The sequence below is a fragment of the Amphiura filiformis genome, chromosome 8 (assembly GCF_039555335.1).
Source record: "Amphiura filiformis chromosome 8, Afil_fr2py, whole genome shotgun sequence".
NCBI classification, from domain to species: Eukaryota; Metazoa; Echinodermata; class Ophiuroidea; order Amphilepidida; family Amphiuridae; genus Amphiura; species Amphiura filiformis.
In genome coordinates, this window is record NC_092635.1 from 22,625,916 (window position 1) to 22,698,004 (window position 72,089).

Genomic DNA, 72,089 nt, shown 5'->3' on the forward strand with positions numbered 1-72,089 from the left:
TTCTTAGTTTATACAATTTTTTGAAGATATTTCGATTTATACCGGAAGTGACCCCTTAATGACCTTTGACCCAAAATCTGTGTACACCACATTGACACTGATTAATAACAATGCATGTGTGCAAGTGGTGTCATTGTCCTACGTAATTTGTGGGAGAAGATGCATTTTAAAGGTATTTTGTTTTAAACCGGAAGTGACCCTTAATGACCTTTTGACCCCAAATAAAAAAAATACCACATGTACATTGGGTAACTGCAATTCAAATGTGAACATACCGTTACTGTCCTATGTTTTCCTGAGCTAATAAAAAAATTTGAAGGTATTCCGTTTTATACCGGAAGTGACCCCTTAATGACCTTTGACCCCAAATCTGTGTACACCACATAGACACTGGGTAAATACAATGCATGTGTGACAGTGGTGTCACTGTCCTACGTAATTTGTAGGAGAAGATGCATTTTGAGTTGAAATCACGTTTTTGACCCCTGTGACCCCTGCGTGACCTTTGACCCCACGAGTTTCATGTGACATGTAGGGGCACGGTCAGTGATCATTGTGACCAAGTTAGGTCAAAATCGATGTAAGCATGTGAGTGCTAGAGCAAATGTAATGGTTGACAGAAGAAAGAAGAAAGAAGAAGAAAGAAGAACTAGACTTAGCTGTGGTCTAAGACCACGAACACAGCCGTGTTGTTACCCTTAATGACCTTTGACCCCAAAATATATGAAAACCCCATAGACATTGGCTAATGTCAATGTATGTGTGCACGTGGCATCACTTTGCCATGTTATTTGCGGGAGAAGGGGCATTTTGAAGGTTTTTCGTCTCAGACCGGAAGTGACCCCTTAATGACATTTGACCCCAAATAAAAAAATGCCACATATGAATTGGGTAACCGCAATTCATGTGTGAACATACCGTTACTGTCCTATGTTTTTCTTAGCAAATAAAAATTTTTGAAGGTTTTTCGTTTTATACCGGAAGTGACCCCTTAATGACCTTTGACCCCAAATCTGTGTACACCCCATAGACAATGGGTAATGACAATGCAGGTGTGCAAGTGGCGTCACTGTCCTACAGAATCTGTGGAAGAAGATGCATTTTAAAGGTATTTCGTTTTATACCGGAAGTAACCTCTTAATGAGATTTGACCCCAAATAAAAAAATACCATATATACATTGGGTGACTGCAGATCATGTGTGAACATACCGTTACTGTCCCATGTTTTACTTAGCTAATACAAATTTTTGAAGGTATTTCGTTTTATACCGGAAGTGACCCTTAATGACCTTTGACCCCAAATCTGTGTACACCACATAGACACTGGGTAATAACAATGCATGTGTGCAAGTGGCGTCTCTGTCCCACATAATTTGTGGAAGAAGATGCATTTTAAAGGTATTTATTTTTATACCGGAAGTGACCCCTTAATGAGCTTTGACCCCAAATAAAAAAAATACCACATATACATTGGGTGACTGCAGATCATATGTGAACATACCGTTACTGTGCTATATTTTACTTAGCTAATAAAATTTTTGAAGGTTTTTCGTTTTATACCGGAAGTAACCCTTAATGACCATTGACCCCAAATCTGTGTACACCACATAGACACTGGGTAATAACAATGCATGTGTGCAAGTGGGGTCACTGTCCAACGTAAGTTGTGGGAGAAGATGCATTTTAGTTGAAATCACGTTTTGACCCCTGTGACCCCTGCATGACCTTTGACCCCACAAGTTTCATGTGACATGTAGGGGCACGGTCAATGATCATTGTGACCAAGTTAGGTCAAAATCGATGTAAGCATGTGAGTGCTAGAGCAAATGTAATGGTTGACAGAAGAAGAAGAAGAAAGAACTAGACTTAGCTGTGGTCTAAGACCACGAACACAGCCGTGTTGTGACCCCTTAATTACCTTTGACCCCAAAATATATGAAAACCCCATAGACATTGGCTAATGTCAATGCACGTGTCACACGCGGCATCATTTTGCTATGCTTTTTGTGGCAGAAGGGGCATTTTGAAGGTATATCGTTTTATACCGGAAGTGACCCCTCACTGACCTTTGACCCCAAATCTGTGTACACCCAATAGACACTGGGTAATAACAATGCATGTGTGCAAGTGGCGTCACTGTCCTACTGAATCTGTGGAAGAAGATGCATTTTAAAGGTATTTCATTTTATACCGGAAGTGACCCCTTAATGAGATTTGACCCAAATAAAAAAATACCACATATACATTGGGTGACTGCAGATCATGTGTGAACATATCGTTACTGTCCCATGTTTTACTTGGCTAATTAAAATTTTGAAGGTTTTTCGTTTTATACCGGAAGTGACCCCTTAATGACCTTTGACCCCGAATCTGTGTACACCACATAGACACTGGGTAATAACAATGCATGTGTGCAAGTGGCGTCACTGTCCTACAGAATCTGTGGAAGAAGATGCATTTTAAAGGTATTTCATTTTATACCGGAAGTGACCCTTAATGAGATTTGACCCAAATAAAAAAAATACCACATATACATTAGGTGGCTGCAGGTCATGTGTGAACATATCAGTACTGTCCCATGTTTTACTTGGCTAATAAAAAATTTTGAAGGTTTTTCGTTTTATACCGGAAGTGACCCCTTAATGACCTTTGACTCCAAATCTGTGTACACCACATAGACACTGGGTAATAACAATGCATGTGTGCAAGTTGGGTCGCTGTCCTACGTAAGTTGTAGGAGAAGATGCATTTTAGTTGAAATCACGTTTTGACCCCTGTGACCCCTGCGTGACCTTTGACCCTGCGAGTTTCATGTGACATGTAGGGGCATGGTCAATGATCATGGTGACCAAGTTAGGTCAAAATCGATGTAAGCATGTGAGTGCTAGAGCAAATGTAATGGTTGACAGAAAGAAGGAAGAAAGAAGAAGAAGAACCTGTAAGAAAAAGACACAGCCGTGACTAACGTCACGGCTGTGTAAAGAAAGAACCTGTAAGAAAAAAGACACAGCCGTGACTAACGTCACGGCTGTGTAAGAACCTGTAAGAAAAAAGACACAGCCGTGACTAACGTCACGGCTGTGTAACTAGACTTAGCTGTGGTCTAAGACCACGAACACAGCCGTGTTGTGACCCCTTACTGACCTTTGACCCCAAAATATATGAAAACCCCATAGGCATTGGCTAATGTCAATGTATGCGTGCACGTGGCATTACTTTGCCATGTTATTTGTGGCAGAAGGGACATTTTGAATGTTTTTCGTCTCAGACCCGAAGAAACCCTTTAATGAACTTTGACCCCAAATCTGTGTACACCCCATAGACACTGGGTAATAACAATGCATGTGTGTAAGTAGCATCACTGTCCCGCGTAATTTGTGGGAGAAGATGCATTTTAAAGGTATTTCGTTTTATACCGGAAATGACCCATTAATGACCTTTGACCCCAAATAAAAAATACCATATATACATTGGTTAAACACAATTCATGTGTGAACATACCATCACTGTCCTATGTTTTTCTTAGCTAATAAAATTTGTTGAAGATATATCGATTTATACCGGAAGTGGCCCCTTAATGACCTTTGAACCCAAATCTGTGTACACCACATTGACACTGGGTAATAACAATGCATGTGTGCAAGTGGTGTCACTGTCCTACGTAATTTGTGGGAGAAGATGCATTTTTAAGGTATTTCGTTTTATTCCGGAAGTGACCCCTTAATGACCTTTGACCCAAACAAAAAATACAACATATACATTGGGTAACTGCAACTCATATGTGAACATACCGTTACTGTCCTATGTTTTTCTTAGCTAATAAAATAATTTGAACGTATTTCGTTTTATACCGGAAGTAACCCTTTAATGACCTTTGACCCCAAATCTGTGTACACCATATAGACACTGGATAATAACAATGGATGTGTGCAAGTGGCGTCACTGTCCTACGTAATTTGTAGGAGAAGATGCATTTTGAGTTGAAATCATGTTTTTGACCCTATGACCCCTGCGTGACCTTTGACCCCACAAGTTTCATGTGACATGTAGGGGCACGGTCAATGATCATTGTGACCAAGTTAGGTTAAAATCGATGTAAGCATGTGAGTGCTAGAGCAAATGTAATGGTTGACAGAAAGAAGAAAGAAAGAAGAAGAACTAGACTTAGCTGTGGTCTAAGACCACGAACACAGCCGTGTTGTGACCCTTTAATGACCTTTGACCCCAAAATATATGAAAACCCCATAGACATTGGCTAATGTCAATGTATGTGTGCACGTGGCATCACTTTGCCATGTTATTTGTAGCAGAAGGGGCATTTTGAAGGTTTATCGTCTCAGACCGGAAGTGACCCCTTAATGACATTTGACCCCAAATAAAAAAATACCACATATGAATTGGGTAACCACAATTCATGTGTGAACATACCGTTACTGTCCTATGTTTTTCTTAGCAAATACAAATTTTTGAAGGTTTTTCGTTTTATACCGGAAGTGACCCCTTAATGACCTTTGACCCCAAATCTGTGTACACCCCATAGACACTGGGTAATAACAATGCATGTGTGCAAGTGGCGTCACTGTCCTACAGAATCTGTGGAAGAAGATGCATTTTAAAGGTATTTCGTTTTATACCGGAAGTGACCCCTTAATGAGATTTGACCCCAAATAAAAAAATACCACATATACACTGGGTGACTGCAGATCACGTGTGAACATACCGTTACTGTCCCATGTTTTACTTAGCTTATAAAATTTTTTAAAGATATTTCGTTTTTTCCTGAAGTTACCCCTTAATGACCTTTGTCCCCAAATCTGTGTACACCCCATAGACACTGGGTAATAACAATACATGTGTGCAAGTGGCGTCTCTGTCCCACATAATTTGTGGAAGAAGATGCATTTTAAAGGTATTTCTTTTTATACCGGAAGTGACCCCTTAATGAGCTTTGACCCCAAGTAAAAAAAATACCACATATACATTGGGTGACTGCAGATCATATGTGAACATGCCGTCACTGTGCTATGTTTTACTTAGCTAATAAAAATGTTTGAAGGTTTTTCGTTTTATACCGGAAGTGACCCTTAATGACCTTTGACCCCAAATCTGTGTACACCACATAGACACTGGGTAATAACAATGCATGTGTGCAAGTGGGGTCGCTGTCCTACGTAAGTTGTAGGAGAAGATGCATTTTAGTTGAAATCACGTTTTTGACCCCTGTGACCCCTGCGTGACCTTTGTCCCAACCGAGTTTCATGTGACATGTAGGAGCATGGTCAATGATCATTGTGACCAAGTTAGGTCAAAATCGATATAAGCATGTGAGTGCTAGAGCAAATGTAATGGTTGACAGAAAGAAAGAAGAACTAGACTTAGCTGTGGTCTAAGACCACGAACACAGCCGTGTTGTGACCTCTTAATGACCTTTGACCCCAAAATGTATGAAAACCCCATAGGCTTTGGCTAATGTCAATGTATGCGTGCACGTGGCATTATTTTGCCATGTTATTTGTGGCAGAAGGGCATTTTGAACGTTTTTCGTCTCAGACCGGAAGTGGCCCCTTAATGACCTTTGACCCCAAATCTGTGTACACCCCATAAACACTGGGTAATAGCAATGCATGTGTGTAAGTGGCATCACTGTCCTGAGTAATTTGTGGGAGAAGATGCATTTTAAAGGTATTTCGTTTTATACCGGAAATGACCACTTAATGACCTTTGACCCCAAATAAAAAAATATCATATATACATTGGTTAAACACAATTCATGTGTGAACATACCATTACTCTCCTATGTTCTTCTTAGCTAATACATTTTTTTTGAAGATATTTCAATTTATACCGGAAGTGGCCCCTTAATGACCTTTGGCCCCAAATCTGTGTACACCACATTGACACTGGGTAATAGCAATGCATGTGTGCAAGTGGTGTCACTGTCCTACGTAATTTGTGGGAGAAGATGCATTTTTAAAGGTATTTCGTTTTATTCCGGAAGTGACCCCTTAATGACCTTTGACCCCAAATAAAAAAATACCACATATACATTGGGTAACTGCAACTCATATGTGAATATACCGTTACTGTCCTATGTTTTCCTTAGCTAATAAAAAAATTTGAAAGTATTTCGTTTTATACCGGAAGTGACCCCTTAATGACCTTTGACCCCAAATCTGTGTACACCATATAGACACTGGTTAATAACAACGCATGTGTGCAAGTGGCGTCACTGTCGTACGTAATCTGTAGGAGAACATGCATTTTTAGTTGAAATCACGTTTTTGACCCCTATGACCCCTGCGTGACCTTTGACCCCACAAGTTTCATGTGACATGTAGGGGCACGGTCAATGATCATTATGACTAAGTTAAGTCAAAATCGATATAAGCATGTGAGTGCTAGAGCAAATGTAATGGTTGACAGAAAGAAAGAAGAAAGAAGAAGAAGATCCTGTAAGAAAAAAGACACAGCCGTGACTAACGTCACGGCTGTGTAAAGAATCTGTAAGAAAAAAGACACAGCCGTGACTAACGTCACGGCTGTGTAAGAACCTGTAAGAAAAAAGACACAGCCGTGACTAACGTCACGGCTGTGTAAGAACCTGTAAGAAAAAGACACAGCCGTGACTAACGTCACGGCTGTGTAAAGACTAAAAAAAAAATCTAGAGCATAAAAATTGTCAATACAAGAAGTTACGTGGAAACTCTGGTGGGATACTCTTGTATAGGAAGGTATTTTGTACGAGAGTATAAAGCACATAGACTGGATGTAATTAATGATGTTGAGTACAAAAGTCCCTGGATATGTAAGAAAGAAGACGCATCATTATTGGCTAGTTGTATATCAAAATTATGCTTTTAGCTAATCACATCCAGCAATAGAAACATTCCCGGTGCAAAGGTCAAAATGTAAACAACCTATCGCAAATCGTGGAAGTGGGTTTGCCCGATGAATGTTTGTGTGTTTTTGCCTAATCGTAAACCATCTTTCATACAAAAATAAGATTAAATGACGCTAGAAATTGTACATCATCGGTAACTGAGATATATGATGGAGATCGAACAGCAATCTGACGGTGAAGGGAAGGTTGGCAAATTCTACCTTGTCGAACCTGTTCAAAGTCGCCATGCAGGTATTTTTTTTCATGGTTTATTACATGATTATACACATTACATTTACAACAATGAATATTAAGCATGATTGTTTACATTTTACATTACAATGAATAAGCATGGTTGATAAGCAATGATAATATTTAACTTAATAAGCTTACACACTCAGAACGCTGGCTGGTCACTCGCTGGGGTCACTCGCGGGGGTCACTCGCTGGCTACTCACATGCTCAGTGCAGTCATATTATAATTTTATTGGGTACATGTACTGCACTGATCAAATTCAGTGTTAAATGAAATGACTGAGCGACGTCGTGGGGGGGGGGGGCACATCAAAAAATTTTGGTGGGTATGTTCCCCCGGAGGTGGTGGGTCTTTGACTTTGGGAGCTGACAGCGTGCATCGGTAAAAGGGTTTTTTTTTTGAGCTGCGAACAAGTAAAATGGGGTTGGAGCTGCGAACAGTCAAAATCAAGGGTCTTTCTTCCTTAGCTTTTTGGTTGAAAATTGCCTGAAAAAACCCCAGAAATATGAGGAATGAGAAATTTTTGGGTCTTTTAGAGCTGAAATGATCAAATCAAGGGTCTTTCGGAGCTCTATTATGGTCAAATATAGGGTGTCTTTCGGAGCTGCAAAATCCAAAAAGGGGGGTCTTTCCGGGGGTAATGGTCATTTGTGTTAAATTTGAGTGCCCTCCCCCCGGGAGTGACGTCACGGTGAGCTACATTTTCTCAGTCATTCATATTCATTCATTCATATTTTTATTTCCATAAAAATCAAAGACATAACATGAAAAAATATATAAACACGGTATGGAGGAAAAGGCTGGAAGACCAAAAAGGTCTGAAAGTTTATAGCCTTTTCCTGAAATCAAATGAAATTAACAAAATAAATAAAAAGTCAAATAAATAGCAATAATTTTCATTCTTTCACAAGTTTTAGTCAATATCAGACATGTCATTGTCAGAAGCCCTCCCCCCCCCCTTGGCCTGCCAAAAATTGCTTGACCCCCCCTCAGCCCGCAAAAAAATCTTTATCCCCCTCAGTTGTAGTAACTACAAATTTCGAACGTTTGAGGACTTGTTCTCAAGTTGTAGCAGGTGCCATAGGCATGATAGGGTGTCTTCATTGTAATGTCGCAAAATATTAATATTGACAATAATTAACAACCTGTTTGACCTCTCCATATATTCATGTCATTGCTCACCTGTGTTTTCATATCATATTTTGTGGTGAAAAATGATTTTAAATGTGTAATTTGCAATCATTTTTGGAGCAACGATTTCTTCGTACCGACGGCTAAGTATGTATGTGAATGCACATTAAACACATATATTAAGCATATACACACTGTTGGAACTCCCGGTCGGGGCCAGGAGTTTCAATTATATTGGAACTGCCCCCCCCCCCCCACTTTGCACGTGGACATTTTTTGGATCCCAATTTGCAAACCATATGGTCTACAGTAAAATTAAGTATTTCTTGGCCAAACTGGAATATGCGTGTTGCGTCCATGTAGCGTACTAAGCGTAAACGCAATGTAAGACGCGTGTATGCTTTCTTCTGTACCATGCTATGTTCGTGTGTGTTTATCGCAGAGCATCTAACATTGATAGTGTTTCTCCAGTTTGGCCAAGAAATACTTAATTTTACTGTAGATTATAGGTATTTTGCGAGCGTTGCATATATTCAAACGTTTCCGTACTGTTTTGGCCGTTTTCATTGTTTTTAGAGCGTTTTATTAAAAGGCACCCCATGAATGTGTACCAAAAATCTCTTGCCCCCTCTTCTTGGCTGGCCAAAAATGGCTTGCCCCCCCATTCGCCGGCTCGTCAAAAATTTCATGCCAGGAATGCCCCCCCCCAATTTTACCACCAGGACTCATAATTATTGCACAGCCCCTCACTGTATAGTCTTTCAACATAATCTTGGTGATTGTGTAATTGTTTGACTTTGTAATTTTGTTCATACTACCAGGTTACAAGGTTCCTTATCCTAGAAGCGGTCACTGTTGTGTCACTGATGATAGAAATCTGTATGTATTTGGAGGTTACCATCCTGAATATCAGAGACCACTAGAACATCCAAACCCAGAGATTGAAGGCAATATGATCATATTTAATGAGGTCTTTCAAGAGGTAAGTTCTAGTTTTTGGAAATTCATACTGAAATATAAACCACTACGACAGGGATGTGTCAGGAATATTAACCAGCACTCCTTTGTGGTTGAAGGATTATTTTGTATGGGAAAAACCATGGTTGAGTATCAGTATTGACTGCACACATAAGAGCATTTGCCCTTTACACATGAGAGCAATTTTAATACTTGAGATCTTCAATGGCCTCATTTGACAATTAGATCACCTTTGACCTCAAATATCTCCATTCACTTGATGTTCACACCCAAAGATTATTATTACCAGATTTGGTTGGCATATAAGTATTTTTGGAAGCAGAATTATAGCCATAAACATTTTCGGTTAACATTTTTGAACACATGTGACACGATCTGGTCCATTGAGGCCAAAGGTGGCAAATTTGAAATTGAGGTAAAGGCAAAAATAATGAGTAAAAAAACAATAAAATACATAAGAAAACTTCAGAACTTTAGAACCAAGTATGCTAGTCCTTTGGTGTTTTCAGTATATGATAGCTTGATATTACTATATTATAGTAACTCAATTTTCAAAAATGCCTCCTTTGGCCTCTACCAGATCGTGTTACATTATAATTGACACTCACATGATTGTGTAATGGAGGCAGGATTGCAGCTCTGGCCAACAGTGCTCCCAATATTTCACTGAATGACATTTTGTGCTATATAAAATTACTATTGTCCTGTGGTGACATCACAGGGTGATATTTTATAGGATAATGGTATGCAGTGATACTGGGAATATTGTATGACATGAGCTATAGTTTCCACCAATTAGTGGACTGGTAGGATTCCTGGTTACAGCTCTACTTGTACCTCTGTCAGGAATTACATTGTACAATAAGAGCCAGTCAGTTTTGCATTTTGAAAGTGAACAGTGAAAGTTACCAAAAGAACCTTAAATTATTACATTTATCTAAATCGTTCAATAATACATAGTGTATGTTGTTGGCATGTGAGCCTAACAAATAAATATTTGTACGATACCCCATTCTTGCCTGGCTGACCACTGACCATCATGGATTCATGGTAGATTCTTCAAATCAGCTTGGCTGCTAATGCTTTATAAGCTACTAGCATGCTTGATCCCAGATTTGGTCTTGTGTGGTCTTGTCTGAGGAATTGAATAGTACAGTACAGAAAGGTAATGAAATACATTTGTTGGCTATTTATTTATCCATGTAAACCAGAGATATCAAATATTACATCATAATATCACAAATCTTTTTTTTTTTGTTGCATTTCCTTTTAGCTGTGGTGCTTTAATTTTGACACAAGGACTTGGTGTGAGGTGGAAACAACAGGAGAACCCCCACGACAAACAGCTTCAATGTCAAGTAAGTGGCACAAATATGTGAATCTGTGTGTCTTTCATGTGCGAGCGTTTAAATGTGAGCGCATCTGTTTTCACCCACATTCTCACAAGCATGGACTTCAGCATGAATTTAAGCTTGTAAAGCGTGGACACAAACACTATGAACGTCCATGGTTACAAGACATATTCTAAAGGGCATTACACACCTTTAAAAAGAATTAAGCCTATTATATAAAGAAATAGGTTCCATATTGGAGGTATATAATATCAGGTCCACGGTGTGGCGATTAATAGTCAGACTTGTGTATAAAAGCCCCCAGTTAAGTTTAATTGTGAAATGTTACAATTTTCATGTCCTAAAATCCAAATGAATGGTGTGTTTGTATCTGCATTCAAACTGCAGGCGTACCAACTGTTACCAACTCAAAAACCTCCAAAGTAAGTCGATTATGTACAAATTCATATTTCAAAACTACACAGTAAGAATATGGGTGTATAAATCTCCACAGTTGAAAAGTCATACAGACCTCTTGGCAGGTCATATAAGAGGGTGTGTTAGCTCATATTTTCATTACAATAAAAAGCTGCAGTCACAATCTCATCAGGAATTGTTGATTAAACAGATATAGGTATTGAAGCATTATCTTGAGACATAGGTAGAGATTCCTACAATCATGTAACCAAACCAACCTTGATATAAGGGTGTTATGCAAGATGTAATATGATAGCTCTGAAAATAGGATACCAAATGAACAAATAATTCATTGTAGTTACTTCAATAAAAATCTGACCATTTCCTGGCCTGGATTCCACACTGTGTACCAGTAACATCAAGATTCTGTCTTTTCCCTTCAGTGACTCTAGCTGGTAATGTGCTTCTGTTCTTCGGCGGTACCTGCTTTCCCTGGGGCTCCATTAGTAACAACAAAATTTACATGTTAGATCTAAGAGAAAAAAGATGGTCTGTTCTTCAGGTCACAGGAGAGAAACCACCAAAAAAGTACGGTCAGGTAAGTGAGAAAGTTACTATCATTTGGTGACAATTAGCAGGGTTGTAGCTATGGTGGGTGGCAGTTGGAGGTGGAGCCCAACACTCACTTTTGGAGTCCACCACTTAGGCTTTTGATCATAGAGCATACCACTCAAACTCAAAAAAATATGTATATTTTATCAAATTTATTCTTAAAGTGGCCACTTTGGTTAAAATCTAAATCGAGCAAATTCTGTAAATTGCCACTCAAATTCTGCTATCTGCAACCCTGACAATTAGTATAATGAAATGAAACTAACTACAGTGTATGTTATCATTATATATATGTATCAAACAGGGATCAAAAACCATACTTAAATATTCCTCTAAATAGCACATATTGATGGCCAAGTCATACAAAATAGTCTTTTTTTATTATTAATTTGTATTTTTTATCGATCACTTCATATCAGAACTAAGCCAGAACATATCAGAACTAAGCCAGTCATTTCAGTTTTAAAAAAAGTGATGAAGGTTTACAAATGGGTCATAGGTTGATACATTTCAATATCCAATTTACTTCTTATTCTTTATTTCCACAGGCCATTATTTTACTTCAAGATAAACTCTTTGTTTACGGTGGATGCCGACAGATCTCTGAATTTGAGTTTCTGTTTGATTCCGATCTACACATGCTCAACCTGCAGACCCAAATCTGGTCATCTTTGTCAGATTCCAAATCACAAACCCGCGAGATGATTGAAGCGAGAGGAATGTATCGTCATGGCTTGGCACATTATAATAATAGAATATTTATCATTGGAAGCAGTTGGACTGAATTATATGCCCATAAACTTCAAACAAAGGTCAGTTACAGTTAATCAATGTCGGCGACTACGTATAGCCCATATGGCTTACAGCTTGATTTTAGCAAAATGTCAAATTAAACCATCCCATAGGGTTTACTGTGGCGTGATCTAAGAGGCTGTGTTCATTATTTGCGTGTTTTAGGGAAGTTTATGGAAATATTTGAAACTCTACCCTTTGTCAATTAAATAGATACAAGTTAACTTGCATTATGACAATATGGTATGAAAATGTGGCTAGTGTCCGAAATAAGGAAAATATGTAGGTTGTCCCGAGGATAACTAAAGCATAAATTCTGCTTGTCCTCAAAACATTTTGGTTGTCCCAAAAATGTGTCATATTTTTTAGTGCAAAAAAAAAAATCAAATTTGATGTATTTTTTTCTGCAAAATCCATAGCCACAAATTGCTAAACCTGTGCAACAGCCCTCGAATTAACCCACGGCACCGACGGCATATTGCTGTGGGTGCCCACCCCCATTGCCGTTGAAGTTGCCGTGGGTGCCCTAGCCGGCCAGCCCTGCCCCTAAGTACTGGTTAAAACCCCGAAAAATTGTGGAAAATTAAAATCGAAAATCTTGAACACGATCGCTATTTTCAGCATCGTAACCCAGCTATCAATTATAGTTTGTTGTGAATTAATATTCATTACCCCTACGTAAGCTTCCATATTCAGCCAATCGCATCCGCTTTTATACATTATCTGGTTGCTAGAAATCTGACTTCATTTTCCCGATTGGTCAGAAAAATACCTTCAGCTTACTATCGACCAATCAGAAACGCTGTTAGTAACTAAGCTTCCTTGTGTCGTGAACAAAATCCGAGCGCTGGGCAAATCAATTGATCTCTCGATTAGCAAACATTGACTTCCCATTGCAAACCGATGGCGATACCCTTCCGGTATCATCTTATCTTGTACATGTGAGCCCATCTCTAGATATGTTTTGCACGAAATAGTTTTTATCCCGGCGAATTTGATCAATATTATTACCAAAGTTACAGCTGTTTCACCGCTGTTTCGAGTCAGTTTTGCAGCTCAGAACTAATCGCAGAATTTAAGTAAATTAAACTGTTGATTTTTGACTGCTTTGTATTATTTAAGCAGGTTTTTTGAGCAATCAGGTTAGTTTTAGTGTAAAGTTGAGAGTCGAATTTTACTTTGGTGTCAAATTCAGCTGACAGCAATGCATCTATTCGCTTTTGAGAAATTGCCTTGGTGCCCTTTTCAAATTTTCAACAGTTGCCATGATGCCCTTATGAAATATTACAAATTGCGGTGCTGCCTTGCCTTTTCAGTGAAAATCCAAGGCAATTATCAACTTGCCCTAAAAAAGTTGCCGTGCCCCTTCAGATCCTTAATTCGAGGGCTGCTGTGCAAGCTTCAAAATTCGCCATTCTGATCATGTGGATCTCAAGTACTGCAACCATTGGGTTCCTCAGAAATGGTTAATTAAAAATATTCTGAACTGGACATGCTGAACAAGTGGACATTACATCATATTATAATACTTAGTGCTAGCAGTGTGGTCTGTAGATCTCGCTTAGGGAGGACAGTTTTTATGGTCTACTTAGCTCGGCAATAATGCTTTGCTGTCTTCGATAATGGTTCATGTACGCTAGAGCGTTCGATAGGAACAAGCGAACAGTATACGAGTTTGCTGATATCTATCGGAGCGTTCAGCAGAGCAGCAGGATTATAAACACGGTTGATGTAAAACCAAAATCAATTTCCTTTTGTTCAGTAAGTACATAACGACCCACTCATCAACTACTCAAGTGGTCATTAAATAAGCATGTCTCAGGTCGTGTCTGCGGTCAATAGAAAGTAAATAATGTGTGTAAGTTTACGTTTACATAAAGTGGTGTAATTAGGTTTCAAGGGGTTGTTAATTCAAGCATGGTCGTAAAATTGATTCGATCGATATTTTGGTCAATGTGTTATATCGGAGCAGAGTTGTCAATTGAGCGGAGCCTGGCAGAGTTTGCTACAGGCTTTAATGGGTTTGGGCTTTGATAAAAGCCAGGTACCTCTCCGATACAATGCGCTATCGAAGACAGCAAAGCATTGCTGAGCTCAGTAGACCATAAAAACTGTCCTCCCTTAAGGATACAAATTACAATCAAACATGAAGTCAAAAGTCAAAATTTAATATCAAGTTTAAATCATGATTTTGAAGGTAAAATATAGTGGTTGTCCAGGGATAAGTAGATAGCTCAATATGGTTGTCCCCAGTGATTTTTGGACAAGAGGATAAGTGATTATTTCGAACACTGAATGTGGCGAACAAATTGATTTAACCTTAACTCATTAATAATCTTATTTAATGGGAATTGCTTCAGCAAATTGCCTCATATTTAATATTTTTTGCGTATTTTGGCATTTTGGAAAAAATCTAAAAAAACTTTTCAATTTTTTTTTTTAAGATTTTTCCAAAATGTCAAAAAATTCATATAAATAACGCAATGGCGTATTCTTAGCAGCCCTATATATTAGTCTCCTGTATACTCTTCTAGCTTGGTCCAGACCGTCCAGTTAAGATTGGTCTTAAACCCTGGAATTGCAGAAACTTTTGGACCTCATAACTGCATTATATTTTGGTCAATGTGTTATATCGGAGCAGAGTTGTCAATTGAGCGGAGCCTGGCAGAGTTTGCTACAGGCTTTAATGGGTTTGGGCTTTGATAAAAGCCAGGTACCTCTCGATACAATGCGCTTATCGAAGACAGCAAAGCATTGCTGAGCTCAGTAGACCATAAAAACTGTCCTCCCTTAAGGATACAAATTACAATCAAACATGAAGTCAAAAGTCAAAATTTAATATCAAGTTTAAATCATGATTTTGAAGGTAAAATATAGTGGTTGTCCAGGGGATAAGTAGATAGCTCAATATGGTTGTCCCCAGTGATTTTTGGACAAGAGGATAAGTGATTATTTCGAACACTGAATGTGGCGAACAAATTGATTTAACCTTAACTCATTAATAATCTTATTTAATGGGAATTGCTTCAGCAAATTGCCTCATATTTAATATTTTTGTGTGTAGTTTAGTGTGACCTACCCCACTGGCCGGTGCCAAGAAAAGATGAGGGCAATATCGGGGAGGGGGGATTTGAATTGTTGTTCTTTTGAATGTAGTGACAGTGATTTATAAGATATAAGATTGCTTTCATGTGTAGGGTTTAAGGCATAATTCAATGAATACAAAATCGAGCGATAAATATTAATGTTTTTAAAACTTATTTTGTGTTACAGCTACATGCATTTAATACAGACACACTGGAGTGGGAACTAGTTAATATTGCCCCTTCAAGAGATGATGATTACCCAGAGAGAAGAGTATATCACAGTAGTGTACAATGTGGCAATGGTAAGTACAGTGTTGGAAATAAGCAGGACCTCAGGCCAAATACTGTAAAGTGTGATATTTTCATGGTATTATTTGTTCACAATTTGAACTGTTTGGAGCAATTTTGCTTATTTTATATTTGTGATTAGAAACATTTACACATTAAACCTATTATGGGTAAAAGTAAAATACATATACGTATATAAAAGTATACATTTTTACATGTATCATAAATTGTTCATTTTTGGAGAAAATCCTAAAAAATGTTTCCCATTTTGATGTCACAGATGGATTAGTCAAATGCTTGCCATTCTAAATATGTATAATTTTATATACTTTAGACCAAAACTTATGCAGTTATGAGGTCCAAAAGTTTCTGCAATTCCAGGGTTTAAGACCAATCTTAACTGGACGGTCTGGACCAAGCTAGAAGAGTATACAGGAGACTAATATATAGGGCTGCTAAGAATACGCAATTGCGTTATTTGCGGCGCAATTTTTTGACATTTTGGAAAAAATCTTAAAAATAAAAAAAAAAATTGAAAAGTTTTTTTAGATTTTTTCCAAAATGCCAAAATACGCAAATTGCGCTGCAAATAACCCAATTGCATATTCTTAGCAGCCCTTCTAATATATATGCTGATTAAATGGAATATGGTATCAATGAATTTGATAAAAATTTTTATTAATTGTAATACATTTTGAAATTTGAATATAAGTTATAACATTGCATATAGGAACTTTATATAACATTGCATATAGGAACTTTCTTGAATATGAACACATTATCTTTATATCGTGTTCAATCTTTATATCATGTTCAATTTCTTTACACAAGTATTTTTGTCCTCTTTTTAGATGTTTATATATGTGGTGGACACAATAATGTGAAAATATATGATGATGTATGGAAATTAAGTCTATCTGAGTTAAGATGGACTAGGTTAACAGCTGTGATGCCACAACCAGCCTTCTTCCATTCAGCAGCTGTCACATCGGTGAGTACAAAATGCTGTATTAAGAGAACTTTCTCTTGACAATATTTGAGGGAAAAGATGTAAAATTAAATTTGGCTGAGAATTTTGTCTTTTGGTTTATCAATGGGTCCAAATTTCTTGACAAATTGGTATATTGGTGAGCCCCCTTTTAAATTCTCAATGACACGCCCCTACCCAAACCAAACTTTTGAGTAATTCCTGTGCTTGGCACACACCTTTTGGATTTATGGATGCATGCACTCAAATTATAAGGTGAAAAGAACCAGATCCGGCCAGGGGGGGGGGGGCACATTAATGAACTTCATTGCTTGCTCAGCTAATGAGGTGCTTGTATTTCATGATGTGATTCAATAAGCCAATCAGCACTCCACTTTCACCATTTAGAGGTGTAGGATGGGTCTGTATTATGTGGGAAAGTCTTAACAGTCCACAGCAAGGTGAATCAGACTCAAACTTGTGTGTCAGCAATTGTGCTATTGCTGTATGTCCTTGGTTGATGATGTTTAGGTAAATATATGGGTGTGCATAGGGGTGTTTATACATATGTGACCCCTCAGCACAACTGAGCCCTGAAGTCGCCAATCATCATTTTTGAGATATTCAACCAAAATATTCTGCTTGAAATTAGCTTTAAAATGATGTATATCATGTCTATAGTACTTGACATTTAAGTAGTGAAAAATCAATAAAACAGTCAATAAATCCTTTGTTTCCTATTGTTTATTGTTAAGTTCGATGGAGCATATCTCAATAGTGGCACTGGCGACATCCGGGCTCAGTTGTGGAGGATGGTCACATATGTGTATAAGCCTTTGTGTGACAAAGTTTTGGTGAGAGTGATTGACAAGTATTATGAAGTAAATAACTCTTCTTATAAAGCTGTCCACAAGTAAGGGCTTATTGCTTCATTTTAACATAAGTTCCTTTCAAATCCTTTGAGCCTCAGTAGCATTGGGCTACATGAACAGTAAATTTTTATGAATATTTCTCTTCACCTACTAATCTCTTTTACAGACAAAATGCATGTACATATACGGTGGAGTGACTTGTCTAGAGGACCGTGTCAGAACATCAGACGTGTACAAGATCTGGTTGGAGCCACATATACCGTCTTTACTTGAACTCAGCTGGAAGACTATATTATCGCACATTCCTGATATTTATGGAGTGCCTAGAGAACACTTGCTCATGCTTGGTGTACCCAGACATTTGATTGACAGGTTAAAACCGGTATGGCCGGTTTAAACAACTATACTAGTTGAAGACTTCCAGGATTGTCTGTATTGTTTCATCATTGGCACTCGGTATCATCATGGCTTTTGAACAGAAGCAAACTTCATAAACAAGTTGCATCTTCTGTAGGTCACAATTGCTAACTTATGAGATAACTTGTTCAAATTTCCTGTAAGTGTAGCAAATCAAAGCAAGTTGCAATTTTTTGTATATTTTCAGAAATAATGTTCTTTAAGCTGTTCTTAACCCCAATTATGAATATTTCCGCTGCTTTTTCACCAAAGTGGTTTTGTGTGTGATGGGGTGGTGCTAACAGGATTTTTCTTTGCATGCAGTAAAATGTGATGTATATTGTATCATGTCTTCATTTTAAATGGGCATTATATGTGACATAAAAAACAAGCAAACTGAGGACAATGTTTCATCAGCTGTTTTCCTGTCAATTTGATATTATGTGACACGATCTGATCCACTCAGACCAAAGTCAGAATATCATCAGTGCCTAATCTTACTGGTGTTAAAATCCCTAATAAGTCCATGGCATAGTTTTTACAGGGTTCCCACTGTCCTTGAAAGTCCTGAATTTGAAAACACCTTTTCAAGGCCTTGAAAGTCGTAGAAATTTGCACATGGTCCTTGAAAGTCCTTGAAAATTGGAATTTTACCTGAAGTATAATTTTGACCAAATTTTGGGAGTGTAAAGGAGCTGTCACTTTAGATTAATCGTGCGCATGGAGAGCCGCATCATGATTTTTGTATTGTGGTAAGTCCTTGAAAATCATGCTTTTGGACCTTGAAAGTCCTTGAATTTTAAAGGCTTCAAGGTGCGGGAATCCTGTTCTTATAATATGTCCATTTTCTTATTTTTTACAGTTATTTTGCTAGTTATTTTGCTTCTGTCTCAATTTCATTGTTGCTGACTTTAGGCTGATCAGATCATGTCACATATAACACTCAAACCTTAACTTTATTCTACTATAATGATGTGAGTTCCCAGTTAATATGGAAGTAGGATTTGGATCAAACTGCAGTGCAGGAAATTCCATGCCCTAGAGCCAAAATGTTAGAATTGTAATGTAACCAGTTTGTCCTCATTTTGACTTGACTTGGGATGGATTTCACAAAGAGTTGTGATGCATTGTGACATTGTACTCAATTTGCTTGCTCAGGTTACATTTATTGAGAATCAATGCTAGCAGACAGTATAGATATATGTGAACCATTACATCAAAATACAGCAGTTGTTGGAAAGGTTACTTATAGATAGAGCAAAGAAAATAGGTACAGAAAAACAATAGGCAATTTCCACTAGATTTTGAATATTAAATGCCTTTCTTTGACTTGGACAACTGTTGTGTCTTGATGTACTGATGGGTCACATATTCATGATTCTGTATGCTGGTATACATGTACAAATATTAAACTATGTGAGTGTGATGTATAATAACAAGATGGATTGTTTCTATAAGAGAGATTCTAAAGACTAAAGAGTGTGGACTCAAAATTGCCCCATGTTTCACGCTATGGTAAATCCTTCATATTGTCACACTTGAGCACTAAAAATGTGTATCTCCTGCATTTATCAGCACAAGCCTGAAATCAACTTGATGTATTTAACCTAGAGCATACAGAGGTTTGCACATGTAGTCATATCGGTCGATACACATTCAATTTTATTGGGCAATTTCAAAGACCCTAGATACAAAATTACCATTTTGCTCTATGAATGTGTATATAGTGCACAATGGTAGATTGTGTATGGTCTTAGAAATTGCCCAATAAAATTGAACACGTATCGGCTGCATTATTGGCACGATGCAAAACATAAACAGACATGCACTAGCAATATAAAGGTTGCCAGGTGCATGTCAAAATAATCCAGAGGCTGAGTGACACACAAGCATGGCTGAGTCCAGACTCTTTCATTCTAACCTCATTGCTTGTTCCATGTCACAAGCTGTTAAATGGATCAATATATCTTGAAGATGTTTAATTTGTAGTGACTAATTACAGGACTTACCTTTCCCTGGGTGTGTTTTCTAAGCTTTTACTTGTTCTTGACCACCATTTATTATCCTAGACCATAGCTCCATGGTACACCTCATAGACCAGCTATTTATTATTCTTATGGAAATATTATACTACCAATTTGTAAATTGATACTTCAAGTTGATGCAGTCTGTGCCTGTGCTAACTTGATAAGCACCCCCGTCCCCCACCCTGTACCAACTGTTCCAATTTACTAACGGCTCTAGTTTGTTCAAAAGCTATATACTGATATTAATAATGAATAGGGCCGCTATACAGCGATGCAATTTCTTATGGTCAGGACAGTAAGTGGTCAAGAAATAATGAAAGCCTTTTCTATTTAGTTTAACATTTTGTAGTATGTTAAGGATTTATATAATCTTTAAATGAAATTTGAGTCAACTGTTAGTGTAGTAAAAAGGTATCAACAAAAGTGTACACACCCATTGTTGTTGTACATGTAGTATCTACCCATGCATGTAGACACCACACAAACAAATATGTGACATGATCAAGGGAAGTGAGTCGGATGTCGCTAATATTGATTTTGAGATATTGGAAAAGAAAGTGTTAAAATTCTTTTGTTTTATATTGTTTTCCGCCATTGATAAATTGACGTAACTTTGCAAAGAAAAGTTGTATCAACATGGGGTTTTCAGTTTCTGAAAGCTGTAAATGTCCTCTTTAGAAACGTATGTAAAACTCATTTTCGACCAGGGTCGACATGTGACTCATTCCCCTTGATCATGTCACATTTGATCAGACAGTTTCAAATGTTAAGGTATAGAAAGTAGTTTTTATCATTGGGCTATTCCAGTTGAAATCCATACACCCCCATGGAAGACATGTCCTTAATCCCGCACATAGGGAGTGTGAATTTCAAATGGGTTTACCTGAATGGGTAACTCCATTTAAAATCTACACCCTTACATGTTTTCCATGGGTGTATGGATTTCAACTGGAATAGTCCATTGTACCAGTTAATATTCCTCTACCGCTGAATTTAGACCAAGACGGCTTTTGTCATGTGTCCAAGTTTTTTTTTATAGTTTATACTTGTTTATGTGCAATCAGACTTACAGTTGTTGCACTTTTCAATGCACTTTTACAATGACAGGTCTGTACAGAATAATTAATAATAATTAAATGTAGATGGTCAGATTTTTTCACATTGTGTTTTGTACCTCACATTGAGGCCTGTTCCAAAATAATCTGATTTCCAGATACAAGTACCTGTGCGTAAAGCTGTATAATCTCTACATAAAATCTGCACAGTATGCTAATTTCATGTCCCCTTCCGAGGTTCCCTTATATAAAGCACAAGCTCAAATTTGTATTTGTGACCAATTCTCACTCTCAAGAATTTTGGCATGCCAAATGAGGTATTTCCTCCTCAAAAATGACCCAATTTTACCCCAAAACTATGTTTGTCATTGAGAATGGCAATTCTTTTGCATTAAATAAATCTCAATTTCTCCAGCACCAATTTCCATGATCACAATATAGGACATTGGGGTGAACACTGATTGCGACAAAACAGGATCAAATTTGTGCAAGTTAAGGCTGTATCATACTAAACAATTGCAATGAGGCATAACTTTTGTTGCTTTTCGGAAAAGCGATTGCTGATATCTGATCGATAAGTCGCTAGCATACACAAGTGTCAGATCAACCAGTTGACTTGAAGGCAACTTTGTTGCTACCTTGCTAGATAGATAGGACACTGGTAGTGATTGTGTAGCGTTTGATTACTAGGGGTCTTTAAATTGCATGCTGGGACTGTTAGTATGATATGGGCATTACAGTCTAGACTGGGAGGCAGTGCTTGGTCTATACAGAATGTGATGATGATTAGTGTAAAAGATATGAAATTAAAATGCGATGTTGCTTTTCCTATTAAAGCTATTGCTGATCAACTTACTACTTTATCTTTCTCATTGCTCCTGAAAATGTACAAAAGCAATCTTAGTGTAAATTCAGCTTTAGTCTGTGAAAAAGTTCCTTTTGTTAAAGTAGGCTTAAGTAGGCTTACTAACAAATATGCTGCAATATAATACATACATTGTATAAAGTTGTAAATAAAAATAATGTTTAATCAAGAGTTATATATATATATATATCTGTTATACTATATCAAATATTGGTTAGTTTTTCTTCTAAGTTAACACAAATTCTTTTTACCTCATATTCAATAGAACATTGAATAAAAATTTGTATTACCTCTGAATTTATTGTAAATTTGTCTTCATTGATATGTAAATTTGAATGTACACCTCATAGAGGTTGAAGTACAAGCATATATTAAAGGGCATCAGAACCATATTACTACAGGTCAAAGGACAATCCTTTCACACTTCTTGTGCGAGTATACAAATAAGGAAATGGGACGCATTAATTAGCTGCTAGAATCCGGGCTTGAAAAATCACCATTTGATTGGCTGAACTGTGTGAAGTTGCACTGTGTGATCTAGGCAGTATACAGACAGTAAGAGAATTGAGGTACCAGTTATGTTCACCCCTGTATATCCTAAACAAAGACTAAAACCAGCAGCTAATACCTGTTCCCTAAGCTCTGATTTAAGACCTCATTTGTTGAAATCGGTTGAGAATTAAAGAAACAGTGCTTGATAACCCAAGGAAGGAACCAAATCAAAAGTTACATTTAAATGTTCTTATCATTGGAAAGCACAGCACTAGTTTGTGTTTGAGAACACTGTGTACAAATCATTAGGGCATCCAATGGGATCAATCTGCAACGTTTGAATTTGCATCTTTTTTGGGATTTTGGATCACTGTTCTGTATTTCTTGACCGATTTGAACGAACGAGGTCTTTAAGCCGGGGCTAAAAGATGCAGCTATTGGCTGCTAGTTCAAATTATCACGATCTAGGCACTGGAATGAAATTTAGTCAGTAGTTCAGCTCAAAATTATAAGGGTGTATTTCATAGTAGTGGAAATCTTACAATACCATAAAGATTGGCCTAATGGCGCTTATGGGTACCCTTAACATAACTGGAATTTTAGGCACAAACTCCTGTAAAAAATTAACCAGCAAATAATGGCACAGACCCTTGATTCTTGTTAAGATTTTCAGAGGAGGGAGCTCTCTATTTGTACATGAATTTACCCTAAGGCAAAGGAACCCATGTGCGCCATTAGGAGAATCTTTACGGTATTATGTTTACTATGTACGGTATTACTTTGATGGTAATAACTCAAAATGTCCTACTTTTGTTTGAGCGGATCAAATCACAACACATTTCATTTTCATCAATAGATTTAATAACAGTTAAATAGCATTGTATAAGGAGAACAAACCCAAATGGATTATCCCTTTACCAAGGTTTTTTTGATGAGTCAAGTCCTTAATGAATATACCCTAACAATACCAAGTATCAATTTTTGGAGCAAATAATTTTAAGCGCAAAATGCTTACAGCAAATCTGCACACTTCTCTTCTAAGCTTGTCATTTCCTCATATGTTTTATGAAAAACATAAACGGGGTGTATCGTAACTATTAATATAATTCAGTTATACATGTACAAATGTATTCAATACATTCATACTGTCTTTCAAATGAAATATTTTGTTTACCGTTGAAACAAAGGCTGATATGTGAATGTAGGCCAACTACTTCCAACAGGGAAGTGTCACTTTCCTGCTTCCACATTATTAAAGGTGGATTGTCAGGTTTTTTCAAATTTTTTATCTTACATAGTGCCTGCCATTAAAACAATCCGTTTTCAAAATTTTGAGTAGTATTACTCCAGCGGTTTTGATATAGAAGCAAAAACTTGTATAACAATGCCCCATATAGGATAGTACATGTGGTGGTTACCACTTTTACCACATTTTAGTTCACACCATGGAAACAACAGATATTTTGGGTGTTAAATTTCACTGGGGTACAGATGGGCCGTAATGTCGGTAGAGCTATTTTTGAGATATGGACCATTGAACCACTCAAGCAGCAATAGAAAACAAATGATATCTCAACTTTTTTTACTGGTTTTTAATGTCTTGTAAATGAGCAACAGGGACATGTAATATATCATTGTAAAGCTTATTTTGAGGAAAAGTTGCCTGTCCAATATCTCAAAAAGTGAAAATACCAACATTACATCCCATTTAAGTGGTGGACGGTCACATTTTATTTTTATATTTTTCTTGTACACAGTAGTAATGTTGTTTGTTAAATAACCCATTTTACTTAGGCCTATATAACACATATTCTTTTCTTTACAATTGCCATATTTGGAAGATTAACCCTCAATAAGCAAAGTAACAATACTTATAAAGACTTCTGCATTTGAATAAACCATTGAGCAATGTACCAAGAAATAATATAATATGAAATACCTATCAGAAGTTGCATCATTCTATAGTATATAGATGTGGTGTGTTATTACATAATTGCCAACAATGAATGTCTTAGGGAAGAAATCAAAACTCGACTGGCGGTTGGCTGCTGGTCCCGTTCAGTTTCTATTGTTCTAAGCAATGGAAACCGGATGGAACCGGTGGGCAACCGCCGGTGGAGTTTTGATTTCATCCATTATGTAAATTGAAAATCTGGTCTCTGTGTGGAGGGTCTCCTATTTAGTCCTCCTATCTCACATATGGGTTGAAGCATACAAAATTATACAGATGATCACTAAAGTTATAAAGTGGTTTACCCAAAGAGATTACACCTATAGAATACTGACTAGCTCTGCCATGTTTGTGTGTCACTTGATGGAGGGTAAAATAGTGTATTTCCGGTTCCGGATATTTCGCCATGAGCCAGATAAAACTTTGATATAAATGGCTTGTTTGTGTTGTGCATGAGCGTAAACGCAAAAGTGCTATGTGTGAAAACCATTGTAACACTCAAGGTTGAAAATTGCAATTGCAAAATTGCAAATTAAATTGAATACCTGAGTGGAAGAAGGGCCCAACTCCAATTTTTTAGAAAAATGAGTTAGACCCAGCATTATATTGCCAGCAGACTGTTCTACCTTGTGTGTGAAAGTTGAGCCAAAATCCACTCTCTCAATAGTCTTCCACGTACACTTAATCATGGTTTTCATGGGATAAAGGCCCAACTCCATGGAGTTGGGCCCATGGAGTTGGGCCCTTCTTCCACAAATATTTGGTTAAAGAGGAATTTTGTTCATCCATGAAATCTGCTTTTCACTACAATAAACTTTCTTGCTAACATATTACATGCTTCTACTTACACAAATAATGGATAATTACCAAATTTCTGTACCTATTTATAACACATCTGCTTACGGAACTGGCACTTGCAGTATATTAGTGGAAGAAGGGCCCAACTCCAGCTCGTATTAAGACCTGTACCGTTGCTATGGAAACATCATATATAATTTCGAATGCATGTAATACTTTATGTTCAGGTATTAAAGGTCCCCTGAAAAACAGTTTTAATGGAGTCGGGACCTTCTTCCACTCAGATATTCAATTTGATATTGGGTTTTCGCTGATAAATGCCAGTACAATATTTTGGTCTCCATGCATGACAAACCAATATAGGGGATTTGCCATATCACTATAAACAGTGCAATTCTATTTGGTGCGGGCCTAATCTTCTTGGGTTAACCATAGTTCTTGAAAAGCACAAGAGGTATAATAAATAGGAGTGTTAACATTTTATAGTTTATAGTTGTAGTTGTAGTTTATAGTTGTAGTTATAGTTGTAGTTGTAGTTATAGTTGGAATTATAGTTGAGTTTATAGTTGTAGTTGGAATTATAGTTGAGTTTATAGTTGAGTTTATAGTTGTAGTTGGAATTAATAGTTGAGTTTATAGTTATAGTTGGAATTATAGTTGAGTTTATAGTTGGCTAGATCGATTATATAACTAAAGACATTCTCTGTACCATTGTTGAAATTATGCCATAGCTTCCCATAATGCATTGTTGAAACTATATGCTATACCTATACTCTGTAGCGGAATGTCTTCCCATAATGCATTGCTGTAGATTGTATTGGAATGCTTTCCCATAATGCATTGTTGGAATTCTTGCCCATAATGCATTTTTAAAACCATGTTATTGTCATGTTAAATAGGCCTGTACATGCATCAGCTGTACCTTATATTCCCATACAAAGTATTGATGAAATGCCATAGCTTCCCATAATGCATTGTTGATACTATGCTATACCTGTAGTCAAATGCCTTCCATAATGCATTCCGTACCTTGTACTGGAATGCTTTCCCATAATGCATTATTGAAATTATATGATATACATGTACCTATACTCATAATGCATTGCTGTAGATTGTATTTGAATGCTTTCCCATAATGCATTGTTGGAACTCTTGCCCATAATGCATTGTTGGAACTCTTGCCCATAATGCATTTTTAAAACCATGTTATTGTCATGTTAAATACATGTACACTATGTATTCTTCCCAGAATGCATCAGCTGTACCTTATATTCCCATACAAAGTATTGATGAAATTATGCCATAGCTTCCCATAATGCATTGTTGATACTATGCTATACCTGTAGTCAAATGCCATAGCTTCCCATAATGCCATAGCTTCCCATAAAATTATGAAATTATTTCATTCCCATGAAATTATGCCATAGCTTCCCATAATGCATTGTTGATACTATGCTATACTAGTCCTTCAAGAATGACTCTCAGCTTGAGAAGTTTAAAACTCATGATATACTAGTATTGAGGCAAAGCTTCAAGAATGACTCTCAGCTTGAGAAGTTTAAAACTATATAATTATACTAGTATTGAGGCAAAGCTTCAAGAATGACTCTCAGCTTGATAAGTTTAAACTATATACTAGTATTGAGTACTAGTATTCGGGCCTCGCTAATCGGCCTTCGGCCTCGTTGTTCGGCTTCGCCGAACATGCTCGGCTTTGCCGAGCCCCCCCCTCCCCACATAGCAGTGGGTCATTCTTGAAGGACTATGCTATACCTGTAGTCAAATGCCCCGGGCAAATGCCTTCCATATTGCATTCCGTACCCTGTACTGGAATGCTTTCCCATAATGCATTGTTGAAACTATGATATAGTTTCCCATAATGCATTGTTGAAACTATATGCTATACCCAGACTGATGAAATGGTGTCCTTTGACACCTGTATAGGGCCTACCATGTACATGTATACAGGTCTAACCAACCAATTATAACAATTAGCCTCAATCCCTTTGGCATTGTTCATAATTCTGCATTTCACTGTGAAATGTTACATGAGTCCTTTTTGTCAAGGTAAACAAAGATACTAAACTGGGGTCCTGGGAGTTCTATAACTTCATGCTTGAAGTTGAGACACATCAATGTGTTGATGATGTTAAGCATATGTTATAAAGCAGGAAATGAAAGCCTCTGGGTGGTCAAATCATGGCCAAAACAGCAACCCATTATGCAATTTATAGATAGCTCATGTCACTTCATGACTTAATTAATTTTTATAGCATGATCTTTCATCAATTCAAAGACCCAGAAGAGCAGAGGCATACCAGCATCAGCAGTAATGGGGAGTGGGAGAGGCTGGTCCCGGGCACTCAACACAAATGACCATACAGGTATGCTCCCCGGAGAGACCCCCCTCCCCTTTTTTTGGATTTCGCAGCTCCATAAGACCCCCTATATTTGACCAAAATAGAACTCCAAAAGACCCTTGATTTTGATCATTTCAGCTCTGAAAGGTTTTTTTCAGGCGATTTTCAACCAGAAAGCCAAGATCATGAAGATAGACCCTTGATTTGGACTGTTCGCAGCTCCAAAAGTCCCTGTTTTACTTGTTCGCAGCTCCAAAAGACCCCCTTTTATCGGTACGCAGTCAGCTCCCAAAGACCCACCACCTCAAAATTTCGGGGAGCATACCCACCAAATTTGTTTGATGTGCCCCCCCCCTGGTCGATATTGCCTCGGCTAAAAATACTGGGACAAAATTGACCAAAAGTATCTTCTTTTGGCCTGGTTAGACCACAATTTTTAAACATTCTAATTTTGACCCAAAATTTCTCAGTGAATATCAACAATATTTTTAGTAGAGGGACAGCAGGAAGATTTGGAAATTTTACACCTCTTGGCCCCTTCTTTCTCCCACTCCTGTAGAAGGGTTTATACGCTGTCTTTTGAAGGTGAAAATAAATTAGGTTCTATGTACAGGCCTGTCAGTGGTTTTACTTTTGGCTGCATCACCCAAACTCCCCTCATTTTGGACTGTGCACTAATTATGAGCTGTGGGGATTTGGCACTTTAAAATAGGGGCAGTACCCCCGGGGGGCACTCAACACAAATGACCATACAGATATGCTCCCCCGGAAAGACCCCCCTTTTTGGATTTCGCAGCTCCGAAAGACCCCCTATATTTGACCAAAATAGAGCTCGAAAGACCCTTGATTTTGACAATTTCAGCTCTGAAAGGTTTTTTCAGGCAATTTTCAACCAGAAAGCCAAGAAAGACCCTTGATTTGGACAGTTCGCAGCTTCAAAAGTCCCCATTTTACTTGTTCGCAGCTCCAAAAAGACCCCCTTTTATCTGTACGCCGTCAGCTCCCAACGATCCACCACCTCAAAATTCCGGGGGAGCATACCCACCAAAATTATTCGATGTGCCCCCCTGGGCAGTACCCGGGCAGTACAGAAATGTGTGCAAAAAGTCATGCTTGCTATGCTCGCAAATAAACTATTTAGGGACCGTTCACAAACACGAACATGAACTACACCACTGAACACTAATTAAACTATTAGAGTGCAATTTGCGCTAATTATGTTATGCTAAACGGTACTAAATGGCACAATTGTTTTTAAGTACCACATTGTTAATACACCCACCCGACTATCATGACTATTTTAGCAGTATAGGCATGGTAGGTGATCAGATCATGATGATCAGATCTATACCAAGTCACAGCACAGATCCTGGAATTTATTTCCAGGGTCTGTTTTCACAACTACTAATCATGCTAATTGTCTCCCACAGTGAAAACATTTAATATGGCCATAAAACTAATTCCCCTTTGTTGTGCCCTCAAGTAATTTACCCAGGTCTTCCAGAAAAAAAGAGTATCTGATGTTGGAGTATAGTCTGAGAAGATTTGAATCTATATACCTAGGTTTTGAATTTACTAGGTTTAATACCTGATCATCATGAAAGATTTCTTACTTCTGTGATCATATGTATCATAAGTGAAATATTCAACCCTAACTCTAAACCTACAACTACTATAAAGTAACTATAAACTCAACTATAACTCTAGACTCAACTATAACTCTCTAATTATAACTCTCAATCCAGCTACAATTCTAACTGCAACTATAAATGCAACTATAATCCAACTACAATTATAAATGATTATAAAAATGTGATTACAACTATAACTACAACTATAACTACAATGTCAATGATAAAAATACATTTACTCAATAAATAGACAACTTATTGTGAAACATATTTGACCAACATTGGTCCCCTGAGCTGAAACAGTAGCTAACAAATAACCCTTAACCAGAAGCTCTTAATCCTAACCCTAATCACTATCCTAAAACCTAACCCTAATCTCCTATGGTGGTGGCAGTTATTACAAAAATGAGTTAGACCCAGTATTTTATTGCCAGCAGACTATTCTTCCTTGTGTGTGAAAGTTGAGCCAAAATCCACTCTCTAAATAGTCTTCCACGTACACTTAATCATGGTTTTCATGGAAGAAAGGCCCAAATCAATGGAGTTGGGCCCTTCTTCCACAAATATTGGGTTAAAGAGGAATTTTGTTCATCCATGAAAATCTGCTTTTCACTACAATAAACTTTCTTGCTAACATATTACATGCTTCTACTTGTACAATTAATGGATAATTACAAAATTTCTGTAGCTATTTAAAACACATCTGCTTACGGAACTGGCATTTGCAGTATATTAGTGGAAGAAGGGCCCAACTCCAGCTCGTATTAAGACCTGTACCGTTGCCATGGAAACATCATATATAATTTCGAATGCATGTAATACTGTATGCTCAGGTATTAAAGGTCCCCTGAAGATGAAAACAATCTGTCTATAAAACTTTTCCAAATATTAAGTTTTTTCTTAATATCTCAAAAACAGTTTTAATGGAGTTGGGCCCTTCTTCCACTCAGGTATTCAATTTGATTAAAACCTGCAATAAAAAACTTTGATGCTACAGCTACACTGGACGTATACCTGCTACTTTCCTGAGGTATTCAAAGAGGAAGAAGCTAATGATTGTATGTGGTCCGAGCCTCATCCAGTTGGGAATGAAACCTTTGTAGAGTCCAAACCAACCTTCTGATTTCAACAGTTTAATTAAGCAATCTAATGAGTTCTTGTACATCCGTTGATCACGTGGAATACCTGGTTTGAAAGGAATGTGAAAATGAGAAGAATTACAAAAATGGTAGACACATTGACATTTTTAACTATACTAATGAGTGCTGGAAATAAGAAACATCTTCGTGGCCGCCCTCATCATTTTTACGGGCAAAAACTCAAATTGTAAATTTTCATGTTATATTGGTCCACATTTGTGAAACTTTAGAATGCCATGGATTGATGTTAAAGTCTGTATTGAGTCCATCTTGTGGACTTTGGTGACAATATTTCCTACCGCAGGGTAGGAATCGGAGGGTCCATCTTATTTCAAGCACTAATACTTAATAAATAGGCAATCTATAAAGTCTATATATCTACCTCGAGTCACTGGTACTAGCTTTGAAGTTCAGCATGGTCTGCATTTGCTTAGTATTACTTGGTGCGTGTACATACTTTTATGCTCGCGATCAACGTGACGCATAATGTACACGCAAGAAACCACGCTAAGCCAACGCAGCACATGCTGAACTTCAAAGCTAGTGCCGGTGACTCGAGGTAGATAAATACAGTATACATATACAGGGTTACAATTTGATCTGTTCTTTTTTCATAATAGCCAGAATTTGTTTACTTTTTTGGTAGTCCTGATTTTGGACAAAGTTGACATTATTTTATGGAGCAAAACCCCAGCATCAGGATGCCTGATCTGATGGGCTATGCCTCTCATATTGCAGTAGTTTCTATAATTACATAGAAATTACCAAATTACATAAACATTTTCTCTTTATCCTCCAAGTCAGTTTTGCTTACAAATCTTAGCAACAATAAATATGATAGACAGTGGTTCCCCAGTCAGAAATCTTGCCCCCCCCAGTTGCCCCCTTAATAAAATCAAAAATTTACAACTTTTGCGGCACCCCCGTGAATTTCACTTCCCCACAAAGCTCCTGTAAAAAATTCTGGTGCAGTCACTGCTGATAGAGGCAACCTTCTTTTGTGTGTCAAATTTGGGAAGACTGCTGAGATTTGTGATGCGATCAAGCAAATTGAGAATTTCCTTGTGGAAATCAATTATGAGGTACTGCCTAATCAAGAAGGCAATTTGTTTTCTGTTGTTAAACTGCTGAATAATTTGTATGCAGTTTTCAGCAAATGTTCAAATTATTATATGAAAGTCAATAACTTGCTCAATTTGGTGATTGGTACGTCCTCTATTAATGCAGGAATCAAAGGGAATCTTGACCCTACCCTCCTCAAGACTTCACCATGTCATTGGTGAAAATGTGCTAATCTTTACTTTGCTGGACAAAACCATAGAGTGAATCTTGACCCAAAGAGTTTGCAGATGCTGTGAATCTTCAAAACAAAATTATTGTAAAAGTGAATCTTTGACTTATCTTTGCCCTCATGTAGATTGTTACATATGTTTTTGCATAGAACCAGCACTCACAGATCAGGTGAATCTATTTGTTTTCTTGCGGTGAATCTTGAACTAATATTTTTGGACAGAAGGTGAATCTTCTTTACCTAACAATAATTTTTGAAGAGTGAATCAAGGTGAAAGGCTTGAGGAGGGTAGGTTCAAGACTCCCTCTGTGGATGGCTGTATAAATAGGCCAATGACCTACAGAAGCTTCACTCACCTGCAATTGGTTGATTCATGACTCTTGTTTTGATCACATCCACTGGTGATGATGTAACTGCTACCATAAACCCTGCAATCATTGATGACAATATATGTAGTTTTGGTCCTTCATCCATCCAGCCATGATTTAATATAGTATGCTTTGTATGGTCATATGTTGTTACCTGAGTTGCCGTGACTACCATAGCTCTTTGTACGGTAGGCGTGGTACCTCTGTACATACCGGTGAAGCCTTCTTTCTTTGCTATGTCTGTGAAGGCATGCCAGAAGCCACGGTACCGATGGGTTTGACCTGGTTGTAGTTTACCCTGTGCTTGGAGTCGAACCCTGATTACATCCATAGGAACTGCAACAGAACTGCCAATACCACCTATAGAGTGGAATGGAGAAGTATTAAATAAAGCCTGGGAGTCACTTTTAATAAGTATGATGGTGTGCACATCTGTGAATATTATTACCACAACCTTTAAACAAGTTTCACCTTACCAACATGACGAGTTGTTGTCAACAACGTCATGTGACAGGATGTTCCGGTAGACGGGGGCCAGGTCGTGTCGTCCCTTGTCCTTGTTCAGATTGCTGGGGTGTCTGTGGATATTGATAGCCTCCCTCACTCCTCTGTTGTACCAGTTGGAGTCTTGATCTAGTACTTTGACCTTGTTCCAGTTGATGGTGTTTGGATGCTTTGACATGTTGGGCCACAGGGGAGGAGGTACTACTAGGTCTTCGATGCTCAGCTATAAACCTAGCTTTGAGTGAGCGTTCTGATTCACCGACATAGGCCGTGTCGCAGTCATCACAAGTTATGTGATAGACTGTACCAGATCTTTGTTCTATTTTGGTCTTGTCCTTTGGCGCTACCACGTGTTGCCGGATGGAATTCACTGGTTATAATGCGTCCTGATGCCTTTAGCTTGGAACAAGCGAGCCATTGTCTCTGACACCCCCTGGATGTAAGGAGGACTACATTGCCCTTGGCAGGTGGTCTATTTTTGTTCTTCGCTTTCTGAAGGTCTTGCTGCTTATTGTCACTTACATTAAACACCCAAGGCTCGTACCCACATTTCTGGAGGCTGTCTTAAATGTGATTAAGTTCTTGTTGTTTATCTTCATCCCGTGTGATGATTGTTTCCTGTACACCACACACGACAATGAGCCATCCGGATGTCTACAGATCTTAGTATCCAGCATAGCTAAGGAACAGTTCTCCTCTCTTTCAATGGTGAACTTTATGGCTTTGTTCACACTGTTGATGTGTTCGGTGAACTCATTCACGTGATCTTTATGCATTACCGTGAGGGTATCATCAACGTAACGATACCAGATCTTCGGCTTGTGAGGAGCGGTGTTAATGGCTCATTGCTCATAGTCCTCCATGAATAAGTTTGCCACGATGGGAGAAACCGGGGAACCCATCGCCGCCCCCTCTTGCTGTTGGTAGAAACAATCATTGACCTGGAAGTAGGTTGTTTTCAAACAAAAAGTTAACAGTTCAATGATCTGGTCAGGGTTGAGTGTTGAGCGTTCCGCGAGAGAAGTATCATTCTTCGAGACATCGTAGGAGACTAACACTTCATTGTCATCTAACCTAATTCCACTAAGCTTTTCCACTAATTCCTGTGAGTTCTTAAGGTGGTGTTGCGTCTTACCAGCTAAAGGACCAATAATGTCCGCGACCAGTCTGGCTACATTGTATGATATTGAACCAATGCACGACACAATGGGAATGAGTGGAAGCGTTAATTTTATGGATTTTTGAAGTCCATAAAACTTCCAATTTTGGAAGTCCATAAAAATCCTTTAACAAGCATACACTGAATAACTTGATTTACAATCATTTTGAGAAAAAAAAATCCCCCAAAACCCATTAAATCTTACGCTAGTGCTTTTCAACCCCCAAACAAGTATATGTTGCTAGCCTGGTCAGCAAGAGCATCCAAAGAGGGCAAAATGTGTACCTCTAAATCAGTTTGCCATGCGCTCTCAAAACATTTGATTTGCAGTGTGCGCTTCTGAACATTGTGCAGGTAATGCCTTTGAGGCATGCTGCGAAGTCAGCTGCTAAGTGCAAACCTACAGCTTAAATAAACAAATAATGGTTTGATAGGGACTTTTGGGTCACCATTCATGACAAGCGGTTCTCTCTGGCTCCAATGTTTTTGGTTTCTGTCACAAAATGTGGACCATTCTGACTTTTCATAGACAATCACAGAAAAAATCCTGAAAATCCTGAACCCTTACCAGATAGTGCTCCAGCTGTTAGTTTCTTGTAGACTGGTGTATTTGATGGATCAGTTGCTCCTAAAAACACCTTCATAGGCTCATATGCACCAATACGAATACCACTGTATACTGCCTCCCGTAGCATTGATGGTATGAGGCTGCAATAAAATCATGAGCCACGTCAGTATTAGAACACAAGGTACTTTTAAGGAATTGATTGCATAATATACACTAGATGATCTAGAAGATGCGAAAAGGGGTATAATCCTTCTTGTCTTCCATGAGCAACCGCGTCACATCGGGTATAATCTTCCTTCCAGGAGCAACCACTGTGCAAATCAAAAAAAAAAAAAATTCAAATCCAGTCAAGTGCACATTGGTTTTCCCCAACATTTATATTAAATAACATACTTTTATTGAAAAAATATTTTCATTTCCCAAATGCCTATCAGGAAATTGTGTGTAAATGAACAAGGCAGACAAGTTGCAGTTAAAAATATAAATTAACTTTTTCAGATTCTGTACACAACATGCAAAGTAAAAGATATAAAGTTTGGACATAATGTAATCATATGGTAATGATGTACTAATATTAAGGCAGCTCTTGGAAGGATCATGCATTTATACAGACACAACATAATATTTGATCTTACAATTGGTACGGTGTTTGCATAAACAGCTTAAAAGGGCATTTCGTGATCCACAGCATCATCCCCCCACTTTTCTCAAAAAAAGTTGAGATTTTTATATCACTGGAAACCTCTGGCTACATAATGTTTATGTACAAAAAATTTCTTGCAGATTAATTCGTTTAGCAAAGATATCGTGACATTTGAATTTCGTTCTGGTATACCAGAACGAAATTACAACACATTGTCTATCAGGAGCTAGCTGTGTAATACACATAATCATGCATAACTCGCAAACGCAAAATCGGAATCAACTGGAATTTTGGGAATAAGCTTTTTTCATGGATATCTACTGAAAAATGTCATAAAAAGAGGATGCTAGGATCACAAAATACTCCTTTAATTTGTACTTCATAGCATTGGAGTCAAATAAAACTTTGAACACAAATGCCAAAAGTTTACAGTCCATTTTCTTTTTTGGAGCCAAACACATCTCTGCAAATCTCAAATCTCACTTCAACTCTAATGCCCATGATTTCACTTACCCTTTCCATAGCCCTCTGACTCCTTCATCACTGACAATAGTAATCATCCCTCTGACAATGCCTTTGTAATATCGGCTATGGACTGTGTCTGACAAATGACCTCTCTGAAGAGCCAATTCTCCTTCCAATTGCATTCTGGTCTTTGTGACATCAACAGGATTAGTAGCTAATGGTAAATGACACAATAAATGAAATGTCCAGTTTTCACTCTGAGCTAGGATAATCTTGAAAATTTTATTTTGGCCCAGTGTGATTTGGTGCCGTAGGAGAAAATTATTGCCATTGTCATTGTCAATGAAAAATGATACCCTGAGAATGATGAAACATGCAATGGAGACATTATTTGTAAGTATTTGACCAGCCATGGCACAACAACATTTAATGAGTGAACTCTGCTTGCTAATTGACACAATATTAATGTCATCAGAGGGGGGCAACATGCCTCGGGCGCCACCCTTAGGGGGCGCCAAATTGACCAATTCAACATCGATTCTGCGCCTCTCCAAGCGATGAAAGTCAAAATTTTCGCACGCTTCGCGCACATTTCAGCACAAGATCAATTGAAATAACATTTTAAGACCTAGTAACCAAAATTAATTAGTGTATAGGACTTATGAATTTTGTGCGCTCCGCGCGCAATTGTTTCAAGAATGGGGGGGGCATTATGTATCCTTAGCTCCTAGGTACAAGCTACGCCACTGCCCGCGTCTAAGATATTCTCGGGTGGGGAATTATACCCCACCCGATCATTGCAATCATGCTCATGCATGCCAAATGGTAGGTTCAATATTTTTTTAAGTGAGGCCAATTTGGCGCCCCCTAGTGGTAGCGCCTGGGGCACGTTGCACCTGCCCCTAGTTACGCCACTGTCAACAAGACCAAAAGATGGGTACCAATTATTTTGATACACCCTGTATTATTATAAATTCAAATGCTTCACTGAGAACAGGTGTCACCTGTTGACTGTTGTTTTCTCAATATTATTAGCTTGAGCAAGTAAATCACTATAAGAAATGTTTTATTTATTTGGAGATAGAGGATCTGGCATTTTTACAAAAGTATATATTATGATAATTCTTGTTTTCAATTCCACATGAGTTGTCCTGTCAGATAATCAAAGCATGTTTGAAGCCAATATAACATTTCAACCAGAGCAATATATAGTTTTACCGAATAATGAATAATATTTAAATTGGAAACTTAATTATAATCTATTTCCATTCACCTTATTTGCGCCATTTAAAAAATAATGCTACATTGTTTCGAGGGGAAATATAGCAAATTATTTTTCCTGAGGTACTACATGCATATCACCCCGGGCATATCACTCACCCGAACCTCAAGGCTGAGGGGTGATAGGCTCATAGCTATAGTACCAAAGCCTATTAGTTGCCCGTTATTTTCATAACATTACAAAACAATTTTTGATAATCTATAGCCCAGCAAACACAAAATGTTTTACAGACAACGTTTAAATGTCGGGTTTATATAAAGGGTATAAAAACATTTTAATAACATTCCAAAAACATTTTTGAAAACTTGATGCAAAACATTCTAAACAGAATGTTATTTTGGGGTTGAAAAAAATATTTTGCAACAATTTTTGCCCAAAATATTTGCAATAACGTTTTCATGACCTTCATATAACCCGACATTGAAATGTTATTAAAACGTTTAAAAAAAAAACATTTTAAGAACATTTCTGTGTTTGCTGGGTGCAAATATTTTAACATAATGTTATTTAACTGTTGCCAAATATTTGGCAAAAAATGTTTGCAAAAATAGTTTTATAACATAAACATTTTAAAAATATTGTTGTAGTGTGTTCTCATACAAAACATTTTAAAACATTTTCATGACCTTTATATAACCTGACATTTAATGTTATCAAAACGTTTTCTTGCACTCTTTTGAACCCCCAATAGGCTGTAGAAGTCTGGTAAATGTTTTAAAGGTCAAATTAGGACAGGCAATTTCATTAAATGACAGGCAAACCTCAATTTCTAGCCAAGACCATGAACAGGATGAATTTGTATAGGAAACAGATAGAACTATTGCACACAGAAACGTAGTCCTTGTCGTTTGTGATTGATCAATAAATTTTGGCATGATTAATAGCTTATGAATATTTGTGATGTGATCAAGCAAAATGAGTCGGATGTCGGGAATATGGATTTTGAGATATAACCAGATTAATAGCATTCAACTTCTTTTGTATTTTATTGTTCTGAGCAACACTATTAAAAATGGCCATATCTCTGCAACCATATTAAAGTCTAATTATGACATATATGATGGGGTTTTCAGCAAAATGAAGCTCTGAGTATGCTCTGAGAAGGTGTAAAATTATACATATGCCTATTTTATTTGCATCTCCTATTATTTTATGCATTGGCATCAGATTGCCATGAGCAAGCTACTACACTGCTACATGTCACAGTACACAACATGTTGTGGAACAGCTTCATATACCAAAATACCATAATCGATAGCACAACTGCATACCACATGAGTTTCCTACCTGCAGAGGCTGCAGTACACGCAAATGATGCAAAAGCATAGCGTTCCACAGGCGTCTTAATGGGGTCAGTCATAACAATGGAGAAAAACAACTTTGATTGAACAAAAACACAAAATATAGCAGTCAGCCAACACTATACATATTGCAATTCAAGGCAATCATACAAGTCTTGTACCATATGTGTACATCAGCTCAGCTGGGCTGCAAATTGAATTCTCGTGATTGTTTACAATTGCCTTCAAGGTCAAAGGTTCATTTAAAGTTTCCAGACAACGTTGACCTTGCATGTACATGTAGACAGGTAGATTATACCTGCCATATTATTGTGATAAAAAAATAATTAATTTTATATGTATATACAACTCCCAGGATACAACTCCATCAGTATACATATGTCACCATCTAGGGAAGATTTTATCCAGACAAATTTATTTTGATACCATGATTTTGGAACAGAAATAGAAAATTAGGATCTTTATTCATAAAATGTTGTATCTTTGATGTTTTGGGAATCCCAGTTGTACATCCTCGCCTTCCATTATCAAGGAATTACCAACAAATAATAAATAGAAGAGGCAGTTCTGACTTACAGGCATAGCATAAAACTTTAAATCAGTTTATGTGGTGTCTATGCATTTGTACATGAAATGGGAATTTATATAATGAAATAGAAATAACTTCAAAATTAAAATTATACTTTCATTTTATTTCACATTTTGTCACTTTACAGTACATGATAAAGTGCATGAAATTGCACAAAATACTATGTTAAAAATTATATTGTGACATACATACAAAGTTTACATATAAACATGCATTATAGTTAGTATTTATGATATTTACAGTTAAAATACGGTACCGGTATATATGTCACTTTTTACTGTTAAAACATCATGATCACATTACTATTATTATGTGTATAAAAATGTTTTTCATATTAAAAATCTCCAATGAAGTGATTAACATTTGCAAAATATCTATTATTTGTTAGTGGCAGACATTTCTTGCTGGTGAATAGAATAACATTAACAAGGTAATTTTCATCACTATATGAAGAGTTGAATTGCAAAACTGCTTTATAGAGCCATTTAGACTTAACGAGAAAAACACAGTAATTTTGCACTCCTATTTAAAGGAGTATTTTGTGATCCTATAGCATCTTCTTTTATGACATTTTGCAGTAGATTTCCACGAAAAAAGCTTATTCCCAAAATTTCAGTTGATTCCGATTTTGCGTTTGTGAGTTATGCATGATTTAGTGTACTAGCACTCCGGGCTAGCACTGCTCCATTGACAATGTGTATACCAGAACGAAATTCAAATTTCACGATATCTTTGCTAAACAAATTTAACCGCAAGAAATTTTTTGTATATAAACATGTAGCCAGAGGTTTCCAGTGGTATAAAAATCTCAACTTTTTTTGAGAAAAGTGGGGGGGGAGGGCGAGGGATGATGCTGTGGATCACGAAATGCCCTTTTAATAATGACTTGCTTGATTTGATTTATTTTGATTCAGAATTAAGGTTTCATGGATAGGAACTAAAATAATAGGTTTGAAAGCAAATTTTCAGCCTTTAGTTTAATTTTATCATTTCTTTTGTTTCATGGATTTTATTGATGTAAGCTCATAAAAGCTGTTTTGCAATTCACAAATTGACCCCTTCTCTAGAAACCACCTAAAGTAATATGCAATAAAATTGGATCAAGCTTTGAGTACTACCTTATGCATCATGATAAATGCATTTAAAAGCAAAATGAAAAATTCAAATATCTCATTTACTTTTTTAATTATAATGAATTTTTAATTAAATGCATCAAAATGCCATTTTATGAGAGTTTTTGGAAATCCATCTTCTTTTAATTAAAAATAACTCCTACAAATGTAATGACCCAGAAACAGTTTATTTTGGTGAACATTATATGCGATCATAAAACATCAAAAAATAGTAAGAAGAAGAATTTTCTCAAGATTTTAGAGCTACTTGACATTTTCCAGAAATTCGGAAAAATTGCGATATATCAAGAAGGGAAGGTGGTATGAAAGTCAAACAAGCACAAAAATAATAACTTTATGTGAATAACTCATTTTGGTCAAAAGTGGACGTAAGCTGTTTTGCAAATAAACTCTTCATATATATAGTCCTGTTGTATTCGATATACTATCCCATCCCAACATCCTATTATAATACTTTATCCAATCTGAAAAGCATGCATCTTGTATTTAGTACACACACAAATCTACTTAAGGACAATGAGAGACTGAAGACTGATTTGGGGCATTAAAAGTCAACACATTTAGTGTTGTCACATCAAAAATTTAACTTTCATACTAAAGGATCACCTGTTTTTCAAATCAGATCATCGGTTATGCACGTGTTAGTAAAAGTGTCAGAGAAAATCATTATAATAGGCTACTAAATAATGTTGACTACATTATCATATTCACAAAATCTATGAGATAGGCTCAAACTGTAAAACACTTAAATTTCGCGAGGTATTTAATTTCGCGAGGGCCTGAAATTTGTGAAATTAAATCCCCGCGAAATATAAAATTTACATTGAAACTAACAGTAAATCTTCTGGATTCACGAATTTAAAACCCTCAAAAAATCCTGCTTTTTCTCAATTCGCGAAATAAAGTACCCGCATAATTTAAGTGTTTTACAGTATCATTCATACACTCTTCAATAGGGGTGGTGCAATAATTATGTGTACAGTGGCATAGCATGGGTCATCATATTGGGGGGCACCGACCATGATTGGGGGGAACGGGTCTGGTGGGGGACACAAGCCGTTTTTTGGCCATTTTCCTATGGGATTTTTAACAATTTGAGATTGATTGGGGGTGTACGTTCCTTATGGACGCCACGCCATTGTATGTGTACCCGTGCAGGCCAAAGGGGGCAAGCATTTTTGGCAGGTCGAAAGGGGGAGGGTCAAGTGATTTTGGCAGGTCGAAAGGGGGGGCAAGCGATTTTTTGGCACAGATATTTTGGGCACCGTTTCTATATTATGCCCCAAAAAGGTGTAGGAAAACAGGAACACGTTCAAATATGCACAATTTCCTGCTCGCTGCGCTCGCATTATATGATAAGGCAATTTGGGTTTTAAATTCAGGTTCCCCAAAATCTTAGTGTGTAGAGGCAAAGATTTTTTGGCACATCGAAGGGGGGGGGGCAAAGGCTTTATGGCACATCAAAGGGGGGGCAAAGATTTTTTGCACAGCCAAGGGGGGGGGAAGCAATTTTGGCAGTCCACTTTGAGAATTCACCACCCCAGGGGTACACATAATTATTACACAACCCCTTAGTTTGTGAGAACCAATCAGAGCAAACATTAGAAAATGCCAGGAGTGTATTAATTGTGTATAATGCATGGACGGCACTCTCCTTACTACACGCAAGGCTTATGGACACATTTATTTTTCTTGCAGGTTGGTGCACTGACGTTTGCTCATATTTTCCAGCACTTATAGAGACAATTTTGTTATAAAAATAGCAAAAATCACATAATTTTTCTTGTGTATGAAATAGGTTAAATGTATATCACTTGTTGCTAGAGAAATAATTGTACAAAATCAATGCATAAGTTTGTACTGATATGTTGATGCATCTAATGCACCCCCCCACCCCCCGGCAGGGCTTGTGCATTAGAGGCATCAATATCTTAGTACGCATGCATTATTAATTTGGTTCAATTTCACTCCCAACAAGTGATACCCTATGAACATGATCAAGTAAGATGGCAAACAAATCAATGTCAATATTTTTAAGCACGAAATGTTCACATGCATGAAAAGTTCCTGAATTTCATGGCAAGGATTCACAACAAATTTCATTTTCCGATAGGCATTCAAAGAAATTTTCTGATTTCAATAGATATTTGGGACGAAATTTGGTCACAACTCAAGAGTTTCGGTCATGTTCAATGATCAATTACATTCCTACATGATCATATGTATAATATAATACTAATAGGCAGGTGGGTGGAAAACTTTTTTTTAAAGATTTCAAAGTCAAAACTGCATATTGAACATACCATGTGAAGCCGACTAAGATATGAATAAGGATACAATGTTTTTCAGCTTTATATCATAATGTAAAAAATTCTGAAAGGATAAAAAAATGTGTCCAGGAATTAAAAAAATTAAGGTGCTTATATTCTTTTGTACAGTTAAAGATCATTTTTATTTCTTGATTTTACAATTTGGTGCAGGCGGTGGTGGACAACCAAACAACTTTCTTAGGATTTATTCCTAAAAGAGACAATAAAACTCAGAAGGTGGAAAGAAAATTGAGACCATTTCTTTCAAAATAAGATAACATCAGTCAGTACTCATAACTATCATAAATTAAAAGTTTCACATTAAATGAAGATAAACTGCTTGTGTTTAAGTTTGAAAACTAAACTGAGCTCAAAAAGAAACTTATAATTTGTTACAACTTGCGAATCACAAGGTCATATCTTAAAATACTGTCAATCAAAATGAACCAAAATTACACACAGGATTACTTTAATACTCTACTCAAAACACATGTAAGTAACCAAGCAGTTGTCCAACTGACACAGCAGCAAAATGCACTGTCATGGGACAGCTTCCTGGACTTCCTCCACTTTCACAGCCCAACATTTGGCACCCAGCACAAAAAATCTGTGAGAATGCACACAAGATCCTTGCACAGATGATAAAGCGGTGCTGCTTTCTGCTTTTCATACACTTTTTTCATGAAACAGGGCTGGGCTGTGAATGTGGTCCAGGAAGCTGTTCCATGTCAGTGCATTTTACTGTTGTGTCAGTTGGATAACTGCTTGGTTACTGACGTGTGTTAAGAGTAGAGTATTGAAGTAAACCTGTGTGTAATTTTGGTAGAATTTGATAGACAGGATTTCAAGATATGACCTTGTGAAAAATTATAAGTTTCTTTTTGAGCTCAGTTTATATAAAAATACTACTATAGTACAAAACACTTAAATAATAATGTGGTGGATTATATTCTTTAATCCATTTGTTTCAGTCTACCTGAGAAGTCCAGTTGGTGCATTTTATGTTGCATTGGAATATTTATACAATGCAAAAATATACTTCATGAACTAAAGAAATGAACATCAACCTGCCTGAGAGGTACAGATTGTGCATTTTCTTGTATTGGAAACAAAAAATATACTTCAAGAACTAAAGAAATGAACATAAACCTGACTGAGAGGTACATATTGTGTATTTTCTTGTATTGGAAACAAAAATATACTTCATGAACTAAAGAAATGAACATAAACCTGCCTGAGAGGTACATATTGTGCATTTTCTTGTATTGGAAACAAAAAATATACTTCATGAACTAAAGAAATGAACATAAACTTTCCTGAGAGGTACATATATTGTGCATTTTCTTGTATTGGAAACAAAAAATATACTTCATGAACTAAAGAAATGAACATAAACTTGCCTGAGAGGTACATATTGTGCATTTTCTTGTATTGGAAACAAAAAAATATACTTCATGAACTAAAGAAATGAACATAAACCTGCCTGAGAGGTACATATTGTGCATTTTCTTGTATTGGAAACAAAAAATATACTTCACGAACTAAAGAAATTAACATAAACTTGCCTGAGAGGTACATATTGTGCATTTTCTTGTATTGGAAACAAAAAATATACTTCATGAACTAAAGAAATGAACATAAATCTGCCTGAGAGGTACATATTGTGCATTTTCTTGTATTGGAAACAAAAATATACTTCATGAACTAAAGATATTAACATAAACTTGCCTGAGAGGTACATATTGTGCATTTTCTTGTATTGGAAACAAAAAATATACTTCATGAACTAAAGAAATGAACATAAATCTGCCTGAGAGGTACATATTGTGCATTTTCTTGTATTGGAAACAAAAATATACTTCATGAACTAAAGAAATGAACATAAACTGCCTGAGAGGTACATATTGTGCATTTTCTTGTATTGGAAACAAAAAATATACTTCATGAACTAAAGAAATGAACATAAACTTGCCTGAGAGGTACATATTGTGCATTTTCTTGTATTGGAAACAAAAATATACTTCATGAACTAAAGAAATGAACATAAACCTGCCTGAGAGGTACATATTATGCATTTTCTTGTATTGGAAACAAAAATATACTTCACGAACTAAAGAAATTAACATAAACTTGCCTGAGAGGTACATATTGTGCATTTTCTTGTATTGGAAACAAAAAATATACTTCATGAACTAAAGAAATTAACATAAATCTGTCTGAGAGGTACATATTGTGCATTTTCTTGTATTGGAAACAAAAAATATACTTCATGAACTAAAGAAATGAACATAAACCTGCCTGAGAGGTACATATTGTGCATTTTCTTGTATTGGAAACAAAAAATATACTTCATGAACTAAAGATATTAACATAAACTTGCCTGAGAGGTGCATATTGTGCATTTTCTTGTATTGGAAACAAAAAATATACTTCATGAACTAAAGAAATGAACATAAATCTGCCTGAGAGGTACATATTGTGCATTTTCTTGTGTTGGAAACAAAAAATATACTTCATGAACTAAAGAAATGAACATAAATCTGCCTGAGAGGTACATATTGTGCATTTTCTTGTATTGAAAACAAAAAATATACTTCATGAACTAAAGAAATGAACATAAACTTGCCTGAGAGGTACATTTTGTGCATTTTATGTTATATTGGAATGTTTATACAAAAAATATACTTCATGAACTTAAGACAATAACATATATGTGATGCGATCAAGCTAAATGAGTCTGATGTCGATTAAAATCAAAATTCAGTTTTCAATTTCATTACATAAGCCATTCTAAGAACTTTATTTTGCTGAAAATCCCATCATGATTCCTAAGGTATGACTATTTCATGGTTATTCAGAACAATAAAATACAAATGAAGTTGAATTAGGGGTTCATTCATCAACGATCATGCCCGAAATCCTATGAATGAACCCCGTTCATACATACCCAACATTCTGAATATTGTTAGCAATCCAAAACAAATGAAAATAATAAGGTTTACAAGTTTAAATAACATTTTCATACCGTTTTCCTTCAAAAATTGGGAGAAAATGAGTAGGCCTACTTGCAGGAAGCAGCTCGTGAGGTCTACGGCCGAGTCAACGTGTTCATCTTTTGCGCTCAGCGTGTGATGGCTTGTGGTGACATGCGGCGTGTCGCAACACTAGCAAATCGTGTATCGCGTTAATTGGGTTCCAACGCTGCGTGGCGCTTGTTTATGCCCTGCGTACTGGTCATAAACGGTATTTATGACCAGCAAAAAAGGGCGCAAATCCAATCAGAAACGTTGTTATATCGTGCGTATGTATGAATACTAAATTATTGTCTATAGCTCAAAATCAATATTCCCAACATCCCACTCATTTTGGTTAATCATATCACATAACAGTTTCAATAACTAACTAAATATAACTATTTAAATAATAATGATAATAATAATAATATACAAGTACAGCATGCATGTAAAGAGGGTGTCTCAACAGAAATACAACTCAACTTGATTGAAAAAAGTCAAAGTTGAGTATGGTTTTATTGAGAAACCATGTATAAATCAACATAATTAGGTAATGTTCATAAATACTTTGGTGTAGGTTGCAGAATTTGGAAAGAGCTCTGATTTATATTTCTCAATCTTCAAGGTTTCCATTTGTTTGGACCAAAAACTATTGCGTCCAAGTGGACACAATCGTTCACATTTAACGTGTCCCAGCCAGCAAAATCAGATGCACTTCAGCGTGAACCCTGTATATAACCCCATATTCTGAACTTTGTCTTTCCCATGTACAGCGATTTCCTCTTCACAAACCTTAATCGCTTTCACAAGACATGATGATAACATTATAAAGTAATACAATGATTTAAGATACCTGAGAGACATGACACATAAGAATGTGTAAATTTATACCCATACAGGGGTAGTACTAGGTTTTCAAACAAGGGGTCAAAAATATCAACTTTTAAATGGTAATTTTGTACACCAAAGCTAAAGGAATGCACCTATGACCCCATGGTGCACATTAGCGCTACCCCTGCATATAGTGTAAATGCAATAAAATACTGTATTCTTCCTATTCTAGACTAAATATATATATGATGTGAATAATCATTTTTGTCATTTGACAACGTGAGGTTAAGTATACATATTCCTGTTCTCTTGTCTGAGGGAAAGACTCTGGTAGTGTAGCAAAGCTTTAGCTAGAAACCCATCCAGCCTGACACAAGAATAGATGGGCTACAAAATGCTAAAGCTGTCCATGAGGCTGTCCAAAAAGAAAGCCTTTTGCGATATACTATCATGTTGAATGTAACAAACCACTGTTAGGAGCCTCTTTAAATGTCTATAGAAAAGTTACAAACCACTGTTAAGAGCCTCTAAATGTCTATAAAAAGGCACTTTATGATGCATTTTCCAAGTACGACCTTCAATAGTCGCCATTTTAGCTTGTTTACTTCCTGGTTTGGTGAATAGCCAGATTTTGGTCGTTCGGCCCTCTTCCAGAATCCCTGGGTTGGACTCCCTACTTTCAAATCCTGGCTAATGCCCTGTAGTGTAGTGCTATATAGTGACATTTGCAACAAATGCAGGAACGGTTTGCTTGTTTAAAATTTGTTTGATGGTTTACTTACTTGTCAAAATTAAAAAACCTGGACTTTTGACTTCATGACATAAAACAGCATTTCCACAGGCATGCTCATTTCATGGTTTAACTCTAACACTCGTGAGTGTTAGGTTTAAAGGTGGTTCCCTGTGCTCATTTAATGGTTGTGTGATTTGCTCATCCGTCAAAATTCAGATTTTGGTGCCTTTGTCATTGTCATAAATATGTAAACATAGCCTGCTAGTGGTTCAGCCGAAAGCCGTGTATTTATGAGATAAAAATAAGGTATTTACATGAATCTGTAATTTAGATACTGACAGTATGTAAATTAGCTACATGTATTTGAATGGGGCTTCAACTTCGTTAATACTGCCGTTTTCTTTGTTTTTTGCCAAAATTTTCATTTCGAAAATACCAAATGACAATTTGCATGACTTATCCTTCATTTTTAAGCAATTTATAAACAATTCTAATTTTTTTACACTTTCGCTGGGATCACTGAATGGGTCTTTAACACTCTGAGGGGGTTTGGTCAAGGAGCCCTGTACTGTGTGTTGCCTGTCCCTGTCCTGCTAAGCTGAATGGGAGGCACCAGCTTGTTGTATTGTGTGGTATTTGGTAGGGTTATTAGAGTTAAACTTCCTGCAGACTAGTTTGTTAAGCCATTATTCCTCCTGCCATTATTCAAGTTCGTTGACAATGCTGACATATTGACATTGTATTTTATACATACATGTAAATATTAAAATATGTATATTTGAAATGTTATATTATCACTATATTATTGTATATAAACATATCTTTTTTTGTACACATTTGGTCCTTATTGAATATTTGAATAAATTATCCCGCATCACTGACTCATCACTCTGTTTCCTTTTTTAAACAGGAAGGGTACCAAAACCACACTGTGAATATGCAAGACCCAAACAGCCCACACAAATGAATTCATATTGTAACTCAATTTCCTTTCTTGAACAGGAAGGGCACCAAAAATACACTGTGAACATGAAACACCCAAAACAACCCACACAAATGAATTCATATTACAGTACTTCCAAATCATGGTAATGAAGTGAAGTATGAAGTATGAAGGGCTCAATCAACTTCCTTCATCCGACACAATGAATTCACAAAGTTGCACACACATTGTGTTGTTTTCACATTACATAAAAATATATCTACAATAATTATTCAGTGTTAATCCTAATTTCTACCTGCCCAAGCACTCTGTTCAGAAATTGCATTTTCAGTCAATTTATGAACCTAAAAGATCATCACAAATGATTTACAATAGTGCATATATCCCACAAATTTATGAAAAGAGAATACATGTACATGATCCCCTGATACACGATTCAAAGACTATTTGCAGAGTCCCATCACTATTATGTGAATTGTAAAAATAATGTGACAACTTTCATGATTTTCTCAAATTTTATCTGCTTGGAATGAGTATTGTGACCAGCAAAACAGGTAAGTATTATTTTGGTCCTAGTGGGGCCATGGATATAGTATAATATCCTTCAGGAAGTGATAAAAAAGTTGTACCACAATTGCTTAATATATGCATGAAGGCATATTTTTTACATTTTCTTTTTCTATAGAATATAAAAGTTGTTCAATATACCTAACATGAAATGGTGCCATTAGGCTGATTTCGTACTACATGTATCATGGCGCACATCGCAGACAAATGGACACAATTAAGGCTTGCAATGGCTGATACGTCCTGCTGCTTGCCTCATTGGCAAGCAGATGGAAAGTCTGACAGGGGCTTTAGGATGTAGAGAACATGATTGAAAGTGAGTAGTAACAATACAAAAATAAAGATTTCTCTTACATTGAAAACTAATCCCCACAGAGCTGAATACATAGAGCTCCATGGGTTACAATTATTATCTCTCCTTTTGCTGCCTAGGCCCAAATTAAACACCTCACCACTCATGCTTAATATCTGACAATTATTGGATGGGACTCTTAAGGTCCGTTCATACTATGCCACAATTGCTTTGAGGTGTGTTGCCGATATATCAATTACTTTTTGCCGCAACTCAACGCAACTTGTCGCATTTCCAAGTTAAAATGCATTTAACTTTACTGCGATATCGCAATGCAGTAGTTTGCAGTACGATGCCATGCGGCAACGAACCACATCGAAAAGCAACGCATCGCAAATGCAGTGATAGTATGAACAGACATTAACAAGTATATAGTCTTAAATGGTCTTTTATGATGGTTTACTATACCGGGCGGATTCCAGCTACTTTTCTGAGGTATTCAAAGAGAAAGAAACTAATGACTGTATGTGGTCCGATTCTCATCCAGTTGGGAATAAATCCTTTGTAGAGCCCAAATATGCCTTCTGATTTCAGCAGCTTGATTAGACAGTCCAAGGAGTTCTTGTACAGTCGTTCATCTTTTGATAGACCTACAAGTACAGAAAACAATAAATAATGATTTGTATTGTTTAGTATGAAACGGAATAAGAAATTAAGCAGTCAAGTTAGCTCAATCTATAAGATGTTCGACTATGGTGCGAGAGTTGCGGGTTTGAACCCTGGCAGTGGTATAGTATGCACTCGTGAAAAATTGAGTAAGCTTGAAATTCCCCCTGGACAAGGTACTTACTGCTTATTGTCTCGTTATAACCCGTACAAAACTCAGGGAGCTGATCCTAGTTGCGATGGTCATGTGTGGGATATCTAGGTGGGATATCTATCCCTGTGTTGTTGTTAAATGGTTTATGGAATGATGTGGGGCTGTAGTGATCATCGGCAACCTGTAAAGTGTGCTGAGGCTTAAGGATCAATGTCTAGGCGTTGTGCCTGTACATAGCACACTATAAATCACTGCCCTTTTTTTCTGTAGAAGTATGTCCAGTTCAAAGTATGCATTGAACTATTGAGACACAGTGTTACCTCTGAATTCCTGTGTTCTGTGCCAAAATAGGTCCAGAAGGATTGTATACATTAAATGCACAAGTTTTTGCTACCTTATTAACAGAGATATGTGGGTACTTAATAATACTACTTTAAATTTGTTCAAACTATTACAAGGGCACATGTAAGGCTTACATGAAGATGCCAAGATAGACAGATTTCTGACTGAGTACATCATTTACAAACACTGAGCATCTAAGATGGGTACCACTCTAACTCAACTCACCTGAAATCTTTTGATTCATCACCCTTGTCTTCACCACATCAACTGGTGATGAAGTAAGCGCAGTCATAAACCCTGCAATCATTGATGACAATATATGTAGCTTTGGTCCTTCATCCATCCAGCCATGATTTAATATAGTATGCTTTGTATGGTCGTATGTTGTTACCTGAGTTGCCGTGACTACCATGGCTCTTTGTACTGTAGGTGTGGTTCCCCTATACAGTCCTATCAAGCCTTCCTTTTTGATAATATCTATAAAGGCATGCATGAATCCCTCATATTGATGTGAGTGTCCTGGGAGAAATCTACCCTGAGCTTGAAGACGCACCCTGATCAGATCTGCGGGTACTGCCACAGAGCTTCCTATTGCACCTGTATAATGGACAAACAGGTACAAGAGAGAGAGGGGTCAAATACAATTTTGGTGAAACTTTTCTATAGATTCTAACAACCAATCAAGAGTTAAAACACTGCTACAATGTACCAGGGATGTAAGTGGGTAACAAATACATTTGCTGACAATCAACCTGGCCTTGGACAAGTGGCTGAGTGTTTGTGTATGGCATTCAGCATTTATGGGGGCTCATCCACACTTGTTTCTTTTAAGAAACATAGCATTGAGGACTTTTGAGGTACAAAATATTTAGTAAAAGCATTGTGGTATAGGACATTTACCTTTTGAGGACAAAGTTGCATAGGTGAACTTCTGCATGATATAGCCTTATCCCGGGGGTCACTCCCACTGTTACCTGCACACCATCTGCGAATATCAACTTTTGAAAAGCACCCTAAACAAGGATTTAACCCTTGGCTAAAACAATACCCTAAACAGGTAACACACACCTGTTTTCACACCCTAAACAGGGATTTTATTCCTTGCATCAAATTTTATACCCTAAATTTCATTTCCACATATTAGCAGTTGCAATTTTGCTACCCTTTTTTTCCAATTTTTCATGTTTTTGACACCCTAAACACGATCACGGCAGATTGCCTGCCTACCTAAAAAACTACCCTTTTACGTGTTTTTATTATCATGGATGGTGTGCAGGCTACAATGGGAGTGAACCCCCCGGGATCCTTATGTTTGAAGCACATTATTGTGACACAGGTAAATGTGGCCAGATTTAATGCTAATGTTAAATTTAATTTGATTGTTCCAACATTTCCATTTCGAAATTCAGTTAATAATTGCAATTTAATCCAGCTCATGATCTTTTTAAATTTTTTCACAGACCTGAGAAGATCCATCAATCAGTTCCATGTAAGGAGCCATCTGATTGGTTGTCCTTGACAAAGGTGATGAAGCAATCATCTTCACTTTCCCAGAAAGCAATGTTTTCACCACAAGACCAAGACTGATCTGGATCAATGGCACAATGTAAACCAGTCCAAATTGGTTGTCTTTCAAAACATGCAAAGTTGGGTACTATTTTAGTTTTAAAACAATATTTCACTTCAAATATTGAGGTACTATTAAAACTAAGATGTTTGTAAAATCATTATTTAGCAAAGAAATGAATTCTAATTTGAGAAATTAGAGCATGGATATTGGTGGATAGAAATTTGTACAGTACAGTGGATGAATTCTGCACTTTTGCAATACAGGTAGTCAGGCACCCACCTGAAAATTTCAACAGATACCCAAATACAAAATTACCTGTTTGGTCACCGCCTTAATTACTCATATCAAAATGGATTGAAATTTGAAATGTAACATGAAACTTACATTTGTGTAATAGATAGAAAGTGGGCCAGCCATGGGGTCAAGATCATTCAACTAAGGTGAAAACTTCATGCGATGATATTATGGAATATCCTCTAAGGTCTGCACCGTGCACCTACTTACCTGATGAAGCCCCTGCTGCAAGCTTCTTATACACAGCTGTGTGGGCCGGATCTGTAGCTCCAAATAATACTTTCATGGGCTCATAGGCACCTATGCGAATACCGCTGTACACACATTCCCTTATTAGGGCTGGTGTAATACTGCAAAAAAGAAAAGACAATAAAAATATCCAGTACTACACAAAAGAAGTTTTAGCATTTTATTTGTAGGGCCCAACTTATTTTGAATATTTTGTAAGTTCATGTCGATTCCTCACTTTTTCAACAAAATGACATGAAAATCTAAATATGAAGAGCTTATTTCCAAACTGTGTTAAGTCCACAACCACATGTGTCTCATTTACTTGTGTGATACAATCACAATTACTTTGACAAGTTTGACATTAGCAACAATGAGTTGTACCATTGATAAGCTATTATATACCATAACAATGCTGCATAACAATATGCAGTCTACTGTTCTCATTTGGGAAACAAAGGCCCCACACAGTATTGTTACTGTGCATCCATCCACTGTTTGCTTTGTAATGGTGCATCCAACTATAATAGCATCACGATCCAATCCATTGCAATATCGCACTGTATTCGCACAGGTAAATCAGATGCATGGGTTTGTGGACTTAACATGGTTTGGAAATAAGCTCTTCACCAAGTCTACTGAATTCTTATTCAAGAAAGGCTTTGTCTGGAGCCCTGAGGTGGGAGTGGGGTGGGAGTGCTTTCTCTCTTACTGTGCTAATCGCGCTTGGTGTCCAGCTTCGCTGTACCTTCGGCGCTCCACGGCATGGATCGTGATTTCGCTGCTCACCCCGTTTGGTATGGATCATGAGGGTCTTTGACAAAGACTACATAGAAATACCAAACCAAACCAACCAAAATAAAACAAAACAATTAATAAACAAATACAAAAACTAACCAAAAAAACAAACCTGCCTGGTGTTAACCTTACCCTTTATACAATCCTCTTATTCCTTCATCATGTGCTATCCTGAACATGCCTCTAATTATACCCTTATAATAACGGCCTTTGTATGTTGTTGTTAATTGGCCCTTTTCACGCTGCAGCTCACCTTCAAGTTGCATACGAATCTTGGTCACATCCACTGGATTTGTAACTGCAATTTTAAAGGAGAAAGCAATTTATTGAAAATGTAATTAGATACTTTTTCAACCTACTTAGCACCCTGGGCGCATGAGTAATTTATCTAACTGGGGCGCTACATAAGTAGCATGTTCATTGAAAGTCAAAATGGATTATACTTGATGTTTTTATTCAGGAAAATATAGAAATAATGCCCCTATAGGACAAATTTATGCTAGAGCTAAATATGCAACTTAATGCCAAGATGATGTTGATGTGATTTAACTTGCACTTTCTCTCTTTTTAATACAACACAGGCACTGAAAGAGGCTGAAACAATGGGCGCTTGCACAGAGGCAGGTTAGAAAAATTCCCAGGAGATGCTTATTAGGGGAGGGGTGCTAATTAGGTCAAATTACGGTATGGTAAGTGTTATTGTAGATTTATGCTTTTGGACATGAAATATGTGGATAGCTTTTCAATTCACTAAGAAACTGCTGGGCAAGTGTGCATGGGATCATCCACTCCATGTAAACTCTTGTTTACGGGTCTCTGAAAGTCCATTTGATTGCTTGCTCCACTGATGGCTCTCCAAATGCTTTTTTTTTGCAGCTCCTAATGTCTTGTGTTTCTATTCCAGCGTCCTCAGTTAGTTCTTTGATGTAGCACTTCTGTGGTTGTCCTCTTCAAGTTTACCATGTGTATGCTGCCACAGCAAAACTCTGGAAGCTGCCTCACTTCTGGCACAGTGTCCAGCACTCTTGCTCATGTTGTTGCAGGTTTTCCATGCTTGGGCTTTCCTGATAAGTCTTTTTTACTGCTACCAATCCATGCCCCATGGTACTTGAAGTCCCCAACTATTTCTTGGTCAAGTGTATGGTTGGTGATGGAACATGATACTGAAAATTATTACCTTGGTTTTCTTTGGGTTCATGCTGAAACTGACTGTAAGTGCTGCATCTTCAACAAGAGTTCTTCCGCATTCCTGAGACTGTCGGCCAATAGTACAACATATGTCATCAGCGAAGTCGATGACACGCAACTACAAAACCTGGTACATGACACGGAATAGATTCAGTTACCTACCTGAGTACATGTAGTTAATTTACTTGCATAGTTAAAGCCTTAATGTACGATTTCTGTCAAATTTTGATTTGTTATTCTTTATTCAAAATGTTGAAATGATATTAGTAATAACTGACGGGAAGGGTTGATGTCCATTTTAGGTTGAAATAACAAGGTAAAGTGAAAGAAACCCCACTGGTTATTTTGGCCATTTAACATGCAGTTTTATGGGAGCATAGACATACCACCTAGACCTATGACTGCCCATCCTTTACCACAGCGGGAGGTGAAGCCCCGTATCCAAGGTGATATTGACGGATTGACGGGGTTACTAGGCGCGGAGAAATATCGCATATATATGTTTGACGCGCTTCGCTTTGCGTGATTACTGCACTGTTATCGCCCGCGTCAAATGCAACATGTTCCGTAGACGCGAACATGTCTGCTTGTTTGCGTCCGGGTATGCGTCCTTGTCAAAGTCGTTGCTAAGCAGTGTCAGCTTCACTACGCGAGTCAAAGTCACTGGTCTAGGTTCTCGTTTGTCTGGGTATGGGAGGACATATTATAATAATTTTTAAATTATGATAATATGTCGAACTTTGCTCTGTTGACCTACAAAGACAACAAATTTGGCTGATTCCATTTAGGTGCAAGTTGGGACATGTGTAAGCATTACAAAAATGCAAAAAAAATCAGTTTTGAAAAAAATGAACCAATTTCATATTATAAGATCGTACATTATGGCTTTAATCTCGCTACCAGAGTGAATTCACCTGGTGACTATTGTTATTAAAATGATTCATCAATTGTCAATGTTTGGACTACGATCTTGCCTTGTCTTGTTTGGATACTGGCCAACAATCCTGCTGGATTCAAACAGTCAGGAAGTGTGTGTGCATGGATGCTTTCTAGTCTTGACTTAGGTGGTTGCTTACTGCTTGCTTGAATTGAGGTATTGATTAAATGGTGGTTTAATGTGTTCTGGTAACTTGTTCCAATCGGAGTCCGGAGATGGTTCGTGGAAAAAATGAGAACTTCAATCATACAGTCTTTACTTGCTGATATTGTGTTATATGCATTTGAATGGAGATGCTGTGATTGACGTTGGACGGGCTGTAGGAGTTTTCCGGTTGGCAGGGATAAGTGACCAAGACGAGCTTGCTGAAGAATAGTCAATCTGCATGAGGCTTACGTCTGTTGGCTAATGAGTCCCACTCAAGCGATTAAATCATGTTGGTGACTGTGCCTGGAGAGCGGGATGAGTAATCATTAATAACAAAGCGTGCCGATCTTTTTTGAATCTTTTCAATCTGATTAGACATGGTAATGGTGTAGGGATCCCAGGCTGTGGATGAATATTCAACCAAGGGTCTGACAAGAGATTTATAAGCTGCTTCCTTGGTGATCTATGGACAGGAGTAGAGGTTTCAGGTTTCTTTTGATGAAACCAAGAGTCCGGTTTGCTTTAATTTTGATGTAATTTGATGAATATGATTGTTCCAAGTGAGCTTGTTGGTGATATGAACACCCAGGTTGGGGTGGCTATCAGTTACGTTCAAGATGGTGTTACTGGTACCCAGTTTGTATTCATAATGTTTTTGAGATCTAGAATGTGTTAGACTCATTACATAACATTTGGATAATAATAATAATAATAAGACATTTATTAAAAGCGCACTATTACACACAAAGCGGCCTCTAGGCGCTGAATACATAATACACATAATAATGAAAATAATACAGCATTTATAAAAAATTACAATACTTATCAATATACAAAATATGAATTTACCTTAAAATTAAACAATAAAAACTATGCATAAAAAAGCAGGCCAGCTGCACATACACAACATCAAGGGCAAAAACATAGCAAAAAACACAACCATCTCCATCCAAGGATGGAGCGCTATGTATAAGAAGCATGCGAGACCCACCGATGTAGCACAAGTGCCAATCCGTGGGCCTCACATGCCCTCAACATAATTAAATATAATGACACTTACAATAAAATTATTACACGCAAAGAAAACACTATTCTCATGAAATAAATAGCATGGCAAGAAAATAAGCGAAAAAACACCACCACCTCCATCCAAAGGATGGACACGCTTGTGTTAAGAAGCATGAGAGACCCACCGATGTAGCGAAAGTGCCAATCCGTGGGCCTCACATGCCCCTCAACATAATTAAATATAATGACACTAACAATAAAATTATTACACTCAAAGAAAACACTACTCTCATGAAATAAATAGCATGGCAAATAAAAAAGCAATAACACGACCACCAGACAGGGTCTAATTCTGCATAAAACCGGCAGCGTTATTTCTATAGATCTGCTGCGCATTCAAATTGCATTGTATTGCATCGTAATTTCATTTGTGTCTATGCTAATTATGTTTACACAACATGAACTCACGTGTTTTCAAGCAAATTCGCCGATAATAGGTGATCAAAAGCGATCGGAATGTTACAAAAGTACAGATCGCATTCAGCTTACTTCATATGAGATGATCTTGGGAAAAATACGGCATAATTTGTCTTGGTGCTTGCGGAATGCCATGCAGTAAAATATTAAAACGTTGCGGCAATTCATGATTGACAACTAGCAATCGGCGTGTCCTTCGTATCATCCGCTGTCAATTTCTTATCCACTCACTAATCCTCACAAAAGCTTTGTGTTGATTACGTAATGTGTGGAGGCAAATTGCAATAAGTACAATGAAATAATGAGTAGGGCGGGCTCCGGCGGGTTTCTTCTTCATCTTACGTAACAGTATTGTTCTCCAAAAAACCCGGAAGCTTGTCGTTTGGAGCTCTAGCTGAAATACAGCAAGATAATGTAAGATAGTAAATGTAAACCTGTATTTTAGCTAGAGTATCTCGAGCTAACGACCACCTCCATCCAAGGATGGAGACGCCTGTGTAAGAAGCATGCGAGACCCACCGATGTAGCACAAGTGCCAATCCGTGGGTCTCACATGCCCCTCAACATAATTAAATATAATGACACTTACAATAAAATTATTACACGCAAAGAAAACACTATTCTCATGAAATAAATAGCATGGCAAATAAATAAGCGAAAACATCGACCACCTCCATCCAAAGGATGGACACGCTTGTGTAAGCAGCATGAGAGACCCACCGATGTAGCGAAAGTGCCAATCCGTGGGCCTCACATGCCCCTCAACATAATTAAATATAATGACACTAACAATATGTCAGATTAGCAGCAAGTGAACACAAAATAAATAAAACAGCAAATGTTACTGAAAGTATTGTTTGAACAGGTAAGTTTTGAGACCTGATTTGAATTGTTCTACAGAGGCATGGCATCTCATATGGATAGGAAGATTGTTCCACAATACCGGTGCTGACATCGCGAAAGCTCTGGAACCGTAAGTTAAAGTCCGTGGAATAGTAGATGGCAATCTTAGCAGATTCTGTGTTGAAGATCGAAGAGAGCGTCCGGGCTCATACCGAGTAATCAATTGAGTCATATACGATGGAGGGAGATCTTGCAGGCACTTGAAGGTCAGAAGCAATAACTTGTACTGGATCCTCTGACAAACCGGCAGCCAATGAAGCTCAAAGAGTACTGGCGTGATATGGTGACGGCGTTTAGAACAGGTCACGAGTCTTGCCGCGTTTTGAAGTCTTTGAAGACGCTGAATTTGTGACACTGGTAGCCCAAAGAATAAGCTGTTACATGAGTCTAGGCGCGATGTTATATCTGGCGTGCACAAGTTTTTCCGTCGAGGATCTATCAAGAAACCGCCGGATCTTTCCAATTTTGAAGATGCAAGCCCAGCCTTTGCGAAGAACACTCCTGGATGAGATGAAACGTAACTGCCAGTTTTTTTCCCATTCGACCGTGAGTTCCAAGGAGCTATGTGTATGTGTCGCCGTGATTTAGTGTGCATTCATCACCATATTCACATGTACATAGTCGTGGAGTGGACTTTTCGCTGCTCATAAAAATCACTCAAAAATCATCTTTTAAATATTTCTTTGGAGTTGGGCAAAAGCTGATGCGTAGCATAAGTTGAGCAATCACAGATGACATAGATCAGTGACACAGGTTTCTAAAGTGAGTATTTTATACGAATGCAAACTTTCCAAAATAAAACCCTGGAGGCACCCTACTGGAGTACCTACAACTTGAGAACAAGTCCTCAAACATTCTAAATTTGTAGTTACTACAACTAAATGAAGGAGCAGGGCTAAGGCACCGACAGCAACTTCATTAGAGGGCACAGCAAGTGACTGCCGACGGTAAAGGACATATTTTGAGGGCATTGCGGTAGTGGAAATGGGCACCCACAGCATTATGCCATGGGTGCCGTAGGTTAATTTGAGGGCTGCGATGCACTGCTTCTGGAAAACGATGTGCAATCGCCAAATTTTGTGATCAATGCATCACTCGTCGCTTTAGCAATTTATATTTATCACGGCGATAGCAATTACAGGCGACAATTAAAATATTCTAAATGCCACAAAATACATTTTTAGAACATCCATTACTGTCAATAATTGCTTTGAATGAATTCATCACCTGAATTTAATAATCGAGAAAGGTAAATTAATTAGCAAAATAATAGATCCAGTTGATAGAAAATGATTGGTTGATGCATTCATGACTCAAGCGATATCGAAAGTTGAGATTTCTTCAACTCCCCAAAGCGACGTTGTTTTTGCCGTGGCAATTTGTATCGATTGCAAATAAAATGTATCGATGGAATAAAACCCCAGGCTAAAGTAAAGAAACGCTGCACAGCGTCATCATCCCTATATCTTCGTGTCAAAAATTGCTGTGATAGTATGGCGAATCCTCTCGTTTTTCAACAGCTACGCATGGCGATTTTGTTCGAGATAGGCCGAGCGACTCAGGCTAAGCATACCATTTACATGATATGAGATAACACAGAGCCTGCCACAGAGTTTCTGTTCTAGATTTTTACGATTTTCGCATGATCAGTACCCCATATTGCCATAATATAAGAAAATTCAATTTGTTGTCAGGTAAAACCCAGGTTTTGTTTCCAATACACTAACTCGAAAAGCAATACACTAATAAGCGGCGATTGCCGTTTGCTGCAGATATATTTTACTGCATTTTATCCATATTAAACGATTTTTAAATCGTTATTAATCAAAATTGTGATATTTAACTGTTTGAGAATTACATAAGGCCCTTTACAACTGATTCTTAGTTTCCTGTTTCATGGTTGAAAACAAGGGATGAGGCAACTTTTAATTATTAATTATTAATTATTAATTATTTTCTTTATTTTAAAACAAGTGGTCGCAACCTACATCAACCCGTTTTGACTAGGAACATACATTTAATTATTTCACAACTATACCTATTGGCACTTCCCTGGTTTGATTTTATACATATGTAATGGTACAGTTATGTTCTTTGTTTATTCATCATTAGCCTATAGTTGATATAATCATAGTCAGAAAGTAGCAAATGGAAGTTATTAAGTTATTTTAAAAGAGAAAATCCAAAATAAAAATAAAATAATTAAATATTTTGCAATTCTCTGTTTTGGACGCGGGCGGGAAACAGGAAACTAAGAATTAATTGTGAAGGGCCTAAAGGTGCTGTATAGAATATTAAATCACAAGTCTATAATAATACAATGTAAAATATCGACACACTATGCCACTTTCTTTATCTGCGTCAATAATAGAATATTGATTTCATTCAAATTGAATACATCTCTCCATTTTGAGTTTGTACTTCCCCACTAAGCGATCTAGCGATCGATTTCTAGCCAATCAGATATATAGGACTCCTTTTCTAGACTCGCTTGCAAGTCTTGTGTACGCCGTTTGTATCCTTTTCTTGCGTTCGGTGAAATACCAATCGCCCGTCGCTCACCAACGGAGTATTTTAAAGTTTATATTTATAATACAGGGTGTCGACAGTCTGTGCGCTGTGTATTCTCGATCTCGGTCACTGCACTGCCAAAAAAAAAATATGAATGAATCATTGACATTGCATTGCATTGGAATATCATGCCATTCTCACTAGACGTTCGCCTTTCGTATCTCTTTCCTTGTTGGAAAGGTATAACGTTGAGGAGATAGGAACATGTACCGTCATCCGGGACCTACTCTGCCATGTTTGGCTGAGTAACGGTACATGAACACGGTCTTTTGTGCCTATGTAAATTAGTCATTGTGTAAAGCTGTGTTTATACCCATGGGTTGCTCATCATCAGACTGAATCCTTGACCGACAGAGGGTGTCAATATAGGCCTACGTGTCGCTTTTGAAAAACAGCGATTCATGCGCATGCTCAGCAGGCAAATCGACGGCGATTTAGTACACTGATCATGCGTGCGATTCAGATTTCTGCAAAAGCGATTGAGTATAAATGAGTCTTTAGAAATGACTGGCGATTGTGTGTTCTCAAGTGGGTTTTATCATGTTAATTAGTGACCTGACACACATTTGTATTGGTTCGATCAAGCATTGATTTTTTGTACTGGATCGTTCAAGCATCTCCAACAAATTTTTCAATGTAAGTGCCTCTGGCCCTAGTGGAAGTAAAAACGGATACTATGGTAGGTATGCTCATAAAATTTTGAAGTTCAATATTTTTAGCTGAAAGTTCTTTCATTTGAAAGAGAATCAAATTACCTAAAGAATAAGGGGTCAATCATGTTTCTAGTGCATATACTTTTGAAGTTACAGACAAAAATAGTGTCACCAAATTGCCCAAAATTTTGTGTGTGAGATTGTGACAGCAGGCACATGTACAATGTACACTACTGTATGTGACCCCAGATGACCTCCTATTCTTACTGTAAGAAAGCTGTTTTGGATGGTCTTGATTTACACACAAATTGCTTTTGCGCTTTAACGAGTGTCCACTTGGTGGAACATAGATTACACTATGTGATAGCTTATGAATCCATTATTATGCTAGTACTAACATAAGTCAACATCACTTAGGTTTTGGTTGTCAAAATTAATTTTTAGTAATTTTTTCCATTGAGCCCCACAGTAAAGCCATTTTTGGACAGTACAGGCACATTCCACTTCCCTATGGACGAATAGCGCCACCTACAGTGTGTGATGTGAGCCTGGCTAAAGTCTATGGCCAGAGTTCTAGGGCTAATTCTCACTGTCATGACTGTACACTGATTCTTACCTGCAGATGCTGTCATACATGATATGGATGCAAATATATAACGCTGCACAGGTGTTTCAATAGGATCAGCCATGATTTACACTCAGTTACCCACCACAAAAATTTCACTTTCACTTTCAGGTAAGCTTACGTATACAATGTACATGCACAGTGTTTTCGCTACAAATCGGGTCAAAGGTCACATAGAGGTCATCGATATCGTACGTCTCTTTTACAGGTACGAAATAAAACGCAGTTTCCTCGCTTCACGTAGATAGCAAATCTCTTTGTAAAGCTGGTAGAGGATATTGTTTTCATTCATCGTTCAGGAAAGAAGGCGAAACAGTAATTTTATTTTAGGCATAGTTTTTAAGGTTACAAAAAGTCTGATTTCGGTGTTGGAGAAAGGTTAATAATTATGGATTCAAACAGAAATCCTCCCCAGGTAACTGGTAATGTTGTCACAATCAATCCGAAACCAAGGAGTTCTAGGAACGGTAAGTATATTGTAATAGCAGTACATGAGTAGTGCACTGCAGTTCATGCATGCATGAGTTGAACTTGAAGTTGGCATTGGTGGTAGACTAATTCCAATCAGCCGTCTACACTTCGCATGTACTGTGTATGCTTCGTAGTGACGACTGATTATCTTACAGCCAATATCATGACGGACTTCTGAAAACTATTCAATGCGACTTCAGTTGTGCGCCGAAGCGCGACTGACTAGCGGAGTAGCGGCGCCTCGTGCATCGCGTCGCTGTACCGCGCCGCTGTGACAAGATCGCGCTCTGAACTTCTAAAAACAACAAACTCGGTCAAAAGGTCAATTTGGACACAACTGCGCATGCTCTATGCCACAGGAATCCTGTTGCAAAATCCGTCACTTTTTTTTTCCACGTAGTTTTCTCAGTCGTCAATCCAGACGGTTGACGACTGAGGGCAGCAGTCTAATGTTGGTGGTACATGTACCAGATGCAGAGCAGAGCTGGTGGTAGCAGGAAATAAATAAAGATTGGGAAGTGACACTTGAGATAAAAAGTAATACAACTACACGTAGGGAAGCTGCCATTACCTTGCCATCGCGTAGTAGGCCTGGATTGAACACTACCGTGATTTCTACCGGCTGCATCGCGCCCGTGCTCCGCGTTCAAGTCATGAAAATTACCAGTAAAATCGCGGCTTGCTGCATCCACGGTTAGACTTTTTCAAGCCTGCTACAGTGCATTTTTTTCAAATGTTGAACAGCTTTTTTAATACTTTTAATTACATTTTTTAGCGCATCCATGAACTTAATTTATCAAATACATTAAATCAACCAACAATCCCGCTATCCGGGCCAAGATTTATAAAAGAAAAATACTGTTTCAATCACGAAAATTAACCTAATTTCGCGCATACACGTAAGACTTGGCGATAGTCTATTCAGATATCGTTGTCAAGCTCGAGGTGATTGACCCCGAATGATTGACAGTTGGGAGCGCGTGCTGTTACGCTGGCGTAGTCATGGTGCTGGGAGCTGCTGGGCGCGTTCGGGGGTGCTGGCGACCGTCGAGTCGACGGTCGCCAGCACCCCCTTTTTCCAAGATGGCGGCGCGCATGCTGGTACCAACTTTGTGGTTCGCGGCAGCTTCTGTACAGCATACCGTAGCGTGCAAATTTGGCCAAATTTGGAGAATCGGCGAATCACTGTCAACCCCTTGGTGGTAGTGGCCTGTAACATTCATGTCTACTGCACAAATATCCTGATCCAGATAACACTACAAGTTACAGTACTCGGTAAAGCTGAATTTATACTCAATTGCTTTTGATATAAAATTGGATCGGTTGAGCCCATATTTTTAGGTATAGGTGAATTCAAATTTGCCATCAAACTGCACCATTTTACATATCAAATTAAAGCCCTTGAGTAAAGAAAGCCAAAACTGAAAACATTTTTGTCATAGCACTTTCCGTAACAAAGTTACATCTTGTCAAAGATTGACTTTCATCAAAAAGATTCTGCTAGCAAAATTCCCCAAAACGGCATTTAGGGGTGTTTCTAGATCTTACTCTCATGGCGATAGCAGCTTTTTTTAATGGAACTGCTATCAAAATCCTTCTAAAATTCCATGTGCGACTTGATTATCACCATAAAAAATCATATATTTGGGTCAAGTGAAGTATAGAAAACATGTAGGTTTCCTTCACCGACCTGTTCTCGAAAAAAATTCAAATTTCTATGTAAATATGCATTGTGTTTGGGCCCCGGTCTCGGCGAATTTCGCTGACTAGCAAATGTGTTAACTAAGGTTTGCCTGGGATACCTACAATATTTATTGGTCTCGCTATGAGTTGTAAAATATTGGACTCGACGTAATTTTTTTCGAGAAATTGTGACAGCAGGCACATGTACAATGCACACTACTGTATGTGACCCCAGATGACCTCCTATTCTTTACTGTAAGTGTAAGAAAGCTGTTTTGGATGGTCTTGATTTACACACAAATTGCTTTTGAGCTAAATCGAGCGTCGACATCCATGGTGTTGTCTTTTTAAAGACATTTCTTGTTTTATTTTGGGTGGATCACAGTATAGGCATTTTACATTGAAAATACATGCCACCCCATGCACCATGCAATTAAATAGCATGTTATAGGCTTAAGGTCCGTTCATACTACCACCGCATTTGCGATGCAGTGCTTTGCGATGCGGTGCGTTGTCGCACCGCATCTACTGCATTGCGATATCGCAATAAAGTTAAATACATTTAAACCTGGAAATGCGACGAGTTGCGTTGAGTTGCGGCAAAAGTAATCAATATATCGGCATCGCAAAGCAACGCATCGCAAATGCGGTGGTAGTATGAACGAACCTTTAGGATGACTCAAGTGCCACGGTTTCATAGGTTTGTGGTCATTGTGCAATGTGCATGTAGATTGATACACCAAGTATGCTTGAGTTCATTTTTTTCTGCATGGCTGTTCTATTAACTTATGCCCCTCTGGAATCAAGCCTTGAAAAATCCATTGTATAACTTTAATATAGTATTTTTTATAAAAGGCATTTTATCCTTGATTTTGTTTCAATAGTTTCTTTTAAAAATATACACAATCTGAGTTCAAAACCTGATAATTTAGATTATCAGGTTTAAATAGTGGTATTTGGTATTTTAGCTAAAGCAATTTATTTGTACATGTAATGTACATCAATAGCCTTGGTCATTTTACATCTCTCTTCTTTTCCAGATTTGAAATTGCCATGTGCCCGTAGTGGCCACTGTGCTGTAGCAGACGACCATAACCTGTATGTATTTGGAGGATACAATCCAGACATCCCAGAGCTCAAAGATTATTATGGTAATGTTGAAGAGCTGATGCCACTTTTTAGGGAAGTAAGTAACTCCCAGTTAGTAAATATTTTACAGAACTGTGTTTTCTTTTAAGCAAAGGGATTGATTTTGAAGTTATACTTTGTGATGTGTCTGTTTATCAGACAAACAAGTACCATAAATTCCAGAATAAAAGCTGTACAGAGTATAAGCCACAGGTCCAAAAATTGGTGATTATCAGCAAAAATCACCTCTTGCCAAATTTATTTAGAACCCTCAGAGTAGATTGACTGGAATCAATCTGGATTTTCCTACAACCAGGCACAGAATCAGAACCTTGATATTAAGAATCATTTGATACTTGCCTGATTTGGGGTGATGCAATTACCCCCTCAAACACTATCAACTTCCATTTGTGGAGGAAGTTACAAAATTGAAAACCTGCTGGTACCCAGGATTTTTATGTATACTCTTGTACAATGTAGCTGTGTGTGTTTGTTTCAATTTCAGTTATGGAAGTACAATTTTGCAACAAATACATGGACGCTTGAAGTTGAAGAAAAGACCCCTGGTCAATTGGCTTCAATGTCTATGGTTCGATGTGGCCGTTTTATCATCATGTATGGAGGCACTGGATTTCCCTTTGGTTACACCAGCACCAATCGTGTGAGAGTATTTGACACACAGACAAGTCATTGGCGATTTTACCATCAACCAAAGAAAAAAGCGCCCATTCGTTCTTATGGTCAGGTTAGTATCATACAAGGACAGTATCAATTAGCTATTGATGTAGGGAGAGTGAGTTCATCTTGAAACATTTGTTGCTGAGGAAGTTGACACTAATTTGTCCTATATTGCAATGGTCCATAGAACAATATGGGTGGTAACCACCAATGGAAGGGGGTGCAGCTATCACTCCTTCATGTATAACATATAACTGAACATATTTCAGACCTAAAATTTCACTGGGATTATGAAAAAAAATATGAGCTGCTTCGGATGCCAAAATCTTCATTTTGATAGAATAAATTAGGGGACAAGTATGTCAATCTGGACAAACCTCTTTAATTAAAAAAAATCTAACATTGCAACTAGAGACTATCGTACTGTAAGTTTACTAATTGGGAGACTGGGAGAGGCTTACAGAAATCTGATATTATCATAAACACATCAAAATTTAGATATAAGTCCCCCTCTCAAAATTATGTCATAACATCGTAGAATAAAATTTTGTACCAATAAATCTAACTGAGAAATAATTATATGACTGTTTGCTAAGTGTTGTGTGAAAATGAAAGATGTCAATGACTTCATGGCTGAATGAGCCCAAATTAAAGACAAAAACTGCCCGTTCCAAAAGTCACAAAGTAGGCCTATGCTTGTTAACTGCAAGGTGTATTGGGACAAGGAATGAGACTGACCATCTTACCACTCACTGTGCTGAGCTCTGCATCAAGATGGGGATTTGCATGGCTGAATGATCAAGAATGTTCACTTGGTGAGGATTTTAAACTGCACTCAACCACAGTCCACATGGGTTTTGTATTAGTGACAAGCCATGAATCAACATTTGTGACAAGCATAGGCCTACTTTGTGACTTTTGAAAAGGGCAGTTTTTGTCTTCAATATGGGCTCATTCGACCCTGAAGTCATGGACATCATTCATTTTCACACAACATTTAGTAAACAGTCATATAATTATTTCAAAGTTTATTGGTGCAAGACGAAACCTTACAATGCTATGACGAAATATTGGGAGGGGGACTTATTTTTGTTGATGTGTTTATTTTGTTCTGTATATGGATTCATTGTAGACATGTACTTACTGTGATCATGATTTATTGTCCTTTCCATAGACGGTTGCAGTAATAAAGAACCATCTGTATGTGTTTGGTGGTACAACAGGCTGGCAATACACAAGTGATGTACATAGAGTAGACTTACACACAGGCGAGTGGGAAAAACTGTTCAATCATGCTGAACATGAAGCACAAGTCAACATGTATACTGGTCGGCCTAGGGGATCACAAAGTGAGTTCCCTGCTCCTAGGTATAGACATGAGATGCTGTGTGATGGGGACAAGTTGTATGTTCTTGGAGGGGGCAATTCTGAAACTACATTTGCTTTAGAAAAGGTTAGTAAATTTGACCAAAGGTTGAAAGTACTATAGTCAAGTTAGCTCAATCGATAAGGTGTTCGACTATGGTGCGAGAGGTTGTGGGTTCGAACCCTGGCAATGGTTTTAGTACCCTCTCGTGGAAAAATTGAGTTAGCTTGACATTCTCCTGAACAAGGAACTTACTGCTAGTAATTGTCTCGTTGTAACCCGTATAAAACACGGGGAGCTGATCCTGCTTGGGAAGGTCATTTATGGAATGTCTAGGGTGTGTGCTCTTGAAGCTGCAAAGTCCTTGTGTTGTTGCTGAATGGTTTATGGAATGATGTGGGGCTGTAGTGGTTAGCGACAACCTGTAAAGTTGTAAAGTATGCTGAGGCCTGTGGATTAACGTCTAGGCGTTGTGCCTGTGCGTAGCACACTATAAATCACTGCGCTTTATTTTTTTAATACAATTGTTTTGTTCCATTGAAGATTATCCAATACAGTGTTGTAGTCCATTAAAACTTGGTGTGGTAATAACTTGTGACACAATCTGGATCAATCAGACCAAAGTCGCCAATGATAAATTTGAGATAAGTAAAAATAAAGAGCAAAATACAATTAAAAAATGGACTTATAAAAGGTTCTTAACTTTGCAACCATGATTTTAACAAAATTTTAGTTTGCCTAGGTACTGATCAAGTTATACCATTTTCCACCCTGATGTGGCCGTAACGTCAATGCGCAGAGGCAGCTATTTCGCATGTGCAGCTATGCAGCCTCTTTAAGTGTGTGTGCGTGTGTACGCCAGCGCTTTGAGCAAACATGGAATTTAAAGCAGTGCCCAATGAAATGCATACTGACGTCACTGCCACATCAGGGTGAATAATGGTATGGTAATGGTATTGATAATAACTTTGATAATAATTTTGACAATTTCTGACTATGGTCTGAATGGATTGTGTCAGATTTGGATTATGACACATTTAGAGTTTTGGAGAAAGTGCAAAGCCTTTCACATTTCAAGTTTGGTGATACGTGACACGATCAAGGGAAATGAGTTGGATGTCGCTAATATTGATTTTGAGATATTGGCAAAGAAAGTGTTAAAATTCTTTTGTTTTATATTGTTTTCAGCGATTGATAAATTGATGTAACTTCACAAAAGAAATTTGTATCAACATTGGGTTTTCAGTTTCTGACAGCCCTAAATGTCCTCTTTAGAAACATGTGTAAAACTCATTTTCGACCAGGGCCGACATGTGGCTCATTCCCCTTGATCATGTCACATATATACATTAAGCCAGGTAAGTCAGCAGCTAGTATTTCATTTGTGATATGGTCAAGAGGAAAGAGTCTGATGTTCCTAACATTGACTTTGAGATACTGATAAAAAAATGTGATACATTTTTGCTCTGTGTTTACAGTTGGAGAATCACTCATCACTCATGTAACCAGAAGCCCAGTTTTAGTGTGGTTTGGACCATACTCGAACATTTTATAGTTGATTATTGAACAAAATATGAAAATTGAAGTTGTCAACGTTATACTCATCTCTATATCATTCTTCATCCAGATGTGGCAGCGACGTCAAGGTGCATTTCATTGGGCGCAGCTTCAAATCACTAGCTTTCACTCAAAGAGCTGGCATGCACATGTTTAAAGATGGCGCATAAATGCACACATGAAAATGCTGGCTCGACATGTTGACGTCACAGCTACATCAGGGTGGAAAATGGTATAACTTGATGAGTACCTTGGCAAACTAAAATTTTGGTAATGGTATATTGATAATGTGCATTGAACACACTTGAACTCTCTTTTTCCCTTCGCCCTTGCTTTCTGTCACAAACTTTTGCTCTTAAATTTGCTTTTCCTTGCCACATCTTGTTTTCTCTGAAACTAATCTCTCTGCTTTGTTCTTTCTCATTTTAGATTTCAGCTTTTAATCTGTCAACATCAAAATGGGAAGTTGTGATAAGCAAAGCAGACCCTCAGCATGGTTACCCTGGGAAACGCAGGTGCCATGGCTGTGTTCAGTTAGGAAATGGTAAGTAATTATAACAGTTACGATGCAGAGGCTTCCACATCTTGACTAGAATTGCCCTATTCAAAATACAACCAAGTCTGTGACTACAGCTATAAACCTTTTCCCATGCGTCATCAATCAATCAGTACTGGGCCCATCGTGTGAGTCCTTCATGCCCAAATAATGCAAAGGACTGCGTCGGTGTGCGAGAATGTAGTGGCCAGAGCATGATTCGTATTGCATTTGTCATGTCAGAAAAGTAAAGAAATGTGATAAAACAAATCAAAGACTGATTTTCAAATAGCATTGCATTTTTTTGTTTCTTTTGCATTTTGCATGGTCAAAACAATAAGTTATAGGTTTTAACTACCGCATTCATTCCATTAACTGCCCAGGGCGCTTAACAAAGTCATTTTAGGTGAGCGCTTATTTTTTTACATTGTTTAAGCCGACAATGCGTAAAAAAGGCACAAAATTTTCATCCATCATCGTCAGTGTGTCATGTTTCAGACCATGATTCAGATTTGCATGGGCAGTTAATGAACTAATATCAGATTGTTTGTTGTAAAATTACTGGGTGGGCGCTTATAGGAGCATGGGCAGTTAATGGAACGAATATGGTATATTGTTGTCAAAGCTGAGGTCAAACTAGACAACAAAGAAATACAATTGCAAATTTCCTTGTATGAGGGGTTTGAGCTTCATTTGAGGGGGTCAGAGGCAATATTTCCTCTTTACAAAAGGGAGAAGCTTGCAGCTAACTTTTGTTTTCATGATTGTCTTGCAGATGGATTTATAAGTGGTGGTTTTGATGGTAGTACAAAGATTTATGATGATATTTGGATATTATCATTACCTTCATTACAATGGCAGAAGCTAACAGCCAAGTTACCTGAACCTGTGTACTTTCATGCATCAGCTATAACTCCAGTAAGTATGAAATCAATTTGATATGTGATTACAAGGAAAGCATTTGTCCTTCTTTCTCAGCTGAATTTGTTTTCCATTGCTAAGCGACAAGTAATTGGTATTTGGCGAATAAGGGAGCGTGCTTTTCCAAACCATCAAAAACACTCTACCTCATCTTGTTATTCGATGATCTAGAATAAATTCTGCTTAAGACAAATGTGACAGCTGCTTACCGTATGATACACCCTTGTGATTTGGCATATGGCCTGCTTTTACTACATCTGAAATTTGGATAAGTTATTTAGTTCCAAATTTTGAAAATATAAACTTTGAAATAAACATAAACATTGTATAAACAGTGGGATGTTAAATGTGACTTGTGCAAGGCAGGAAAACGTATTACAGAAGGAAAGGAGCAGCTGAGAAAAGGAGAGAAAAATACAACCTGGTAAGGCACCAGAAACAAATTTGTTCGATCTTTGGATCGACTGTCGATGCTGCTTCGATGCTTGTTATTAATGAATTATCAACTAATTAATCAGAATTAACGCTAAATTTATATTGGCCAATATCACTACAGGGACAAATTAATATTATATTTTACAATAGTAAATTAATTTATTTCATAAATAGCAAGGATCGACCAAGCATCGATGGTCGATCAAAAGATCGAACTAATTTGTTTCTATTGCCTAAGAGGTGAGATTGAAGAAGGCATCTGAAGGTGGTAATGTTGTCCGAGTTATGGATATTACTGGGTAGTTTTAACTCCACATAGAAAAGGCCAGACCAGACATAATATTTATTAAAATCAATGTGAGAGTGAAAATCATGCATCAGAGAACATCAATAAGAGGCTTGTTGGTAGCAGTATTACAATTTACACAACAGGTTTGCTGCGCCCTCTGTGAACACACTATATATGAACTCTATTTATAGTGCTATTGAAAGCTGTCCTTTCCCACTGTTAATATAGTGACTGCTGGGCCTTTAATCTGATAATACATGTATGCAACAAACCTGTTTGATGAACTAACACATTAGTATTACAGGTAAATTAAGTCATTCTTGGCCAAGCTCGAGCACTATGAACTCTAGTGGCTCCATGATAAACACACACGCACATAGCGTGGTAGTACCACGCTTACTACGCTACATGGATGCAACACGCATGTTCCAGCTTGGCCAAGAATTACTTAATTTACCTGTAGTAATTAGTTTATATTCTGTGATTAAATTGCACAAAGGAAATTTATTACTATGAAAATTCAAAATCAATATGAAGAGTTCAGATGCAAACGCCATACGCCATTTTTAAATGGATTGCATTTAAGGCCACCAACATCTGCCGTATAATGCTAGCTTTAAATTGATACCCTACTTTAAAAAACCAATGTACTGTATTCATTCCAATAAGCGCCCAGGGCGCTAAACAAAGTCATTTTGGGTGGGCGCTTATTTTTTTACCTAATTTTTTCATGAGCTGGGCGTTTATTAGAGGTGAATTTACATTATGTTATAAAAGGGTCCTGCAAGTTTACCTATTTCACTGTATCGACACCTATCTGTCACTTCAACATTAATGGTACCCTTTAGCAAATTGAAAATACCCTGGGTGGGCACTTATTGGGGCATGGGTGCTTATTGGAATGAATACGGTATATTTTTTAAACTAAAGCAGCACATATGTGCCCGTCCACCACAAACTGGTCGTAAAGTCTGCATTTTCCATTTTGAAATACAATCAAAAACAGTATATGGATTTCTATGTAAAATATATGAGAAATTTGACCTTTGATGAACCATAACTTCACTTCCAGATGTCCTATGAAGCTGGTTGAGGTGTCATTTTAAAGCTAAAAGTGCAATGGTCTAGGGCTGACTTTACTACCCCTTCGTGGTGGATGGTCACATATTTTCTTATTATTTCTCTATACTTGACAAGTTATATTTGTCTGCATCTCAAATTCAGCAAAATGGATATATCGCTTTTTGCATCTGAACTCGTCATGTATACCAATGTATTTGGTATAAAGTATTGCGTGGGTATGAAGTATGCCAATTATTTTACATAAAATTAAAAGTAAACCCAATTCCATAGAAATTCATGAATCACTGTGTCACAGATGTAAGGTAACTGCTAGGTCATATGTTATGGGTGATTTCTTTCTTTATAAACACATTCCATACCACACCATGCATGTTTTGTTGAAATGATATAGAAAAATGAAGTGGTATGAGTCATCTGAAATTGAACAAGCCTGTCATGGGACTCTCTGTATTATTTTCTTGATTGGAAAGTCTTTTCATTGGAAAATCTTTTCAACATGCCATGCCAAGTGTGGAAGAATAGCGTCTGTGTTGCTCAATAGAAATTTACATTTTGGCAGCAAAAGTAATGCATGTATATAATGTTTTTTTGTGTGCAGTTAGTTACAGTGGTACATGTACAGTCTCCTTTAAATAATATTTTTTGAAGAAAGAAAGAACAGTTTACCAGCCCAAAGTGTTAAATAAGACAACAAATAAACACAAATTCTGACCGGCACACAACCCAACTTGAAAAAAAAAGCAAGGAAATGTGCCGGCCCAGGATTCAAACCCACAACCTTGTTGAAGGGTTTAAACCTTTGTTATCTTGTGATGTATTATAACCTGCTTGATGAAACATATAACCCAACAATTATATCTGAAATATTGTTTGGATGTGACAATTTTAAGTAATTAATATTTGAAACCTTAAGACACATTGACATCAAAATCAAGGGTTATTTTTTCCATTCCAATGTTGTGAATTTATAGTTATAATTCACATTATCCCAAAATTTGGAAATACATTTCACATTCATATTTGATATCAAGTCAATGCCAAACTAGTTTGCTAATACCTTCAAAT

At 37.4% G+C, this 72,089-nt stretch overlaps 4 protein-coding genes across 5 annotated transcripts in view; 2 read left to right on the forward strand and 2 right to left on the reverse strand.

The window, feature by feature from the left end:
• The first annotated feature begins 6,906 nt into the window (after window positions 1-6,906).
• LOC140158812 (kelch domain-containing protein 10-like) lies at window positions 6,907-22,269 on the forward strand. Its single transcript, XM_072182037.1, has 8 exons — window positions 6,907-7,133; window positions 9,090-9,250; window positions 10,520-10,604; window positions 11,438-11,592; window positions 12,155-12,418; window positions 15,672-15,786; window positions 16,624-16,763; window positions 17,778-22,269. Exons 1-8 carry the CDS (start codon window positions 7,049-7,051, stop codon window positions 18,006-18,008), a joined length of 1,236 nt encoding a protein of 411 aa, XP_072038138.1. The 5' UTR covers window positions 6,907-7,048; the 3' UTR covers window positions 18,009-22,269.
• Window positions 22,270-29,433: 7,164 nt separating this feature from the next.
• On the reverse strand, window positions 29,434-38,094 carry LOC140158813 (mitochondrial substrate carrier family protein ucpB-like). The gene is made up of 5 exons (XM_072182038.1): window positions 37,893-38,094; window positions 35,372-35,537; window positions 34,216-34,355; window positions 31,973-32,344; window positions 29,434-30,371 (listed from the first exon to the last, which is right to left on the reverse strand). Exons 1-5 carry the CDS (start codon window positions 37,963-37,965, stop codon window positions 30,184-30,186), a joined length of 939 nt encoding a protein of 312 aa, XP_072038139.1. The 5' UTR covers window positions 37,966-38,094; the 3' UTR covers window positions 29,434-30,183.
• Window positions 38,095-47,700: 9,606 nt separating this feature from the next.
• On the reverse strand, window positions 47,701-60,983 carry LOC140158815 (mitochondrial substrate carrier family protein ucpB-like). The gene is made up of 5 exons (XM_072182041.1): window positions 60,870-60,983; window positions 52,502-52,667; window positions 51,554-51,693; window positions 49,705-50,076; window positions 47,701-48,967 (listed from the first exon to the last, which is right to left on the reverse strand). Exons 1-5 carry the CDS (start codon window positions 60,940-60,942, stop codon window positions 48,780-48,782), a joined length of 939 nt encoding a protein of 312 aa, XP_072038142.1. The 5' UTR covers window positions 60,943-60,983; the 3' UTR covers window positions 47,701-48,779.
• The window catches only part of LOC140158814 (kelch domain-containing protein 10-like), an 11,969-nt gene continuing 771 nt past the window's right edge, over window positions 60,892-72,089 (forward strand). Inside the window, exons 1-6 of one of the 2 annotated variants that reach the window (XM_072182040.1) lie at window positions 60,892-60,989; window positions 64,073-64,218; window positions 64,666-64,905; window positions 66,013-66,291; window positions 68,191-68,305; window positions 69,072-69,214. In XM_072182040.1, coding sequence (XP_072038141.1) covers window positions 60,941-60,989; window positions 64,073-64,218; window positions 64,666-64,905; window positions 66,013-66,291; window positions 68,191-68,305; window positions 69,072-69,214 — 972 coding nt within the window. In that variant the 5' untranslated portion in view covers window positions 60,892-60,940. Of the gene's footprint in view, window positions 60,990-61,160; window positions 61,346-64,072; window positions 64,219-64,665; window positions 64,906-66,012; window positions 66,292-68,190; window positions 68,306-69,071; window positions 69,215-72,089 lie in introns of those variants that run through there. The other variant, XM_072182039.1, reaches the window with a different exon arrangement.

What these genes read in the sequence shown, in the direction of transcription:
- LOC140158812 (XM_072182037.1), top strand. Translation starts at nt 7,049, where the DNA reads ATGATGGAGATCGAACAGCAATCTGACGGTGAAGGGAAGGTTGGCAAA. An exon ending in TGTTCAAAGTCGCCATGCAG is followed by an intron (nt 7,134 to 9,089) that starts GTATTTTTTTTC and finishes TCATACTACCAG; the next exon opens with GTTACAAGGTTCCTTATCCT. An exon ending in ATTCAGCAGCTGTCACATCG is followed by an intron (nt 16,764 to 17,777) that starts GTGAGTACAAAA and finishes TCTCTTTTACAG; the next exon opens with ACAAAATGCATGTACATATA.
- LOC140158815 (XM_072182041.1), bottom strand. Translation starts at nt 60,942, where the DNA reads ATGGCTGATCCTATTGAAACACCTGTGCAGCGTTATATATTTGCATCC. An exon ending in ATAAGAGGATTGTATAAAGG is followed by an intron (nt 51,694 to 52,501) that starts GTAAGGTTAACA and finishes TCTTTTTTGCAG; the next exon opens with TATTACACCAGCCCTAATAA. An exon ending in TGCAGCAGGGGCTTCATCAG is followed by an intron (nt 50,077 to 51,553) that starts GTAAGTAGGTGC and finishes TCCATTATACAG; the next exon opens with GTGCAATAGGAAGCTCTGTG.
- LOC140158813 (XM_072182038.1), bottom strand. Translation starts at nt 37,965, where the DNA reads ATGACTGACCCCATTAAGACGCCTGTGGAACGCTATGCTTTTGCATCA. An exon ending in GTGTACTGCAGCCTCTGCAG is followed by an intron (nt 35,538 to 37,892) that starts GTAGGAAACTCA and finishes ATTTACCATTAG; the next exon opens with CTACTAATCCTGTTGATGTC. An exon ending in GTCAGAGGGCTATGGAAAGG is followed by an intron (nt 34,356 to 35,371) that starts GTAAGTGAAATC and finishes ATTTTATTGCAG; the next exon opens with CCTCATACCATCAATGCTAC.